Source organism: Manacus candei, unplaced genomic scaffold (assembly GCF_025592945.1).
Source record: "Manacus candei isolate 608988 ecotype Guabito, Panama unplaced genomic scaffold, ASM2559294v1 h1tg000114l, whole genome shotgun sequence".
Lineage (NCBI taxonomy): Eukaryota > Metazoa > Chordata > Aves > Passeriformes > Pipridae > Manacus > Manacus candei.
Genome location: NW_026138162.1, coordinates 2,513,960 through 2,586,048, shown reverse-complemented (window position 1 = coordinate 2,586,048; position 72,089 = coordinate 2,513,960). Strand labels below are relative to the sequence as shown.

The window sequence follows — 72,089 nt, the reverse complement described above, 5'->3', positions numbered from 1 at the left end:
CAAGTGAGATAGAATGTGTTGGAAATCACTGTGAAGGATTACTTATTTCCTTTGAAGGAAAATAGGAGTTCTCATTTTTCAACTCTTCATTCCATCTACTTTATCTAAGAAGGAAGGGTATGATGAATGAAGTGATGTGCACTGGCTATACTTTGGTTACATTCTGCAAGTCTTCTGCAAGAAACCACAAAAAGCAGCATATATTTTTTTCTATGGCATTGAATGCTGATGAGACAAAACTTGATGCAACTACAAGCATTTGTTCTCCTATAAATATTCTCATGATATAACCAATTATAACTTCTCTGACTATATGAAGAGATGGGTTATTCTCTTACCATCAGATACCTTGATGCTATCAAATGATTTCAAGCTGATGAGATCAGTACTAAGATTTCTTGAAAAAATTTTGGAATGTATAGATATTTTTAACATTTTAGCAATGTTAAAAAGAAATCACTTTAGTTTTCTGCTGTTTTTCAGGTAGCTTTGTAGCTGCTACTAACAAAACACCTCTGTCTCTTTTGAAAACAAAATCCATGTTCATTGTAATAACTGCAGAGAACATAATTAGAGAACTGTCTACAATTTCAAAATGCAATTCATGTTGTATTACATTTGAAACACCATTACTTCAATGCTGATTATAGGGTTCAGTACATGTATAAGGGACTTTGAAATCTGACCACAAGGGCTCTGAGCTGATGCATTCTTCTCATCAGAGTTCGTGAAACTAAGCAATGTGGTAAGACATTAATTAAACAAATCTGTTTTAAAATCTTCTTTCTGCCATAAATACCATTTGTTTGTTATTAGTGCATTTGTTTTGACCACTTAGATGCTGTGACAACCCAAGAAGCTGGCAGAAGTTGCAGTTTGTGTGTGTTATACAGTGCTTCTTTTGGATAGAATTAATTACAAGAATTCATTTTATTTATGTTACTGAACAGCTAGAAAGCTCAGATCTTGAATGAGGATCCCACAACGTTACATGCTGCCTACACTAAAAAGGGAAATGAAGGGAAGGGCAAAGGAACAGTATTCTTGCTTTTTAGAAAGATAAAATAACTTACATTGAAAAAGGGAGATCATCAGCTCAAAGCAGATCCTCTTAGATAAGGTAATGCAACCTTTTTCCAGGTGAGTTTTGAGTATTTCCAAGGATAGAGACTCCACCCTCACAGAGAATAAGGTTTTCTTTCTATCTAATTAATACATTTTGAAAAGAATCTGGTTCCATCATCTCCACACTCTGCAATACACAGCAAAACATGGTAACAGTCTCTCTCCTTTGCAGGCTGAGCAAGCCCTACTCTCAGCCTCTCCATTTGCTTGTGTTCTCTAGCCATCCTGGTGATCCTCTGTTGAAATTGCTCCAGTCTGTCGATATCTTTCTTGTACTGGAGAGGCCCAAATGGGACATAGGCCTCCAGATATGACCTCACAAGTCCAGTCTCCAGACCCAAATAGAGGTCTGGAGGCTGTTGGATTCTTCTGCAAAGACACACTACTGTCTTATGTTAAATTTGCTCAGGACCTCCAGACACTTTCTGAAGATCTGCTGTCTCCCAGACAGGTCCAGCCTGAACTGCTGCGTGGGGTTACTACATCACAGGTGCATACATATCTCATTGAATGTCATGAAATGTCTGTCAGCCCACTTTGCCAACTTGCAGAGGTACTTCTGATAGCAGCAGTGCCCTCCAGGGTACTGGCTTTTTCTCTTGGCTTTTTACCATCCAATAACTTGCTGAGAATATGTTATGTCTCATCATTCAGGTTGTTAGCACGTATATTTTTCAATATTGCTCCAATATCAGCCCCTGAGAGATGTCACTTCTAAACAGGCCCCAGTAGGACATCGTAAATTGTTCACAACCTTCTGTGTCCAGGAATTCAGCCGTTTTTTACCTGTTTTATTCTCTCTATTATCTATTCCATATCTAACCATTTTGGCTATGGATGTGATGGGGGACCATCCATTGCAGTCTTATGACAAGCAAAATCCTGCAGGAGCTGGCCCCAGGAGTAACAAGACAACAGAAGTTACCCAAAGTTGATCACTGAACAAGCTCCTAGATTTTTCGTGATTATTCTTAAAGGAAAAGCAGTCAGGAATCTTCTGAAAAAATTGATGCATTTCTGCTCACTTGCATCCTATTTTTCCATTTTTTATCTGGTATCTCAGAACAGGACCTTATGGAGTCCATTCTCCTTCTAAGATATTGTATTCAACCAAAACTCTGCCTCAGTCCTTTGGTGCCTTGGCCATTCTTCAAGGTCTGTCATTTGATCAATGGATAGATTTCAGACAACTTTGCTTCTCTGGTCAGACAAATATATCCATTTCAGCTGAGACATTTGAAGGAGGCAATGGAAAACAAGAGATAAAGATAAAAACATAAGGGTGAAAATTGTAAATAATGAATGATATGATTAATATCACATAAAAATCACATAAGGTCACATAACTAATCATCATCAAATGTTTTTAATAGGTATCAGTTCTGACATAATTTTTAAGAAAGGAGATAAAAAATCCTGAAACAAATTTTCGTTGCATATGTCTCATGAAGAATGGGATTAGATATGAAAAATTTAGGGAAAATTTGGAAAGACTAGCCACAGTGATAGACAGCTGCTCCTTGGCAGGATGTTGTGCAATGCTCAGTATTTAAAATCAGAAAAAAATAATTTCTGTTTATTTAAGTGGAGAAAGAGAAGCCAGATAAAAAGCGAAACCAGCACATTCCAGTGATCTAGCAGTGAACTAACAGGGTGAGCCATTCATTTCCTGTGATAGTTTTCTAGCACATATTAATCTTGCAGATGATAAAATGAGGCTTAAATTCCCAAAGTGAATTTAAGGTTATTACTGTTTTAAAAAGTAGTATTTTCAAAGTGTTTTCTTCTTGTACTTTTCTTCTGTTATTGTACATTTCTTAGGACAATAGAAAAGAGGTAAAATATATAATATATTCTGGAGATAAAATTAACACTTTTAATAATACTCAACGATTTCTGAGTTAACAAAGAACTGTGCATGACAGGTATAAAATTACACAAGATAAGCAATATAAAGTTTTTTTTTTATTTTTTTTTGTTTTTCCTTAGTCTTGTTGATGTGATGAGATTTTTTTTTTCATTTCAGTGTCCCAAATTCTTGTAATGTCTTTTATGGACTATACCTACTGTTCTTGCCCTTTTTTAAGACCCTTAAGTGATAATGGATTAAAATGTCCACAGTACTATCATTTGAATTTCTCTTTGGTCATAGTATCATAGAGTAATTCAGGCTGAAAAGGACCTCAGGAGATAACTAGTCCAATCTCCTATTCAAAGCAGGATCAGCTCTGAAGTCAAAATAAGATGCTCAGGGCTTTATTCAATTGGGTTTTGAAAATGTCCCACGAAGTTACTTTGGTAATAATACTCTCCCAGAAAGCAAAAAAAATCTGAATTTGCTACAGAACTGATGACTGGACAAATTCCATTCCTATATAAACAATAGTCTCTTAAACCATAGTGTTAAAACAAATAAGATATTATAGGTTTCAGTAAGAGTCTCTGAATATATATTTTATGAACTTTTAAAAACTTCCAATAACATTTTCTTATAAAATGTAAACGTGACAAAATAGCTCTAGAAATAAAAGATTCTACATCTTTACCCCATCTAGGATTAAATTTAATTAGTTAAAATATACAAAAGTAACATCATGTGCAGAAAAGGCAACAATATAAAAGTTACTATATTTATATTTTTAAATTACTTAAAACAAGAGGTTTATATTTTATCCTCTTACATTTTGTACTGGTTGGTTCTTTCTTCCTTTTCTAGTAGATCTCACCATGTGATCCTTTTGAAATACACATTTTTCACTTCATACTACAGCCCTGTAACTTCAGTAGGGGAACTACCTGGGGTCTCCTTATTCTCCCTGACTCATCCATGAGACTGAGGAAACTAAAACACAGACAAAAGATTTTGGTGGCCTGGCAGCATTTTTCAGGCTGTCCTTCATCACTTCTGGATTGTGACACCATTTAGGACAGTATGACGATTAATTGTACAAGCAGTTCCCAGGCCAGTACTCTCTCATCCACGATTTCTTTTCTTAGTTACTGAACATGCTCTCAGCCAACTATCTTAAATTTTCATGCAGTGGTTATATTCCCTGGAAGTCCATAATCATATTCTTATCTTCCCCCTAACATCTTCCTTATGCCAAGCTGCTGTTTTCTAGCTTATCACCTTCCAATCAAACTGACCTTGCAAACCACCCCATCTGTTGCCTTTCTGTTACAAAATTCAGTATCTGAGAAGGTTCAGAGGAGGCTACAACTCCTGCATTACTAAGCAAATCTCCCTCCAACTTCAGAAACATTGGCTCGAGTTTCTGGCCTAGGCTCAGATCCTCTCAGAGATTTTAAGCAGTGCTTATAAATGTGAGGGAGGTGGTTTGAAAAGAGACTTGTGAAAAGGAAAAAAAAAAAAACAACAACAAGAGAAAGAGATGAAGAAAAGACCTGGTACCAGTTCCTTCTTAAAAGTCTGTGTTTAAAGATATCAGATATCTCCTGGAACAGAGATGGGGCTTTGGAGCAGGTTTACACATAATTTCAGATATGAAATTGTTCTATATCCTGGTACTTGTGTACATTTCAACAGTGACACTTGTGTTTCATTTAAAATTGAGCTTTGTGTGATACAGCACAGTATGGAAGGTGAGGAGAAGGCAGGGCCAATGTACAACACACACAAATCTCAAATGAACCTCCTTGCTTTTGCACTAAAATACATCATTCTGAAAACAACTGCATACATCATAAGAACATGTTTCAGTGTTCCACTAGCATTATTTCAGAATCTGCTCTCTTCCTAATATTGGGGTAGAGTGATTTGGAGAAAAATATGCCTACTCATATCACTCTTCTTATTGAATCCAATCACTGTCCTCACCCTCTTTATGGCCTCTAGTATATTCTGCTGGCCTCTGTAATCAAAATAAGACAGCTTTTTGCTCTTGCTGTTGTCTTTTTTTTCAGTTTTAGAAGGTAAATATCTTCTTTCAACTGGTCATTAAACCTTGCTTCCATCACCATTGATGGATTTTTTATGCATATATTTTCTTCTTGATAGTCTTGGGGTTAATTTCCTGTAAACATTCATAAAACTATCCCAATTTCCCCTTAAAATTCCTGTTTGAAATCCTTCTCTTTTAGGAATAGAAGATATCTGAAAATTATTAGCTTGGTCTAAATTCATGCTCCTCATACCTGGACATTGTCCAGGTGAGCTGACACTTCCTTACTGTCTCCCTGGTTGTCTTTATATTTAATGTCTCTTGTCCCCTTCCAAGACATTTCATACACACACACATACATAAACAAGCATACTCCAATTAATGTAAACCTACCCTTCTTACCCCCTGGGATTAGCTCAGTTGGTTGGAACATGGTGGTAATAACATCGAGGTTGTGGGTTTGATCCCCTTATGGGCCATTCACATAAGAGTTGGACTTGATGATCCCTGTGGGTCCCATCCAGCTCAGAATATTCTGTGATTCCTTCAGTTTAAACAATTGCCTCTAGTCCTGTCACTACCTGCCTTGGTAAAAAATCTTTCTCCATCTTTCTTATAAGCCCATCTTATATAGTGAAAGGCCAAAATAAGATCTCCCCAGAGCCTCCTCTTCTCCAGGTTGAAAAACCTCCACCCTCTCAGCCTCTCTTCGTAGGAGAGGTGTTCCAGTCCTCTGACCTTCTCTACCAGGGCTGTGTCCTTCTTATGTTGGGGGCCCCAAAACTGGATGCAGTTCTCAAGGTAGAGTCACACAAGAGTGGAGTAGAGGGGCAGAATCACCTCCATCAGTCTGTTAGCTACACTTCTTTAAATGGAACCCAGGATACTATTGGCTTTCTGGACTGCAAACTCACATTACCACATCATATCCAATTTTTTGTCCACCAGCATCCCCAAGTCCTTCTCTACAGGGCTTCTCTCAGTTAGTTCATTCTCCAGACTCTAATGGTATTGGGAATTGCCCTTAGTCCAGGGGGAGGACCTTACACTTGGCCTTATGGAATGTCATGAGGTAAAATAGAAAAGCGAAGAGATGTAAGTTCAGTGAGGCAACCTGGACAAAGTGCTCGGTTACCACATCTATTAATAACATTAAAAACTTCTGTAGTAAAAGTTTTACAGAAAAAAAGTCAAAACCAGATAATCAGAACTTTGGTTAAATGCTTGTGTATGTAAATTATTTACATAAAATATTAAATATATGTTGTAGTAGCTCTAACAAGGCTTAAAGATATACTTAAACTGCTCAGGCCTGGCAAAAAGAGTGAGCTAGCAGTTCAAAAAAAGGAAAAGTAACCCTCTCTCAGAAAAATGAAAAAAATACCTGCAGTTATATAGATTCTACAGCTGGTTAAACTATAACCATTTTTTCAACTGAATTGAACCATCAAAGAAATATGAATTTATATCCACAGTCTAAAATCTAGAAAGTAATTAAGAGATAAAGATGTACGTCTTAAGGCATACATGTATTAGGCATGAAACCAGGCTAAGGATGAAAAAATATTATGAATAACTCAGAAGAAGAAGAGGATGCCTAGTCATCAGTCCCAAAGCCTTGCAGTTTCTAGCAAGTTTTGTCTTCAGAATTGATGGAGATCTTTAGACAGGTGGCATTTCCTGAAGTATCTCAGGGAGGCTAGCTTAAAAATACTGCAGAGACATCTGGTTGTTGCATTTAAGCAAGACCTGCATTTCGTATTTGTTTTACTTGTAATCTTTTGCCTCTCTTCCTAAATAAATCTTTTTTTTTTTTTACTATTAAGTTTGTCTGATGTGAAGAAACACTGTAAGTCAGCACCAGGTGATTTAGAGACTATGCCTTGTAGAGCTGCTGGTAATTGTTATCAAAGAAGCCAGCTTGATAGGCTGTTTCAGGGACGCTCTAGAGCATATATAAAGACATAGAAGGTAGATGACTATTAACTAGGTAATAAAACCTAATAAATTTGTAGGATTTTTTGGTTTTACCTGTTCTGTTAAGGGGTTTTAACTCTTTGCCTCCTTGCTGAGGTGGGTGGTTGGTTGGTTTTTTGTGTTTGTTTTTTTTTTTTATTCAACTTGGGAGGGAGGACAGCCCAGGATGAATCAGAATAATGCGAACTTCAGTGGTCTGTATGAATGCCTTTGACATCTATATGAAGTGGCATGTTATGACTGGATAACTAAGTAGGAAAAACAGGTAGGTGAAGCTGAGAGTAAGGAGTGTTGGCTTGTAAAATGTCGTTTGTATATGAATCTTCTTATAAGTCCAAAGCTAGTGCCCTTCTTGTAAAAATCAGTTACCTCTGAGGCTCTGGGTCTACTTTTAACCTTCTATGAGGTATGGGGAATAGTAAAAACATCTAGTCTTTTTTCAAAGTAGAAAAGAACATTTATATTAGTTTTGATGTAAACCTCTCCCAGCTGAAAGGCCAAGCAGCTTAAAATCAAGGCTGATCATGATAGAAACAATGTGAGATGCTAATGGTGCTAATTTGAACATAGCAGTTGAGGTGAGGCTGCTTTGCAGAAAGTCTGAATACCATGTTTTTCTCTTGTACACAAAACTGTTTGTATATTGTTGAAAAAACAGTTAATATTTACTTAAATCAGCTTGTTTCAAATGCTGGGAATGGACTGACAAGAGGCACAAGTAGGGTCAAACGCAGACACAAGGACTATTATAGACCTGTTTGCTGTGACTGGTACAGATGATACTTTCTGACTCTGTCACCTGAACACTTACTAGGGGTGAAGCCCAGCTGTGATACTCCTGTGTTTCCTCTCTACTAAGCTCCCAATAGATCATTACTCATAAATAACAGTCTTTTAGCCTGATTTTGGAGGGATCCCAAGGCAGTCTTAGACAGTTCCCACAGATGTTTTTCTGGATATGCTGTGTCTAGGCCTAAGAGGGAAATGGGCATAAGAATCCCCTAGAACTGATTGACTCAGCAGCACTAACATCTTTCTGTTTCTATTTCTTTTTGTTGACGCTACAAAAAAGTCATGGATGGATGCTATGTAAGATGTTTCATCTGCTTGGATTCAAGGAGTACATTGTAAAAATCCAATCCACAATGCATTTATTATAGTGTACTCTTGCACCCTCAGCAACAGCATTCTTGTGTCTCACTTTTGTAATCCATTCATGGTATTATTCCTATGTGTAAGTGTTTCTTATCAAATCCAGATGTTGCACAATCTCTTGTCATAAACTTGCCAAGGCATCTGATGCTAGAGCTGTGATGGCATCCATCTTCTATCCACAAACACATTAATACACTGCTCTCCTAGTCATAGAGCTGAGCACCGTTTCAACTCACATTCATACTAAACCAACTTCTACAAAATAGTAGATTTGAGAGCCCCTTTTCTCTTTGATGTTGTTCTTGTTGTAGCACATCAAGCACAGAAGGTTTGATACTGGGGAATGACTTGCCTAGCTAGAAATTAGGCTGGTAAGGGTGACCCATTGGGTAATCCTGACACAAAGTTTCAACCAGTTTAAAGACGGGGCTGCCATGTGTATCCTGTCAGTATGTCCCTTGTACATCGTGTAAAGAAAGGTCAGGTACAGTGATTTGCAATCAGCTTTTAGACAGCTGTTCAAAGACAATGTTCTCATAGTACTGATGTTTTACCGCCTTGAAATCAGTGAATTTAGAACCCTGCTGAATTTCTTTGATGGTGACCTGCATCTTGAAGTGTTTAAGAATCTGACTCTGAATTAGTAAATTCATTTAATAAATAATACAAATAAACCAGCTATACTTTCCTCAGAACAGAGCAGATATTTATGCCCTCTTTAATAAATGTTGCATCACCAGTGAGCAGCAAAAAGAAGTCTCTCTGAAAAAAAAATAGTATTTTTCCTTTTTTTATTTGAAACTGTAATATTGCATTTCTGGCACAATGGGATGCTGTTCAAAGAAGGAAATTAATGGTACTTCCCATATCACTTTGTCACTCAGAAATCTGCCCTGCAGGAAAAACTTATTTTTTCCAAATTTTTAGTGTAAATGAAATCCGGAGCAACCAGTAAAAAGAACAGGCAATACTGTCCTGCAGTAATGTAATACCCACCTCTGTTGGAACTCTGTATTAAACTTCGAATTCCATTTTTCATGTTATCCAGATTTTTTTTCTTTAATATTTTTACTGAGTTTTCCATTGAACTCTCTCTTGCTAAGATGGTAGATTACTGCCCCACTGAGAATCTCTGGCTTATGCTTTTATTTACTTATCTGTCCATCTAGTTATACATTTGTGGCTAAGCAATATATAGAAACATAAACCAGAGAGTTTTCATATTGAGGTCTTATGTAATATATTGAATTCACACATTTTGTTATGTGGCTTTTATTACCTTAAGCTAGCATGAAGGAAAAGAGGGGTTAAAGGGAGAATTTTTGGTCTGATCAACTACAGACATTTCATTTTTTAAACTATTACATTTTCTTTAGCATCTTTTGTCCCTTCATCATCTTGAAGAAATTTTTGGATACCTTTATATTTGAAGATGTTGACAGTGAGGACAGCTGTTTAGGTACCTGTTATGATTTTTTTTTTCTGTTTAGTACACAGCTACTTCTGAAAAGTACGAGAACTAAGCAAAGCCCAGAAAAAAGTGAGCTTTTACATTGTAACTTCACATAGATACCCCCAGGAGTAAAAATATGGACACATTCCATCAGATGACACATAGGAGCAAAGTGATTAACTGGTATTTTTTATTATATTGCATGTATTACTAGGATTGGCTATTAAATAACTTTTTGAACTATATTTCTTAGTATGAAAACATATACTGATTTATTTATTTAGCCTCTGTTGGCATGTGAGCTCAGACCTGTGCAAGTCCTCATTCTTGAAGTAGACTTGTCCTTATGAAATTGTTGTAAGTCTGATAATACTAAAAAAAAGAATGGCACATCTGATGATTTATTCTCTTAATATAGAATTCATGTATATCAACAGAATAATGCCAATTTTACATAATTATTAATAATAGTATAAGAACCAAATTTAGGTAAGTCAATAAGATGCAAATATTTATTAGCCCTAATAATGTGAATCAGTTATAAAAATGTGCAAGTCTCATGATTTCAGCTAAAACAACTGAGAAATTGAACAAGTTCAAATGTCAGTTTACAGGGTATCATTTTATTACTTACAGACTTTTATAAACTCAACCTCTTGCAAAATAGTAAAGTTAATTGGAAAGTAAAGATGGAGAACATTCCTCATAAGCATATTTTACCCTTTCCTCTACAATTTTTAATGGGAAATCTACATTTTTTTTTCAAATCTAAAAACCCAAACACTGATTTTTCTTCTTTAGAAAACAGAAACCTAGACATTTTTGCTCATAAAATTCAGAGATTTGTATATGTGTTGGCTAAAGATTCAGTATTCTTGCCAAAATTACGTGTTGGTCAAAAGAGCGTTTGAGGAAACTGCACTCTTTTCATTTAATTGAAAATTAATTTAACTATTGAAAAAATATCGATAGAATATATTTCTTAGCACAAATAATAAGCCAAATACTGTGTGATTTAGGTTGCCCACCCAAAGGAGAAACCACTTATTCATTTTTCTGCCATCAAACATAGTTTTGAAAGTATTTAATGACAGTGGTCACCAAGACAATAAGTTTTCATGTTCTACAATTCTATTCAGAATTTTTAAAGAGCCTTTGAATCATTTTCCTTATTTCTCTGCAGCTGAAATACTTCAGGGAAAATATGGGCTCAAAAAGGGAAAAAAAAAGCAAGTCATTATAATGAAATTTTTGGTTGCACACAAACATCAGTTTGCTGTTTCATTTTGTTTTAAAGGGAATACTATAACCTTAGGAAGCAAAGAGAGTTTTTAGGTTATGTAATTATCTAAAGTCCACAGAAGAAGCCTGAGTCGCTAGAAACTTGTGTTTTGCAGCTATAAAAGAAGTAATGATTTAATTTTTTCTTAAAGAAACATTTAAAATGTAACAGCAACTCAGTTTATGAAAGTACAGATACTAAATCTCACATTAAAAAAAACCCAGTTTCCTGTTTTGACCTTGAGAAACATTTCACTGTGTGGTCTGTACAGGTACTTCTGGTCAAATTACAATAATGAGGCAGATTTCCTCTCTACTTTGTGCTGTGAATAGGGAATGCAATTAATGTGGAAACAAACATTGCATAAAGCAATGTACTTTATTACAGGATGCTGCAATAGACAGGAATTCATGTAATGAATTGTTATTGACACACATTCACCCATTCTGTCTCATGGAATGAAGGTTGGATAAACCACGTTTCCACACCCAACCAATATAACTGTAATGTATACTGTAGCTTTGGGAACATCTGTGCACCAACTTCGTCATGCTAATAAAGATTAAAGATCAAAATGCTTAAATCATTTACCTGTTTTACAGCAGAGGGAAGCAGGTGCTGACACAACAAAGCTAGCTAAAATAAAGAGAATATAGAGGACAACAAGAAATTCCTGTGAAAGTCATTGAATATTCCAGATGTCATTGTATGACTATAATCTGAAAAAAACCCAACAACCAACAACCTGACCAGTTTAGTGTCCTGTAAAATAAATGGCAATCTTTCCTTTGAACAATGTACCTGACCATACTGCACAGTGTGTATTCATCATTGCATTGGTTCAATTTTAAAAGCCGTACTCATTTCAAATGATATGAAATTGAAATCTAAAAGGAAATGCAGAATTGTAGTATATGTAGAAGAAAATTTTATTAGACTTCAGAAATAGTTAATAAAACGCAGTCTTGAAATAGAAAATAGATTTGCAAAACAGAAATATGAGATAAGACTTTTGTCTCAATCAAGAGGACTTTTCCAAAAAGTGTGAAATGTAACAGAAAACAGGGTTACATTTTTATATCATTTTTAACAACTTGGAAAAAAGAGTACTAGAGCCACAATGTTGCCTTTAATGTTATTTTCAATATTCCATCATGATTTTTATCAGTGATCTCCCTTTGTAACAAGTCCTTTTTTCTCTTTCCATGTTGGGACCAATCTTGCTACAAAGCAAAACAGATCTTTATTTCCTTTTTCATCTTTAGCACAGTCAAATACTGAGTAGAAACATACCATCCGATACTGATATGCTCCCACCCTCTCTTTTTTATTTTGTAAAATGAGATGTCAATAAAACCTTAAATCATTTCAAAATGTTAGGTAGAGAAAAGTGAGCTATCTTAGGTGCCAAACATAATAGGAAAATCACAAACCATATTTTAAAAAGCATCAATTTTCAACTGGTTTTACAAGGACTAGGCAAGGAAGGTGAAAATAAAACAATGTTCAAAAAAAAAAGAAAAGTATTTGAAGGAAGACTTCTTTCAGCAAGGAGGAAAAAAGCTAATACAATAAAAATCAAGTTTTTTTAATAGATGTGGGGGAGGTACTTGCAGGCAGTTGAAAAGAATTGGAAAATGAGAAATCACAGGGAGAAAAAAGTTTAAAAGGTGAAAATAATGAAATGTAAATAAATGAAACATAAATCAGAACCAGACTGGCTAGAATAAATTGAGCAGAATTTACAAGGGAAGAAAGAAATAAAAAGAGGCAGATTTACTTCAGAAACAAAGGCCCTTCAAAGGAATCAGAAATGAGTAAGAAAGTTGACCTAAGTGAAATGATGTGCAGTTAAAACTGGAAACATAATTAAAAGTAAAGTAGTTGGATATATTATTATGAACAAAATCTGAAGACTTAAAAATTGAAAATAACTAAAGAATAAAAATTAATACTGGGAACTGAAATATAAAACTCCAAGCAAATAAAATAGAATTTGATTCAGAGTGCAAAAATAATAGCACGAAAAGCTGTAAGAATTGAATTTGTTCATTTCAAAAACCTAACCCAATGGAATAGATCTGATCTTCATTTAAATATAGAAGTTAAAATGGGAAACTATTCTTTTCCATAGGCAAAACCAAGAGCTGTCATTTTTCATTTGCAACACAGTTTTGTTTTTTTTCTTACAATTTCTCAATATAGAAGTTGAAACTCACACTGAAAACACAGATCTCTTTTTTTATTGTTATTGACATTACATTGGCAAGTACATACCCTGAAACAAGCCAAGACAATACTCTTTATTCCCTGATTGATTATCTCTTGACTGACATGTGGCTACAACAGGGCACAGAAGTTTGTTCATACAAAAGCTGTTTTCTTTGCATATATATTTATGCCAAGGACAAAATTAATATTTTGTTCAATAAGTGGCAGAATAAGTGAGAAAAATCAAATTTCTAGCAACTTTCTTGAAGTCCCATGAAAGTTGCTATTGAAGTTCCTTAACTGATCAAAAAGGCAGGATCAACTTCATCTTTATTTTATGTACTGTTATAGGCTACATGAGGTAGGAACCTGTTCTTTTTCTGTACTCAGTAACTCAAGATGAGCTCTGAAGATGGCATACCTTTCTGAAGGTTCCTATAGAGGAAGACTAGACTTTTAACTCATCAGTGGCTTAAAGGTATGTATCTGGACATAAATACCTTTTCTAATTCAGCTGTTCATTAATTTCAACTTGAAATCAGTGAAAAATAAGAAACTGCAGTGTGAGTTTGGTGAAATGAGGCTGCCAGGATGTGTTTCAGGTATTTTTACTTGTTCTGTTTTTAAAGTTTTAAATTTGCTAATAAGATTTTATTCATAGTATTTCCTTGAATCTGCTTATTTGAAGTATCACTACAATAAATAGCTCTATTTCTCATTTCAGAGTCATTTTCAGGTTATAATATGTGGATCAGAACTAAGGAAAAACAACATTTCTGAAATTGAAATACCATGCCACCTTTGTTTTCTTAAAAAAACTTTAGGAATGCAGTATAAAGTTATTCTGATCCACATTTACAGTAAGTAAGCATGTGAGAAAGAGACTTTCAAGACATAAACTCTTATTAATGAGTATTGTATTTCCTACTATTGGACTAATAATATACCATTCTCTTTTAAAATAGAGTATTTTATTTCAAAGTATTACCTTTGGTTACGATTATAGTAGCAACCCCAAAGGTTTAAAGATCCTTTTAAAACTCGCATTGATGACAATAACAGTGAACATGTGTTTCCGTTGCCTGATGATTTGGCTAATGTTTTCATACTAAGAGACATCATTTTTCTATTGTCTCCAAGTCAACTGGCACAAGGACTCATGATAGAGAAAAAAGGTATTCTCTCATTTCATTGGAAGAGATAAACTTCAAGGAGATCCTACATCAGGACTGCAAATCCTTCATGATTCATAGGCTGATATACAGGATCATAGGGCTGTCACAGCAATAAAAGCATTGACACAGTAATAGGCTAGGAGAAGATGATTCTTACAATGAGGGAAAGGAAGGATGAACATCTGTTAGTGCAACCAAAGGCTACACTTCTGCACATTCCTGGATAAAGTCCTACAGAAGGAAGGGAGTCTTTGCTATAGACGCTCTGCAGCTTCCACTGCCTCAAGCACAGTTTCTGAAAAACATTTGTGAAAACGAACTTTTCCTAACCAGAGGAGGGGAGGAAAAAAAAAAGAAAAAAAGCACTCTTTGCTCTTTTGTCCATACTTACTGCACCAGAGGGGGGTTTAGCAGAGTTTCAAATTATTAGTAAGTCTTCCAGTTAAAATATGGCCCTATGCTTCAGTGTAACTTACTGTGGATAAGAAAACACACTACTGAAAGTTAAATCATGTGTATCAAATGTTATTATGTCGTATGAAAACTATCTAAAGGAACACTATCAAAGGTTTATGAAAAAAAGGTATTGAAATTCTAGAAAGATGATTAATTGCTACTTGCCACAAACCTGGTGCATGATTTGGAAGTTTTAAATACATTTATCAGTTATCTAGGGAAAATGAGCAGATATGAATACAGCATGCATTTGTCATTAAGCTGAGAGGACAGTTAAAAATAAAGAATGAGAATAAAGAATACAAAGGAATCTAATATGTACGTGGCTAATGATTTTTAGTATATTTATTGAGAGAAAACACAAAATTGTTCTTCATTAAACTTGTAGATGACACAAAAAGAGAAAGGGTATTTGTATTTGATTAATGTGGAGTTTGACAGCAGGGGAACTGCTGGGGTAGCTACTGTGAGGTCAGAGCAGGTTAACACACCACAGACTTTTCTGGTACCACACGTGGGCTCTGGAGGAATTCAAGAAAAGGACAGCAGGTAATGGGCAAATCTTGATCTGGACACTGCTAGAAAGCAGAATATTTGTGGGGAATGTTTTGTTGTTGTAATTTGGTATAGGAATGAGGTGTGTGGTGTGCACGTGTTGTCCACCATAGTTGGTGCAGTCATGGTATCTGTTCAACCTTGCTGTGGGCAATTCTGTTTATTGATGTGAGTGAAGTTTATGCAGACTGTATGATGAATGTATACTTTATGATAATTCTTAAATATGTGTTTCACAAAGGTGAGGGGTGGACATCTGGGGTGCAGATGACCCAGTGCTGGCAGTGGGGGTTGCAGAGGCTCCTTGAGGAGAGACCAGGGCTGCCCTGGGCCGGTCACGGCCAGTTCCAGATGTCAGACTGTCCTGCAGGGCACAGCTGAGGCTCTGGTTGAGGTGGCGGCACTTCTGGCAAAACAGATTTAAGGAAGAGTAAAAGATGCTACATGGCAGCTGGGAGAGAGGAGTGAAAGAAAAGTGAGAGAAACAGACATGCAGGCACCAAGGTCAGGGAAGAAGGAGGGGGGGAGGAAGTGCTTCAGATGCTAGAGCTGAGATTTCCCTGTAATCCATGGAGGAGATCATAGTGGGGCAGGCTGTCCCCCTGCAGCCCATAAAGGACCACATTGGAGCAGATATCGATTCTGCATCTCACGAAGGACTTGATGCTGCAGCAGAATAGATGTAACTGAAGGAAACTACAGCCTGCTGGGGACCCCCACTGTAGCAGTTCAGGAAGAGCTGCAACCCATAGGAAGGACCCCACGATGAACAGGGGAAGACATGCGGAGGAAGGAGCAGCAGACCTGAAGCATTATGAACAGATCACAATCCCATTACCCATCCCAATGCTCCGCTCTGGAGTGGGGAGACAGAGGTAGAGGAGTCAGAAGAATTTGAGCCTGGAAAGCAGTGGGAGTGGTGAAAAGATGCGTTTAGTTTTGGCTTTGTTTCGGCTTTGTTTCTCACTATTCTACTCTATTTTTAATTGGCAATAAACTAAATTAATATCCCTCAAGTTGAATATGTTTTGCCTGGGACAGTAATTGGTGAAAGATCTACCTCACTCAACTCATGAGTTTTTTCATCTTATACTGTTCCTTTGTTCTGCTGAGGAGCAGAAGAGAGAAAGCTGAGTGGGCACCTGGCAGTCAGCCAAGGTCAACCTATTGCAGTATTGAATAATGAAAGATTAGTTCTTATCAATATCCATGTTCCACGCAAAGTTTGTGCAGATAAAAATAAGGTCAATCAGATAGTGATTTTTAAAAAGCAATGACTAAGAAAAAGGTACTGAGGCAGCCATCTGAATGATAATCAGTTGAAATTGCCTTCTGGTAAATGTAATTTTTGGGAATGTCATGGTGAATCTCTTATGTGTAAGCAGAACATAAGGATTGAAAGGTGCAAATGTATATACTGTCATTTCCTACTGCTTTTCTCTGCATAGCATTTGTGAAATCATTATTTGATGATGATGTCCATATCTGGTGTTTATTCAAGAGAAAAATAAGGTGATTGCATTACTTTCTGTAGTTAAGTGTGGAATAAATTTCTTAAAGTATGAGCATCTTTAACAGGCAGAAACTTCACAGTATGCAATGGCTGGAGGCTAATGTAAGACAAATTCAGACAGATATTGAGGAAGACATTTTTTAACACGGAGTATCTAACCACTGAAATAGCTTTTCTAGTGAGGCATTGGATTTTACATCATCTTCAGTCTTTAAATAAAGCCTAGATCATTTTTCTAAAAAATCTCTAGCTCAGAAGTTGCAGACTGGATAAATCACTTACCAGTTTAAAGTCTACAGCTTCTACAAGCAGGTCAAGACAAGGTGATTCCTTGAAGACTTGAAATCTGTGCTAATTCTTGAGAGATATTAAATGTGAGTGACAGGTTGGAAAAGCAATTGCCAAGAACACCAAGGAAATCTAGGCACAAATTTGCAGTGAGACACTTGCAGAGGTGAAAAAGGCTTTTTTTATAAACACAAAGGTCTGCATCCAGAGAAAATGTGTGGATCCAATGCATGACTAGTGATCTTTTAATGCATTTTACTATAAGTGTTACCTTATAAGACAAACTAGAAAGATTTTGGAGAAAATCAACAATTTCATAGGACAGAGTTGCTTTTTTATAGTAGTATTTGAATTTAATTATGTACATTTCATGTCTGAATGGTAACATTTTAGTCAATGGGTAAAAATGGCAAAGAAAGTAAAGATAACATGGTGCAGGATGCTTATATTTCTGTATATTTACCCCTACACAAACCTGGTTTAAAAGTAAGATCACTAGTATTTTAGCATGTCCAGATTTTGGATGTTTTCAATTTTCCTAATTCAAGTGATATTTATTGAAGAAACAGTTCTAAAATAGGGTGAAGCCAGATGCTTATCACAAACCATATTGCACATATAGTCGCAGATCGTTTGTTATGACTATAGATATCCACGTACCTCCATTCAGGTTGAAACTTTCACCAATTTTTAGAGGTGTTTACAGAATGCTTGGAAGAACTACAGAAGAAATTGCTCATAAATGTATCCAGCTTGGAATATTAGGAAAGTGTTTCTCCTTGAACTTTTAGACAACAAGAAGCTGACTTTTATGCAGTTGCTTACAGCAGGAGAAACCGGCAAAAATAAGGCATCTACCATTAAACCTGAAGCAAATTTACAATTAAGCAAATAACCCTAATAGACTGGTATGTCTGACACCATGCAAATGGTTTCTTGCTTTCCAATCTACTTATTCCATCAGAGTAACCATATGCTGTTATTAACAATAATGATTTGCTCCAGAAAATAAGAGTGATTAATGATGATTTGCCATTGTACCATACTTTACCATGTGGTTCTTACTATGCTTCAATTTAAATTCAGGTTTTATTGTCAACAGCTTTGTTCTACATCCCTCTAAAATTGCTTTTACACAGTAGGAATAGCAAGGAAAGCTGCCAAAAGGCCAAACTTTTCACATAGCGGCTGTGTACACAAGAGCTGCACATAACTAGTCTGTCACAGAGCAGACCAAGTTGACCAGTATGGTTCCCCTTTCTTTTAAGGACAGCATATCTTGTGGAAAAGCAATGTCTGAAGTTTTAGTGACTCTTTCTTTCAACCTCCTGCTATGCACTTCCTAGTCTGACAAATAGAAATTAGAGTTTTTCTAGTTCATATGAGGGCTGTTCAGATTTGGGAGTCACACATAGTGCAAGTTAGTTAGTATCAAGTCCATTTTCAGTTCTGATTTGATTATTCCCCCTGCTATTAGCAGTCTACCTGGTCCAGCCAAACTCTGTTCTCTCCTTTTTTTGGATGGCATTCACAGGCAGCTCATTTTTCACTTCCACACTGGAACAAAGGTTTCCTGGAGCAGTTCTCCTTTCTCACAATTGAGGATGACAGCTCAAATGTTCTTAGAGCCTTTGTTAAATGGATTTTGAGTGGTCTCTTAAGAAGAAGCAGAGCTGGACACTGATTAGGATGTCTTCCTGTACTAAACTAAGATGCACGGGTGCAGCAACCTCAACCTTTTTTTTTCATTTTCTCCTTGACTGCAGGGAAAAGGCATTGTGCTAAACCACAGCAATGTAGATTCAAATACAGGCAGAGTTTGAAATAATTTTATGATAAGTATCCCTTGATTCTCCCTCTTCTTGTGGACCCTACTAGTTCTGCCTCTTAACTTACCTGGCACCAAATCCCCATCCTTGAATCCCTTAGGATATAGGGATTATTTTTAACAAGTGGAGCTGATGTTTTCCTTGTGCAGTAGGTGGAGTGGCAGCCACTGACACATTCCAATATTTTATCCTGATTCTAGACAATGTTTACCCTGTAAAACACATTCATCAAAAAGAATCCTAAATCTTTTAGCATTCATGTTATATATCAGCTGATTTCTACTATCCACTACCTGTCCAAAAAAAAAAAAAAAGAAATCTCTTACACATGCATTTACCCTGATTACTGGGTGTTGACTATGTGTGACTCACTGGGGAAAGTATATCACTACTTGTGAAATTTGAAAAGATACACCAGTGTTCTCATTGTGCAGTTTTATGAAAATATGAAGCAGTGAATTGGTTTGCTTCAAGTTTTTCATTATTTGGTTTCTGTTTTACAGGAGGATAAAAAGTACTTTCCGAGTGCGAAAACCAAGCAGACCATTTTTATATCAAATCATTCATCTCCCTCCACACAAAAAAACCACTAGCCCTGGAAATGTTGCAAAAAAAAAATTGCACGGTTGATTTAGGAAAATTGGGGTTTGGTCATAGTAAAATGTAAGTATGAATTCCTTTACAGTAGCAAAGGGAATGAAATCTCTTCCTGGCTTATACTTGTGTATTGAAACAAAAAAGGGCAAAGTTCTCAAAGTGGGGATGTTATTCGCCTTTAGAAACATCTCCCTTCATGTTTTAAAATTAAATTTATATTCTGTATATGGAGAAAGTAAATTGAAGATCTATTGATAACTGGCTTTTTCTGCATCTTAAGGGGTTTCCCTAGTCCATTTTTACTAGATATAATGAAACTCAACAGCATGACATGTAATTCATTTTCTGCTTAACTTACTTGGCTGGCAGTACTGTATGTTTTCAGCAGCTACATGCCTATGCTGTACTGTGTCTTTTTGTGTCCATGAATTGTATGTTTCCAAAGCTCAGAAGTCTGATTCAAAGAAACTATTAAAATGCACGCACAGCAGAAATGCATATCTTCTGCAATATCTTCTCTGGTTCATGATAATGTGAGCCATGACTTCTTACTCTTAGTACTTTGCGTGGGTGGTCACTTGACAACTTAAACAAGTTATATGCAGGGATATTACGAACACACTGATTCTTTTATTTGAAGTCCAAGCCTATCTGTTAGAATGAAATCATTCTGAAGAACAAACACATTTTATGAGGACAGGGAAGATTTTGAAATGAAATTTAGCCTCATGAAATCCACAGCTCTGGCAAGTGTCTCCAATTGGCTGACCTATTTATCCCCAGCAGTTTCTGCAGTGGGTTGAAGAAAACTGTCAACAAAACACCTCATTCCCACAAGCATCAGAAAATCCCTGCTGCCAAAAATAGCATGACTACATAACCTGTCAGAGTCTAAATATGACTATTAGCCACAACACTATGAAGAAAACAACTGCTTTGATTTTGTGAGGTGTTCTCCATGACACAATAGTCCTAATAAGAAATCCAGGTCTCATATGGCCTGAATTTCTAGGAAGAGCTACTCCAACGAATTCTCAACATCTGCATGCACATTAGCTATGGAGGTATTTCACCTAATTCAAAAGCCACCAAAACTGCTTGTACCAGTCTATACATGTGTGCTGGTTTAAAAGTTAACCAGCAGGGGGAATGAACTCAACTCAAAGGAGAGATTATAAATCAGAATAAGAATTTATTAAAATAATACAGTAAGTACAATAATACAAACAAACAATTGGTCTCAACCCACAAAAACCCAAATGTATAACCCAGTACCCTGGGGCATGAACAAAGTGGTGTTCCTTGGGCCCTGTTTGAGTCCAAAGTAAAGGGAGAGGGGAAGAACCTGTTGGTGGGAGAGCTGCTGCAGTCTGGCCAGAACTGGTGATCGCAGTCCAGTGGTGGTCTAAGTCTGGTTGAGAGCGATGAGATGCAGCCTTCCTCTGGATCCCACGAGTGGGTTGAAAAATGTTCCAAAACTCCAAGATTATATATCCTCCAGTTCAGGCAGGAATGCTTGGTACTCCTCTCAGGGCGGGGAGTTTCACAAAGGGTGTGAGGACAGAAACATCCTCCTATCTCACAGGCCTCTTAACACCTAGTTTATAGCCTGAGGAGTCAGGCTCTATGGGCAGAGGGTGCGAATAGTCTATTGACAACAATAGTCTAGTTTCTGGGAAATGACATGGAAGGCTATAGAATACAGTTTTGGGTTACACCCACCATGATGAACTGATCTCAGCTGTCCTAACTAGGACAACATGGTACATTTTTTCCAGAAAAAGATTAATAAATACTTCCATTAAAAATAAAATCAATCCTTAATAAAAGGTTTCAAAATGTGATGTTCTCACCCAACAGGGTGCTTTTTATTTTATTTTTCTTACCAGAAATAACAGGGGAAACTGTCATATTTTCAAGAAAATTTCAGTACCAAATTAGCATCCTTCCACAAAGAATTTCCAAGCAACTACCAACTTCAGCTTGTCAACTTTGCAAAATGATTAGGAAGTCCCAAACCCTCCTTGAAACCTGCACATAAATTATTCTTTTTGTCCTGCAGTTCTTTGAATGAAAGCAGCCTTGCCTACATTCTCCTATATGTGGTGTGACTGGAACAAACTTGGACTAACACTGCCAAATTATGGTGTTAAACTTCTTGAGAAGAGCTCCAGCTAATGCCCCTGTTGGATGCTTTTTAAGTTACGTTCTGTATGGGGACAGCATTATGCATCATTCTGTCTAACCCACTTCATACTTGATTACCTCAAGCCTCTTTCCATAAAACTGAAATATTATGCGCCACACTGTATTGAATGGGTTGGAGGTACACTTATGACTGCACTTGAAAATGAAATGGGTAGACACTCTGCCCAGAGTATAGTGCTTTATACTACCATAATGGAGAAAACAGATCAGTGTCACAGGCAACTCTCAGGCATTTCTGACACTGAGAAGAATGGTTCTCATGGGGATTCACTGATCTATCTGTCTCTGTACCAATCCATATTTCTGTCTTCATTAATCTATTTCCAGAGAGATATGCAGTGTTTCTCCAGATGTGCTGCACAGATTGGAATCTGTGCTCTTATCAGCAAATCTTTAGACCCAAAGCACTTTAACAGTATACCATGATGGACCCACAAGAAATGAAAATCTACATTTGTTTACAGATCTGTTAATCTCAGCTTGTATTTTACTATTTTGCTTTGCATTTGCGAACAAACTGTTGACAGAAAGGTTAAAAAATTAATTTCATTTACCTGAATCTCATTTACCTGACCCTCATTCTGCCTAGGGAGGGGCATAATTTTACTGTTCTGCAGATCAGGTCATTCTTATTGTTATTACAATGATCAGCTTCGTGGATGTACTATTTCACTCCCAGTGTGGTGATACTGGTAGAAAATTTGAGCAGTAGATCAATGACTCCTGCCCTTACAAAGACAATTTCTGTCCTGACCAGCCACAGACTAATTAAAAAAGAAAGTGAAATTACTTATGCCCCTAATAACATAAGTGCAAAGCCAGTTTCCTTCAGAGAAAGAGCAAGCCTATATTTATGTCTCCAAGTGGCCGCAACATATGTGACGCAAGACATGAGCAACCTGAGCATTATCTTAGATCCTAGGCTATGAAAAATCTATGTTTTGGCCAAGTAAGATGGTGGTGAATGTTTTTAGTGGAGAGTAAAAGCCATAGAATCACAGAACATGCTGAGTTAGAAGGTACCCACAGGGACCATAGAGTCCAACTCTTAACCCTATAGAGGACCATCTCCAAGAGTCACGCTATGTGCCTGGACTATGGAAAGCTTGGTGCAGTGACCACTTCCCTGGGGAGCCTGTTCTGGTGCTCAACCACTCTCTGGGTTGAAGAATCTCTTTCTAATATCTAGCCTAAACCTCCTCAAGGCCATTACCTTGGGTTCTGTCACTGGTCACCACAGAGAAGAGATCAGTGTCTATGGCTCCTCTTCCCCTCACAAGGAAGTTGCAAACTGCAATGAGATCTTCCCTCAGTCTCCTCTTCTCCAGGCTGAACAGACAAGTGACCTCAGCCACTCCTCATATGGCTTCCCCTCAAGGCCCTTCACCATCTTTGTTACCCTCCTTTGAACACAGTCTAATAGCTTAATATCTTTCTTATATTGTGGTGCCCAAAACTGCCACAATATTCAAGGTGAGGTCGCACCAGTGCAGAGCAGAGCAGGACAATCCCCTCCCTTGACCAGCTGGCGATGCTTTGCCTGATGCCCCCCAGGACACGGTTGGCCCTCCTGGCTGCCAGGGCACTGCTGACTCAGATTCAACTTGCCACCAACCAGGACCTCCAGGTCCCTTTCTGCAGCACTGCTTTCCAGCATCTCATTCCCAGTCTGTACGTACATCAGAGGTTGCCCCATCCTGAGTGCAGAATCCAGCACTTTCCATTGTTGAACTTTCCGTGGTTGGTGATTGCCCATTTCTCTAATTTGTCGAGGTCCCTCTACAGGGCCTTCCTGCCTTCGAAGGAGTCAACAGCTCCTCAGAGTTTTGTGTCATCTGCAAACCTGCTTAGTATCCCTTGAAGTCCTACATCCGAGTCATTCATTATGATGCTGAAGAGCATAGGGCCCAAGATGACAGGTCCCCAGTCTGATGTTACCCCATTCACTATTACCCTCAGTGCTCAACTCGTGAGGTAATTGCTCACCCACCCCACAATGTGTTTATCCAGCTGTGTGTGTTGGACATTTTGTCCAGAAGGATCAAAAGCTTTACTGAAATCCAGAAAGACGATATAAATTGGCTTCCCTTGATCATCTAAGTGGCTAACCTTGTCATAAAAGGAAATCAAGTTGGATAAGCAGGACTCTTATGTGTGCCAAAACTTGAGAAAACCAGCACTCATGGGATCACTCATGGGATCACTCATGCCTCAAGAGGTGTTGGCTACAATGCACCTGAAATATACCTGAAATGTTTCTATCCCAGTGCACGTAGCACAAGGAACAAACAAGAGGAGCTGGAAGCTTTGGCCCAGGTCCAGAAATTTGGCATCATTGGCATAAGTGAAACCTGTTGGGATGAGTCCTGTGACTGGAGTGCCCTGTTAGATGGTTACAGGCTCTTCAGGAGGAATGGGTAGGGCAGCAGAGACAGAGGGGTGGCACTGTGTGTAATAGAAGGGGTAGAATGTATGGAGCTCCCAGCTGGCAATGGCACAGTTGAGAGGCTCTGGGTAAGAATCAAGAGGCAAACAAATAATGGAGATGTCATTGTGGGAATCTGCTATAGACCTCCTGGACAGGAGGATGATACTGACGAATTATTCTTTGACTAAAAAGAACTTTGAGGAACTAAGGGACAAAATATTTTGGAAATAAGGAAAAAAAGGAAGGTCTATGCCCAGTGGAAGCAAGGTCAAGTGACATGGGAAGAATACAGAGATGCTGTTTGCCACTGCAGGGAGAAAAATCATATGGCTAGAGCTTAACTGGAGTGGAAGCTGGTCAGAAATGTGGGTGACAATAAAAAGAGTATTTTCAAATACATAAATGGCAATAGGCAGTATAGAAATATCATAGGCCCATTGCAGGATGAGAATGGTCACCTCACAGAGACAAAGCAGAGGTGTTTAATCCTTTCTTTGCCTCTATCTTCAACACAGATGATGGACCAAGGAGGTCTCAGTGCCCTGAGCTGGAGGACCATGACTGCGAGAATGATCAGCTCCCCATCAACACTGAAATTATGCAGGATATGCTGCTCCAGATGGATCCCTAAAAATCTACAGTACCTGATGGGATTCATCCCAGAATCCTTAAAGAGATGAGTGATGTAATCACAAAACCTCTTTCAGTGATTTTTGAGCAGCCTTGGCAATCCCCAGAGGTCCCAGCTGACTGGAAGCTGGCAAACATTTTCCTGATTTTCAAGAAGGGCAAGAAGGAGGACCCTGGAAACTACAGGCCTGTCAAGGGATTCTCTACTGCCAGTGGAGCTGCCTGAGTCCAATATTGACTTCAAGAGACCAGCACTTTATCACTGCTGGTCTGATATAACTTTCCTTCACTCGAGTGCAGCTAGAATTCCTTATGCCTTCTTGGAAAGAAACTATATAAAACCAGAAAACTTTTATTAACTAGAAAAAGAATATTCACTGTCCTATTTTCACTGTCTTCAATGTATCAGTGAAAAATTTATTATTATGGTAATATTAAGATCAGTGTTGCAATATATTCATACTCTATGCAGAAAATGACAGATAGAAGATAGATGAAATAAAGTCACACAAGAAATCTCTGTCAAAATTAGGTTTAGAACTGGTATTCCCTGATGCATAATTCCATAATTCTGTACTCAGACCTTAAGAAATTCTCTTCTGTCAGCTATTTATAGCAATTGTTTGTAGATACTTGCTGAATATGTGGAACAGGCCTCAAGCTTGCTTGCATTCTGTATCTGTCCTGACATTTTTGGTGCTCAGGTCTTTGGATGTTTGTGCACAGAATGTCACAGCTCCACACGTGCCTTGTCTGTACAGCACCTTATTCTCAACACAATCTTGTTCTCCCAAAGGATAGTCAGGTGCTATATTTAACTGCACACCATCAGGAAATATCAACATGCATTTAAATTTTCAACTTTTAAAATAAAAATGCTCAATTAGTTTATTTCCACCTTAAAAAAGAAATTACCAGAAAAAAAAAGATAGTTAAATCCCTCAATTAAAGTAGGTAACTGCCTGCTCCTTCTGTTAGTTCATAAACTGCTATAAAAACCTATAGTAAGCACATTTGCCAGGGGTTATAGTACCAGTCAGCCCTGCATTAGACATGTGAAATTGTATAATTATCCAGTGTCTCCTAATCCCACAAAATTACATTTGGAAGTAAGGACACATTTTTTTTTGTCTTAATAAGGAAAGTGTCAGCTTCTTTCTGTCTTTTCCAATGAGCATGATCTGATCTTTGTTTCTAAATTTGCCACAAACTTCATTTGTGGTCTTTCTAGTCCTTTTCTTCCCTGTAAAATGGAGATCAAACATCCTATTTCATGAGAGCCTTGTGCAAGTACAGATTTAAACTAAAAAATAAGAAAAAAATCAAAACAGAAAATGTGTTCCATAGGTCTCACAGTTCTGGGAAGGAGCTAAAATGATCTAAATTATTCTTGCATTTTCATAGGTTTAAACTGTTGGAGAGTCAACTGCAGCAAAGAGGGTAGACCTGTGTAGGTTGTGCAACACCCTGTGCACTGCCTGTTGTTTCCAACAGCAGTAACAACTCTTATTCCTTCATTCCCAGTTGCTGGCAGTGTCCTGACTCCTCTAGGTTGGCACCTGGCCCCTTCCCAGGGTCAGGGGAAGAAGATGTATCTAATGGAAATTGCACAGCTCTATCTGCACCAGAAGAATCCTCACTCATGTTGATTTAGAGAATTTTACAATATTACCAAGCATTACTCATTACAAAGATGGCAATTTCACAGGTCTGGTAAAAATCTGACCTCACTAGAATCAATTCCCAAATTTGTTTGTATTCCTTTTTTTCTTTTCCTGTTTTAATAGAAAGATAGAGATGAAAAGTTAAAGGTGGGGAAATATCACATATACAGTGACCTACAAGTATACTTGCCCCTGCATGTAAGATATTGTCTTGGCAAAATTGTCTTTTTTTACAATCAGAATAATTTAATCTTAATGACACCTATCAGTGAGTAGAACTGTCTCCTCCATATGGAAAGGAAGCACTTGCCAGCACAGACGAATTCTTTCTAATGCTAGTGATGATGCAGCTATATTAGTTCAAGACTAAACTGTGAACACAAACTAGGGGCCAGAGCACTGAAAATTAAAAATATACTGGCACAGACTGCACAGTTTGGCACAATTATGTGACATGCAAACCAGGATGTGTAGTACATGAAAGATTTAAAAATCAAAATCTTCATCCTTAATGGTTGCATAAGGACATGTTTTCACGGGGTTAAGGTGCATGACACCCATTAAAGTAAACAGAAGTTTAAAGCTTAAATCTTCAGTCCCACTTTCAAGACCTTCCTCTTTTTAGTATATGTAGAGCATGAAATATCACATTTTCCTCTTAAGATTAACTTGCAGCCCACAAAACAAGGGGTTAATCCATTTGGTTTATTATGCACCACCTGACTCACCTCCTTAACATCAAATAAACAAAAAAGCTGTAGAGAGGCGTTATTTTCTCAGTTTTGGAGGGGTTTACTCCTGTATTTTGTCTGTTAAAAAAGGAAAGTGGAGAGGAATATAACTGAGCATCTCATTTAATGACTCATTTTGTTGCTTTTGCATTTTTCTTCCTCTTTTAACAATGGTCATAAATCTTCTGGGGTTAGAGAGATGTAGACTCGGGGGACAGAGTGATGCTACCCCACAATTTGCTTCTGTCATAAAGGACGATTGTAAGACTGTTCAAAATCTCTGAAACCAAATGAGGTTTCCTTGGCTTTTGTTCTATTTATATTAAAGATTTACATCTAGGTCTCACTAAAGCTGAGTACTCATTTCTACTAGCTCAGTAAAACACTGTCTTGAGGGAACAGTATCTCCCACTGAATAGGTTTACCTATACCACTGTCTGTCAGTACCTTGCCTGAAGAAAACCCCATTTTTCTTCATTTCTAGACACAGTCTTAAAATGTGTTATACCACATGCTGAGTTGCTAAAGTATTTGGCCTGGACAGCACTCAAAACTTCGTATATGTCTATAAATGTGTTAGGAGTCAAATCTCAGATCTGGTTTTAGACACATTTTCAGTCTTTAAAGAAATGGCTTCCCATAGCTAAGTAATGCTATACTGTTAAACAAAATTAGCTATTCAGTATTATGATTGTGATGATGAAAGGTCAACAGCACACTCAATCACATTTCAAAACAGGGAAACTTATTGAGTCAGTTCAGCAGCAGCAAGAAAGCAGAGTTAAAAACGTGGCAAACTATCATATTCACTTTGAAGACATGACAAGGCACTAACATATCTCTCACAATTTGTTCCAGAGACTATTAACATGCTTTAATAAGTATGTGTTTTACCAATTCAATACATAGTGTGAAAGTTCATGTACACATAAGATAGGCTTTTTATTATATAGGGGATTTGAGAATTGTTCCTACTAGGCCAAAATTTAGATTATCCAGTCATACATCTCTGTCTTGGTCTAATGTTACATGATTGAGCACATATAATAATTTCATTAGTACTAAAAGAGAGAGGTCCATCCCCTATCCCACTCCACTGTCTATTCCTTTCCTGACTGTACAGCACCTCCTTTCTCCTGCATCTGTGCTTGCACTCATTACATCCTTGTGACCAATCACTTTGACTCACAGCTTAACAAAAGATAAATTGGAATCAAAAGTGAAACAGTCTGCTGGGCTAATGAAATGGATCTGTCTGTGAATGTCTGATGAATGCCAAAGTAGGAAGGAGTAAGAGTAGGAAGATAAAAAACAACCTCCTCCTCTTCCTCACCAAATTGCTAGATTTGTTCAGTTGCTTGTTCAGCACATCCCACAACAGATGCTCCATCTAAGAATGGTCTGAAGTGTTTCAGAGAATAAGAATTATATCCCTGTGTCCTTTACACAGACAATACAAAGAGAAGCAGCATGTGTACTCAGTCAGACTGTGATTTGGACCAGACTCTTCTGACCTATGCAGTGCTGGCACAAGGTTTTCTGTCCAGCACAGCAATACAGACTCAGCTGCTCTGCATTCAAACTGTAAAGACAATGAAGAATGTACATAATTTGAAAGTCATTTGTACGTGTGTGAGATAAATGCTCTTAGGTTGCTTCTGCAAGCTCCAGGTACTTCAACAAACTGGTGAGTCCTGAAGGTTGCTGATTCTGTAATGGGTAAAAGACAAATACGGAAGGCTAGAAAAAGTTATCCCTGAAAACAGAAGAAAAAGGCTGTGTAAAGAAACTTGAGAATTCCAGTTCAGTCCATTCTGTTGTTATTTAGTGATTGTTATAAAGTCATGATTTAGTGCCACCAGTGCTTTTTATATGGCTATATGGCCATATTATCTGTATGCCATGTGTTGTGTAATTTTCAGCTACCTGACAACTCCAAATTATCTAAAACCCTTAAGAGATTGGATATTTTTGCTATTGTTTATTTGTTCATAACATAATTTTCATAGACAGTACTGAACATTTCTAAAGCTGAAACCAAAAATCCATGTTTCTTAAACCAGTTCAGGTTTAAGCAATTTCTGCTCTCAGCTTTGCCTTCCTTTCTCCACACCATCATATCCATTGTGTCAGCACAGCTGTTTGTGCAGCCCGTGGTGAAAATGGGAACCATCTGAGAAATCTTGGGGCAGCAGAGAGGAATCAAAATCAAAAGGAAGCTTATAACAATGTGTCAATTGAGATGTATGAGAGGCTGACCTTGCATTGCAACATCTAGGAGGTTTATGGAGGCCTTGTTAAGTTGACTCTAGAGGATCTGGGGAAAATTTTAGAGTCTCTTATGAAATTTCAAAATTTCATAAGAGAACCTTTTTGGTTTTTTAGTTCAAAACCTCTTTCTTTATCTAGTGACCTCACTTTTAGCCTTTCACTGCTTTGAAGATTCTTAATGGAATAATATTAATCTTATTTGAAAGTAAACCTTCCTGAGAAGTAAAGACAGATCCTTAAGTGTCAACTCTTCTATCCCCTTTTTGCTCTTCTCTCAGAAAGTAAGGTGAATTGTAGCTAGATATATGTTTATCTATACATATAGATAGATACAAGGAGTGTGTACATAATGTTTGCAACATTTTTCACAAGCCTCTCCATTTTTTGTGTGAGGTAAGCAGTTTGTCTTTTATGTTTTTGCTATCTATGGGAGAGCAGAACATTTGTGACAACTTATTATGTACAGTATTTGTGTAATTAAACTCAGATTTATTGAAAATATTTTATAGTTGAACAGAGTTGAACATTCAATTTCTGTAGCGATGCACAGACATTAATGCCTCACCTCTCCATCTGACAGTTTCTCCGGAGTGCCTCGGTTTCTCCTTTTGTGATAGCAAGGGGTTGTCACACTTAAGTTTCACACAAAATGTTGCCCATTTATAGGACTATAATTTTGGAACACTTCACTGCCCAGATGCATTGCATATGGGAGGCTGGGTATCTGGTTTCCATTCCAGGCACCAGGCACTAAAATGTGTATCATTTAGGTGCTTTGAGTTTTTGGTTAATTTCAAGTCTGTGAGTAATGGCGGGTACTATTCATATCCTTGATGCTAGGCAAATGCTCTGGAAATTTACCACAATGCTAAATCACAGTAACACAGTGGTCTCCATATCAGAGCTTTTAGTCATAAACTCGTTTTCCTTCACCTCATATCATCATACATTGAGCTTTCTGTGCTTTTAAGTAATTATTTTTCTCCTTAAACCTTAAATTTATGGCACAATTTAGCTTCTATTTTACCGTGATAGTTACCCTGTCCTCAAATCAGACAGCTAAAATGAAATAATTTTGGAAGGCTGCATTTCTTTAACATCTTTCCCCAGAACATCTCAAAATGCTTTATGAAAAGTAACTAAGCTTTTCAGTATGTCAAAGGTACTTGAGTACTTGAAGGGAAATTGATTCTGACACTGGCCAAGTCTTTCCTCCCAGCCCAGCATTCTCCTGTCCTGATTCATTCCTCCTCTCTCCTTCTTCTCCTATGCTAACAAAACTTCAACTACCTTTGATTCATACCTCTATTTAAGAGCTATATCTAACTGAAGACTATTTCTTCTGAAGGCTTGATTACTTCATACTTCACACAGCCATCAAAATCTGTTTTCTTTCCGAAGTCCTTTTTTTCCCCTATACCTCTTAATCTTTCCGATCACTTACTTCCTATTCAATTTACGCTTTGTCATTTATGAATGAGCCTTATTTAAGCAGTATCTTTTTCCTTCTCCCTTCTTTTAGTATGCTCCATTTCAGTTCCAGTCCCCTTCATCAGTCTTCTGACATGTTTCTTAATTCTGTATTTGCAGGATTGTAAACCTGACTCTTCTTTTGCATATGTTTCCTTTTTGCTTGAATCAAAAATCTGAAAATCAACTGGACTTGCTTTGAAGGAAATTTCTTTTGTCTTTTCAAACCATTTTTCTTTTCACCAATTTGTTCAACTTAGTTAAGAGTAGTTTATATTCTTGAACTTCTGGTGTTGGGAAACACATTCTTCTTTTTCCACCTGTTGAGTTTGGATTGGACATGAGACATTCGGAGGACTTCACAAAATCAGAAAACAACATACTGAATAAAAAGGGAGAATGTTTACATCTGTTTTTTCACTGAATATATTATTTATCTTAACACTAATTTACAGACTATGCCATGGGAGCTTTCATTGCCATTCCATGCACTTTGTTGAGAAAAAATCAACAAAGACATGTACTGATGCTGATTTTGGACAAGAGTGTCTTGGTTAATATTTTTCACTCATTTTGTAGTAATGACGTATACAGTATAAATGAAAGGCATGGTGGCTTTGTCAGAGCTAGTGAGAAATACTTTACACCTTCCTCACCAAAATGGTTAAACAGCTGCCCAAGGCATGTTTTACTAGCCATACTACTTTTAAAACACTACCAGACATCTCAGTAGCTCTTTTCCTCAGAAGTAAAGTTGCAGGCTTAGGCTTAGCAGTCGTTCTGCTGCTGCCCCTTCTGAGGGCTCCTTGCTGCTCCCCCTCCCAACTTTCATCTACCTCCTTGCAACTTTCAGCATTTACTGATGATGGCAGTGAGAAGCACTGCAGTTTTCAATGAAATTATTAGTGTTAGTAGTAATATTATAGTCTGGGATTATCTTATTCCACTAATTAATTTGTCAACTAATTAATCTGCTAATTTAAGAAATGAGACTAGCAATTAATACAATATTTAAAAAAAAACATGCTAGAAAGTATTTATTTCAAAATATCGAATCAGGAAGCTACTGCTTGCTCTCAAGAACCAAAAGTGTACTACCTGGCAACAGGATACTGACAGCATGTTGTTGCTTTTGTTAGCATTAAAGATTTGTTTAGTCTTTCCTTTTTGAAAACAAACCCCCAAATATTATGAAAGCAGCAGAAGGTACAGATTAGTAAAGTTGTGAGCTTTAGAAAGACCATGATCATTCTAAAGAGTTCTGTTTTGGTAGAGAATAAAAATACGTTATCCTGCCCTTTTCAAAACTCCTGAAATTGCCATTTTACCAACACACATGAAATATGAGCACCATCCAGTGGCAAAGCAAGTAAATTACAGCTTACATGTCGATTTCCTTCTTTTTCCTCAAACTACATAACCTAACTTGACATTTAGCTGTTTATACTAAAATCCCTTCATCTTTTTTAAACTAGCATAAGTATATCTCTGCTAATTTCTCAAAGATGTGGTAGAAGTAGAAAGCTTTTTTTTTGAGTACACTGCATCTCAGCTGAATTCATTTAGTATTCCATTGTGGATAATACACTCAAGTATTTTCTGAGTATTTAAAACCCTTTTGCAAACACATAATTTTTTCTCTGCTTACCGCTATCACAATCATAACTGATTTCTCCCTAGTGTGACAAGATCACTGTTCTCCTTATGCCAGCATGAGGATGGCCTAACATGTATCTGCTGCTCCCCAAGAGTATGGTTACAATTGTTCAATCAGATCTCAGAAAGCATATTGGTTAGAGGACCCTTAGGCCCACTGCAACAAATCATATTGGAAATCTATTTTCACTTTTCACATGGATGATTTTGTTTTAGGTCATTTTTGACTGTGTAAGACCCAAATAGGATTTTCTTTAATTTTAAGCATGGCTGACTTTCACAGTGATCTTTTCCTTAAAAAAAACCCTGCAAATTAATTTTAGTTATGACTGACACAACATACAGTCATTCTGGCTTTTAAGTAGAAAAATACATTAAACCTCTCTCTCCTGCCCTCTTCTTTCACTGCTTTGTTCCCAAAGTTGAAGTATCAAAGTGTTGTGCATTTCCTTGACTTTAACAGCAACTGTACATGCAATTTCATACTTTTGCTTCAGCAGTTCTTTCATTAATAAGGAAGGACTTGGATGTCTCACTTTATAGTAATTATTTTTAATTTTTTTTAAACCTTCAAATCTACCTTTTTTTTTTCAAGTCTTGTTTCTTTAGGCTGGACAGATAGTGTCTTTTTAAGCCCATCATACTAAACAGGTCAAAGAACTTCTGCACTTGAGGGCATTCAGTCATGGTTATGATCAAATTATGAATCGAACATCTGGCAGTAGACAAGACATACTTTCTGGGCCTTCTGAAGCCTGAAACATTTCATGAGGCTGAGGTGAGACGTGCCTAACTGAAATTAATAGGAAGCAACCAAATGAGAAGTAGTTGTTTAAATGAGTGGAAAATTTTAATACTCATTAAGTGTTCAAGGAAACAGCAAAAGGGTAGAAACAAGACATATATTCCCCAGCAGAATAATCTTCAGCAGTCTGCTAAAGTAGAATTAATCCCCGTTGTGATGCTTTAAACAGAAGTAGCTATTGCACTTTAATAGGAAGATCTTGCTACATTCATTTTAACAGATCTTCTGTAGCAGCAGACATTTGGCCATGACTTCACATCTAAAACTAGAGTCTATATAAGTAAAAGCATGTGTCGCTACAAGTAAATGACCTGTAAGAACAGACTTCTGCACCCTGTGGACTGGGCACAGAGGGATGCATGACAACTACCCTGAACAGTCACTTTAGAAGCCTGATGTTTTATGATGTTAGAAATTTGCTGCTGCTCTGCCATAGCAAGAATATTTTGTACGTGCTTGCCCTGTGTCTCTACTGGTGATCCATTACACACATACTAATATTGCCAATTGGTCAGTTATAAAAGAATAACCTGCTTAAATTATGCCAGTTCTTAATGTACCATTAAGTGCATTTTAGAGGACTATTTTAAATGCTATTTTATGTTAACAACTTTTACCAAATGTAAAATAAGCCTGATAATTAAATATAGCTTTTAGTCAACTAATGCTAGTTCAACTTTTAAATGATTGGAAACATTTCAAAAGCTCTCAGGTTAGAAGCGGAAAATTATCTGGGATTATTCTCCTATGACAAAAGAGATAACGAATTTTATCAAGTTGCTGAAGTGCTTTGGTTTAGGATTTTGCTCCTTTTCATTTGTTTGACATAGCTTTTCTACACTGACATGCTCAAAACTGTACTCTTGAGGCACAGAGCTTCAGAGACTTGCATTTATCTCAGACGAGTTAATCTAGTTCTTTGATGCTGGGACAGTGTAACTAGGTTCTGCCCTTTGCTTTATTAGAGGTAGCTAAGTCAGAATTTATGCCTAACTTTAAAGCTCTCTAAGGTAAGGAATAGATCATGTACTAGCTTCCAGAGCATCCTGCCAGTTTACAGTGCTACATCAACTACTGTATTAACAGTAAATGCCCCTAAGAATAAAACACTGTCCAGTAGCTTATTAAGATGATTGATTTAGCGTTTTGTTTCCAATTTCTTTTAACATCTTTATTTGGCCATTCTTTCAGATAGTCCAGATGAGGGAAAAGCAGCCTGTGTTATATATAGTAAGTGTACTAGGAAATCACAGCCAAATACCTTATCAATCTCTTTATTCATAGGTTAAAATGTAATGCCATACAGTTCTTAACAATTACTGAAAAAGAAATATCTGCATATAATAGAAGCAAAACTGAAGGAAACTAATTAAGAAAGCCATCTTGCTTCAACTTTTGAAACAATTACATACAGAATAATATACATATTTACATTATTAGTATATTATATAAATATAATATATATGTAATCTTGTAACCACAATAAATATCAAGGTCTTTTTTAGGCACACAGCATAGAAAAAAATGCAGAATCTGCACAATCTTTAAGATTCTTGGAGTGACTCACTCTAACATTGTTTTCACACTGAAAAAGAAATATTTTACACAAAATATACAGCCACGGTTTATGCAGTCCCCAGTGAACAGGGAATCTTTGATCGCCTTTCTGTAAGTCTACTCCTTGATTTTCTAATACTATTGCTCTATACAGCTATTACATAAGAAAATAGTTTGCAGGTTTGTTTTTTACTCAGCTAAAAGCCTAAGTAATTATCAGTGCTAACAAAATAAGTACAGCATATCTACACAAAGTATATACAGGTGTTTATACAAACACAGGTGAAGTACTACTGAGTACACCTTTAATATTGGGGAGTTAACTTGAAATTTAGTTGAAAAAAGGGATTTTCAATTATATAACCTCGGAAATATTTAATCATTTGAGTGAGACCTGGGCTTCAGAGACAGAGAGCTTTAAACTTAGAAACTAATTTAAAAAATCAAATTCTTGGCTATGGTGGTAGAGTAGGCTGCCATTGAATTTGAACGTGTTTCCTTCAGTGCAAATAAAAGCCCAGAGAATTTAAAGGGAGTTTTCTCAACCTGTATGTACAGTCATGACATTTAAAAGACTGTCACTATGGAGCACCTGAGATCACACTCTAGTAAGTGAAGCTGACCACTTCTCATAGGAGAACCATGATCAGTGAGAGAAGAAACAAACAATTTTTTTTCTGTAGTTACAAATCAGACTCCGGCATGTCAGGCATATCTGCCATCAGGTACCCAATACCATAACGTCCATTTGGAGCAGTGTCCAGAGTTGGTGAGCCAGTCTGTTTTCGATATATGTTTTTGCCAAAGTTTGGAGATGGCACTTCACTTGGACTCTTCCCATGAATCAGACTTGTACTATCTCCCTCCAGATTAACAGGTTCCTTTATTATCCGACCTCTTTTGTAGGATACAGATGCCAAACTACCAGAACTGTCATCGATAAGGTTGCAATGGCGCACCATGAAGACTATTGGGACTGGCAGTATGGCCAACACCATCAAAGATATACAGACAATCATTCCCCATGTTGGATAGCTGTGAAACTCTTCTGTAGCCTGAGAAACACAATAGAAAAACTATTAATACATCTTTACCAAAAAAGAACAAACAGGTAATCCTCACCAAGGCCTGTAGTTTTCAAACACATACCTTTTTGTCACCCTGCACCCACAATGTGGGCACCACTGCAGATATCAAATTTGAACAGTCATGGAGATGTAGGATTTCTATCTGTCTGCCATTGAGTAACACTAACTGTTGTACAGTTTCTGAGACGTTCAGAGCACTCTAGAGGCACCCAAATCAAGATTTTCACATTAGGCTGCTACATTTCTCTGTAGTTGCTCACTGATCCTCTAAAGGATGCTCATAACAGACAAGGGTGCAGTGGTATCTGTAAACTATGCCTGGCAAATAAGTCCTTGTTCTGTAGGCTAATAACTGGCCTTAACAGAGACTGTCTCAATTATTCCACTTTGTATAAACTTCATGTAAACTATAATGCATTTACTGGGGCACTGACTATTCCTCACACCTCCACCACATCCATGCATCACTGGCCAACAGGCTTCCTTTGCCTAATTTTGTATGTGGAAAGGAATGATACATTTGGTATTCTAAGGTATTTCTCTTTCTAATTTTTCAGGGCAAGAATCAAATGCAACAGGAGTATTGTTCTGAGAATCATGAGAAACCAGTAGTTGTCTGGATAGAGGCAGGCATCTACTATAGTAAAGCCAATCTCTTGTATTTATCTCTTACCTGTCTTTGCTGCGGTTTCCCCCCAGCTATTTTGGACAATTGTCCCAAGATTATTTTCTCTGACATTTTACTCTCTATATATTTTGCATGACAAGCCTGCAGAAACAGCTGAGGGCTGATGAGCCTATAACTAGCAGAACTCTTAGAAGTTACCTTAAGTGAATCTCTTCTTGGAGCCAATGCGCAGAACTGATTGCTGCTCACTCTGGTAAGTTTTTTTCAAATCCAATACTCTTATTAGAAAAACGTTTTAATGCAGCTGCTACCTATATTTTGATATGTGTTTCCAAAAGGAAAATTTATGATATGGCTAAATTTCAGTATTTAATGCCACGTAAAAAAACACTGATGAGATACTGAAATGATTTATTCAGTGTTATCACCCAACTCTTTTCTGCAATAAAACAAGACTTCATGAATGTGAACGTCTCCCAAACTTAAGAATTTCTTAATCATACATCAACAAATTAAAAGCCACCAAAAGCATGAAGGTTTGTATCAAAATTAGTTGAAACAAAAAACCACATCATTATTTATACCGATTTTCAATTTCTAATTCCAATTTTTTTGTCTGTTCATGTATTTCTGAAATACTTCAGATACGGTCATTATGATGATGATGGTATCATGTATATATACATACCACATATGTACACATACATACTATATACATACCGTATCTTCAATCCAAGCATTGTAGCCAGGAGGACTTAATCCCATTTGGACAATGCTAGCTACCAGCAAACATAACAATACAAATGGTGAAACATACTTCCACATGTAGTAATAATACTGGCTTGGAGAAAACCCAAGCATATCCTTCAGGTCCTCCATAAATCTGTGAAGGGATTAAGAGGTTATTGTTAGTGCAGACACTGAGATTTTGAGCACTGTAATAGATACATATCACCTAACTTGAGGGAACACACTGAAACAATGCATATATAGAAATGGTTGCAGTTTAAATTACTTGATGGGCTGAAAAACAGAGCTTGTATTACTAGTTCTTCAGAACAGATGAATAAAAGGCATTGCTGTACAGTACAGTGACTTAGTAAGCTGCTTGCTGGACTGTGCTGGAAAGATATTTAAACACCTTTTTTTTATAAGATTCTTTTTTATATCTTCTTGTATTGTCTACTGAGTTGTTTATTGAGGCATATGTCATTACTTCCGAGGACATACACAACCAGCACCTCTTACAGATTCTGCAAAATTAATTTTGAACTCACATGTGTGCTGCAGTGTAAAAAACCAACTTTATGTATAAGCTATGGTTTGCATCATATAAGCTGCTTAAATAAAACTTTGCCAAGTTATAAAACTGCCTCCTTGTTCCTCAAAATTTTATGTTATAATATGAACAAAACTCCTATTTTTGTACTTGTGATGGAGTATTCCAGAGCCAGAAGAAAGAGAGAATACTTCTTGAAATAACTTGTTAAGAGTGTTCACAAGCAATGATTGTTTTAACTCCCTTGTGGTCCTACTTCCTTTTGAAATGTCCATCTAGAAAAGGCTCTTATAGCAATAAATATGTTTTCAAAGAAGTTACACATATGAAGTTTCTGTCATATAGACTCTCAAAACATTTTTTTTAACTGCACAGCTTGGGCCATTCTATTGTTTGTTTACACTGAAATTAAACACATCATTAAAAAGAAACTGAATTTACAAATGTATTGTGCCCTTTACAAATAGCCCTCTTTCTGAGATCTCCAGTTCTTCATCCAGTTGAACATAAATCCGTTATCTTGAAAGTTTTTCATTGACTCCATCCTACTTATGCTCTTCTAAAAGCTATCAGGTTCCACTAGCAGTGATTCCAGATTTTCTTTCTTGTTGTCTCTTTTCTATCCTTTGGTTGTAGTCCCTTTGGATGCTATGTTTTGGTTTTTTACTATCTGATCAAAGACAATGTGTCTAGTAAGACATATACATGGAACTTCATCTACAAGGAACCCTTGGTACTATTATAGCCAATGACAACCTGAAGTTGTTGATTCTGACAGTGTTTGCAAAGAAGACTGCCATGTTCCTTAAGGATATTCTGGAGAAATATACATCAGAAGAAATATTAGGAATAGTCCAGAGGGAATACTTGGGTGTCATTATGAATGAGAAGTTTGGCTGTTAACTTTAGACTGCATCCTGTCAGAACCTCTTCTGAAAACATGAATCACCTGCACCCCTGAGTCAGAATCAAAGGATTACCATATTTTAGCTATGCCCAAACATCAAATTCCTCACAGGTAAGCTGATGGCTTTTGGTATGCCTATCTCCATTCACAGTGGAACACTCCCTGACTGATAACCAGGTCATTTGTTTCATCTTTTGTTTGCCTGTGTAAAATCATATACATGGCGTTTTTACATTTTTGGTCATAAAATGAAGAAAAAAAAAGGGGCTTGATGGTCTTTTCTCTTCACCCCATCACTGCCAGGTCACTTTACTTCATTGTCAACTGTTCTGCTTCCAAGTAAGTTTTAACCCTGTTCTTTGCTGTCATTTCCTCTATTTCCTCTCTCACAACTAATGCAAAGAACAATTAATTGCTACAACACCCCAAACTAAATCTAGTTCATAAACTGACACTTTCTTCTTGTTACTTCCATTGAGTTTGCTTTGTTCCTTTCTCAGACTGCCTGGAATACTGCAGACCTGTTCAGAATACTCATTCTCATCTGCTGCTTAGACCACGGTTATTACTCCTTTAAATCTTTCTTTTCATGACTTATTTTGATACAAATTCCTCATACTTTCATATCCAGCCTCCTTTCTAACTCTCTAATTTTGCCTCTTTAACTTTATTCTCCTTTCTTTGGACCTCTTACAATCACTCTTTGGGTTTCAGTACACTGTCCTGATGTAATTTATGTTGCTCCAAACCTGTTCTTAATAACAGACTAGATTCTTGACTAGTTTCTATTTACTTGTATTTCTGTGTACATCACAAATACTTCACAAAATATAATTAAAATAGTAATAATTATTGTAACGAATACTGTTGATATGGACAGGGAGATACATTTCCTTCACTTACTTGTCTATTCCATAAATTCGGATGACCGCAATATTCTCCAAAATGACCACAATTAGCAGGGGCAGAGTAGCTGAGTAGTCATCAAACATTGTCACAAAATAATTTCCAGAGCGCTGCACGAAGATCAGGCCAATAAAAAATGCTACCAAGCAGCATATGACTGGAATAAAGAGAAATTCATTATTTCATATAATTGAAGTTGATAACATTTTACTTTTTAGAGAGTTTCAATTTTAACATTAGGAATTCTACCTCTTCCATACATAATGGAAAAGTTATAAATTAGAATTACTCGAATTGCCATATTATAGCAGTCCTGATTAAGCAGCAGACATTAATCAAGTGACTATTTCTCACTAAATGTAATGTGAAAGCAAGGGTAAAATGAACTGGTAAGCAAAACATCATACATCACGTTACTTGGTCACTACTTTTTGGAAATCAGAAGTGAAAACATGGAAAAAGATAGTGAAAATTTTTCAGACTGTGATTCTAAAAAATATCAAGGCTGAACAGACTTCCCCAAAAAGATCATTCACGGCACGATGTTCAATTAGGATCTGTCTAAATGTATTTGTGCATTAAGCATCAACATTTTTGTCCCTTCTTTTCGTTAGAACAACCCGAAATGTATTCTTTAGTGCCTGATCCTGCATAATGGATCTCAATATAATTTTTTCCTACTAAATTTGTCAATAATATTATTACAAATAATATTATTACAAAATGCTTAAGTAGACATAAAATAAGTCAAATTTCAATAAACTGTGAAATCAATTGTAGGCTGAGCATCAGTCAGGTTGATTATTCCGGTTAAGGTGCCTTCTTTTCTCCCCACTGGAAACTTAGGCTAAGGATGATCCTCATCCCTGAGTGAGCTGTGGGATATGCAAAATATTTCAGCCACTGTGTAAATGAGCACTTGACTGCTCCAGTGCTGGGATAACTGGGCTAGTAGCCTGGAATTAGAGGGTAGGAAAGTCAAACAGCTGGGATCACTTTCTACGGAAGGGGGCATTGACAAAGTGATTGGAAAAGGGACATGAGTTCTTAGCCTCTGGATATGACCCTGTCAGGCATGAAGGAAAGACATTCCCTCATATAAGACGTTATATGTCACTCAGGCAAGTGGACCATCATGGAAAGATGTATTCAGTATCTGAGAGAATTAGCTGTGCTAGAGACTAGTTCTTATGACCCACCTGAGACTCCCTGATTCCCACTCATAGGATGATTTGAGTGACAGCCTAGAAGCAATCAGCAGGACTCGCTCACCCTTTAACAGCACCATATGGTCTCTGTGGAAGTCTATTGGAGAAGAGAGACTAACAGCAGGCTATTATGGCCTGCATGATGTCACGCCACTGCTGAGCGCAGCTGTGCTGGAACACATGCTGGAACTTCATGGAAGACATGCTGGAACTTCAACACACGCTGGAGTCAAAGGTAATCCGGTGGTATGCCACAATTGATATCACTAATGCATTTTTCTTAATCCCTCTGGAGGAAGAGTGCAGGTCCTCTAATTCCAAGCTACTAGACCCATTCACTTCCACTTGAAGGGATGTCCGTTTCTCTAGAGACTAACTATACTGATTTTAGCATAATAAAAAATTCATCATAAATTAAGATTTCATTTAGCTTATTTAGGGATAATTTGCAGTAGTTTGCAATGTATTTTCATTCTTTCCTTTTCCTTTGTTTCTCTTATGCGTGACACAAATTGGAATGGAAAGTATTCTGGAACAGCCCAACAGGACTGGCCATATAGAAACTTGTAACAGAAATTAGTCCTCCAATAAAATTTAAGTTCTAGGATGTTTCTGCTCATGTAACACTCAGAAAAATGTGTTACTGGCATATATTAATGTGCCTATGTACAGAAATACAGTCTGGAATACAGTGATTTACTGCTCTGTAAAATGATCTTTACATTTCATGCCAACAAAAAAAAAAAACAACTTCACACACTGAAAAAAAAAATTAGCTTATTCCTCTATGGAGAAAAGAAAGTTTGTGTAACTCACCAGTAAGAATTTCTTTCCTGACTTTAAAGGTATCAACAATGGGTGTGATAATGCCTTCAATGGTTCCAAACATACTTCCAAGTCCCAAATTTACTAACATGAGGAAGAACATGACTGACCAGAAGGGAGAAGCAGGGAAGTGGGTCATTGCTTCTGTAAAGGCAATAAAAGCTAAACCAGTTCCCTGAACTGCCTGTCAGTGAGAAAAAAAAAAATTATGTTATTGTTCCTGAACTTTTTTTTTGGTTTTGGTAGTGTGAAAGTCTGACTTGGTAATCATGCAGTGTCATCAACTACATCTTGGAAGGCAGAGTGGGAAGTTGCTATCTAATATGCAGCTCTTCCACTTAATTAATACTATTTAGTGAAACAGTGGATTTGGCTGAGAATTTGTAAATTGATTGACATTAACAGTTCTTTCATAAAATTATAGAATACTAGGTTGGAAGGTATCTCAAGGATCATCTGGTCCAACCTTTCTCGGCAAAAGCAGCCTAGAAAAGATGGCCCAGCACCCTGTCCAGCTGAGCCATATAAGTGTTCAATGCTGTGGAATCCACCACTTCCCTGAAGAGATTAGCCCAATGTCTGATTACTCTCATGAAAAATTTTCCTCTTGAGTCCAGTCAGAACTTATTTCTTTCACTGACAATTTTGCATGAGCTATTATAAAGGACTGCTACAAAATACACTCTGTTTTCTCCAGTAAGTATAAAAAAGACTTAATTTCTGCATCTTTGCTTCAAATTTAAATGGCAGGAATAGTACAGAAACTTTTAAAGTCTAAGTCACAGATTTTACATTTTATCTTCAGATCCTGATGCAACTATATAGAGATCAGTGTTTAAATATGCAAGTCTCTCCCTAAAGTAAGAAAACTATAATTTCTTTTACAGATCTGTCTTACTGTAAGATTTCAAAACAGGATGCTATTCATTAAACAATTACCTGATAAGTAAAGAATGATTTTTTACTTTCAGTATAGTAGTATTTATATCTAAAAATGTATCTTAACATTGTAAGACATTGCAGTGTGAGGCATCGAATAGGTAAACCTCTGTTTAGTCTTTGAAAAAATCCTCGTGGTCCATTCTTCTAAAAAACAGAACTTTAAAAACTTCTCACTTCATAAAGGGAATGATATAATGATCAAAAAAAGTGAAGACTATATTAAGACATCAGACCCAAAAGTCCTCAAGTGAGCTTGAATGCAACCTTGTTTTCATTTGGGTATTTATAGATGCACAACTCATAGGTACATTGTACTGATACTCGCTGTAGGTACACTTCACAGTTCATTTCAGGTCTAAAAATACACATCTGTTCATATTCTCTGTATTTAAGACTTACTTAACACTCTCACCTTGTTAAGCTCATCTTCAATTTGACAAGACTTCAGACCAAGAGAACCAAACTCTTCTTCTTTAACTTTCTGTATAATGTCATAAACTAAATTGTAATCTTCTGCTGTAATGCTTGAGAAATTGATATGATGTGGGATCATATCCTGGCTGAGATTGCCCATTTTCAAAAGTTTTAAAATCTTCTCTGAATTCCTGTAAAACACAATAAAATAAAAAGATCAAATTCAGTGCTCTGTGTTAATTCATGAATGAAATAAACCATAAAAATAATTTAAAAAAAGAAATGGATATTCATACTGGATAACACATTTTTCATTTATGATATTGGCTTTGAAGCCCAGAACTGCAAACACCACCAAAGTTGCCAGCACAGAAGTGAAAAAATTGATGAAGGACACCAGTACAGCATCAAAATGGCAGTTGTTGTCTCTCTTGTTGTAGCTTGAAAAGGCAATGACTCCACCAAATCCAAGCCCTAAGGCAAAGAACACCTGAGTAGCAGCTTCTCTCCAGACCTTGGGCTCCAGCATTATTTCAAGCTGTTTGAAATTAGATATAATATATGTCAGCTATAATATGCATTTCTATTATATGAAATAAAACAACAGAAAAAAGATCAGGAAGACAATCTATATCACAAAATGATCATACTCCACTACAAACGTATTTTCATTATGATAAAATGAAAGCTGAGGCATCTAAATTTGAGCAAACTTATGGGCCAGAATTTCTATTGACTTTATATTATCTAAATGTCAGAGAAACATGCTACACATTATGTTTCCAACAATGACACACTACTGGAGCTATGTAACTGAAATAGCAGCAAGTTACACTAAATAAGAGAGAACTTTTTTTTTTACAGTATATACTGTCTTTGATTTACAGTATATACTGTCTTTGATATTTGTTAGAATTAAGATGTATTTTGGGATAATCAACCCTCATAAATTCAATAAGTAGGATGAAAGTTGCTTTGTTGTTACTTTTCAAACAAACATAAAAAAGTGAACATAAGATACACATGCTTATATGGAATTCTGTTACATGCAAATATATAAAGCAAAACGAAATATATGAAATGAACGCTGCCCATCACAAGCTGTATAGTCCACAAGTCAGATCTTCCTTAAGTCAGATGCCTTGAACTTCACCCAATATCAAATGGTATTTGAGGGCAAAACAGTTTTTTATCAAAAAAATTGAACTGTATTGCTCATTTAGAGGAACTGTATTGTTCATTCAAAAAAAAATCTTTGTAACAAAGTCACAAGTCACCATTTGTCTACCTCAAATTCTTCTAGATACTGAATAACAAAAAATAAAAAAAACTAGATGTCAAACTTAAACATCAGATTTTCTCAAGCTGATTCAGGGCCTCCATTAATGCATATGATTTTTATTTTTTTTAAGCCCTAGGTTTACTGATAACAGTAAAACTAGAAAGCATCAACACAGATGACAGCATCATTAGACCGACTGTCTGACTCTGAGGAAAAATAAATCTGCTACTGTTGTAACATTTTGAAGAAATTTTCAGTTTTCCATGAAGATATAAATTTATTACAGATAGGTAGCAGATAGCCTCTTTAGTCATTTATATATAGATAAAATACAATATATTTGGGGAAAGAAAAGGTATGTACGGGAATAAACTTGTTCCTAACTTAAAATTTTTATTATAATTACAATGCACAAGTAGCTATTGCAAGTAGTTCAACCTGCCTGTATCACAGTCATGCCAGAGTTTTTCCACCAGAGGGAGCTCGAGGAATATGCAGAATTCTACCAAATCTCCAAATGGTTGAAATATCAAAACACTTATCACTTTCCTCAATGTATCATTTGGTACCATCAAAAGTATTGTGTTCTCAGATACACATCATCTAGACTTTCAAAATAAGCTTGTAATTGATTTCCTATTAGATACTGCTTGTGAAATTTTGGGAGCTCTGCATTTCAGCTTCAGTCCTACAGTTTTAACTGCAGCAGTTAAGTGGGTTTCTCATGTATCTTTCTTTAGGTTTTCTGTTAAAATTACTATTTAGAATTTCTGCTTTGTTCAACAACCATGCCAAACAGAGAAATTCTCCCCTTCTACATTAACCCTGGGCTTTCACATATGGGCACCACTGTGTGCCAGTCCTCTGCCATGCTGGCACAAGTCTTGTGGGAATGTGCTGTGATCGTCAGTGGTCAAAACATGGTCATTTGCTCAGCTAACTGAAGCTGAAAAAGATGTCTCTTCTTCCTCTCTCACATCTATCTACCTGAATAATTTTCAAGCTAGATTGGTTTAGCACAATTTTGTACAGTCTGCCTGCCCAGATAATCTGTTAGCACTATGGAGTAAATGGAACAACAGATGGGGCAAGTCTGAATTTCTTCAGGTAGTCTTATATGAACCTACAGTCCAAATTAGTGCTCAGGTACAGAAAATTATAATTAAAATACTGTTGAAGGTTTACATTCACATATAATACATGTGACATGGAGGTCTCCTAACTTAAATTTAAACCACAACTTAAATTTTGGGATACAGAACTAGAAACTCTCAGAATAAATTAAAAACAATTTTTCTTTCGAGATCATTTATCTGAACACTTGAGACAATTGTATAATTAAGTATAACGTAACTATAAAGTAAGCATCAGCTGTAACTTATTTTAAGTCTAACTCAGATGAAATAGTGAGTAGTGAAGAGGTGTTGGTATTCAAGGGAAGTTTTTGTATTTATATTCCTTCAGCATCTAGTGGTACTTCTCCAGTCAAAGAAAGGATTAACACTGTGGTTGAGAAACCAAATTATATTTTCAAGACATCTGTATTCCACCTCTGTTCTAGACATCCTCTCATTAGTAAGCACTACATTTTTCTGTTCCTCAGGTTTCCCAAACTTGCCTGAGCAGCCTGCAAGTTCCTGCAGAACTATGACTCTCTAAAGTGGTGACAGTGAGTGACATGGAGCACAACTGCACCAAGGTGATAGCTAACAAAGGTCATTTTTATAGAACGACATTTCTCTAGACTCAGAACACCTGGAGTCAAAACAACTGACAAGACCCTGTCATCTGGCATTAGCCACTGTGTGCATTGATTTTGATCATCTTATTATTTAGCTTTCATTTTTGAAATGTTAGTCCTGTTCTTCTCAACTGTATTATGAAATGGACCTGTTGGAAAGTGCATTTCACAATACAACATGAAGCCCAGCATTGTAAATTCCTGAGTAGGGCTCAAACTACTCAAACATGCTGTTCCTGTAGTATAGATACAGTTGCAAGCATTTGAGATGGGTGTGGGTAGAACTTATATCTTCAAGTTAAACAATGATTCATAACATCCCTTATCACCTCCATAGTTAGAAAATTTAAAGCCCTGTAAGGCATGCTCCTGGTAAAAATATTGGCAGTACAAAATGTATGCTTAGAACTGCTGCTATCTTGGCGTGTCAACCACAAAAAACAGGACAAGGAAAGCTGAGTGGTGAGTACTTACACTACTATTAAATACAGGTCTCCTGTACTTGGGGCTACTATGCAAACAGCATTAATTTATTTACAAAAAAGGAAAAAAAAATTGTTCTTTTTCAAAAGGGATGAGATAACTACGTAATGTCATGTGACAATTCAAAGTAAGGCACTGTGACATCCCAGGACAGAGCATTTCAATACGAGAGAATGGCAAGATATGAAGATTCACTTCATATTTGGAGCTCTCTAAACATCCTGAATCCTGTAAATAGCACTTTTAGTTGCTTTGTAGAGGCATCTAACTCCAGGAACCCTTATCTAAGGGAAGTAACTTTACCTAGACCCTTGGAATACTTAAGGGCCTTTGGACTTTAGGCCTTGATATTGTGCCACTGAGGTAAACAACAATTTTGTAATTTAACCCAACAGAAACACAGCCAAATGTTCTATGAAGACAATAAGCTTAAATGAGAGCATTCATAAATGGTCAAATTGCCACTGAAACTTTAATACTCTACAAGCAGAAATTAAGCACATACCTTAGGTGTGAACATGTGACGAATTCCATCCACTGACCCATTAAGGAGTAGTCCTCTGATCAGAAAGCATAAAAGTACCACATAAGGAAAAAGGGAACTAAAATACATGATCTGAAAAACATTAAGAAGAAATTTAACATGACATTTAATGTGGACTTTATTTTCAATAGCTTCATTCACTACTCAGTATCCTCTGGATACATGACTGTATTGATAATCATATGCTCCAAGAACTATGCAGAACACTTCCCATTCCCCTTGTCTCTGCAGAAGAAAGCAAATTGACATGACTATAATAGAAATTCTGTACTTTACTAAAATAATACAGTTGCTAGTGTTCACTAACTGATAACGAACCACTGGGCTTCCGGGGAAATTCAGTATGAATTCAATGAGATGACAATAAAGACAGAAGCAGACTTGTAGAAATGTTTTGCTTTACAATTGCACTTTGACTTAAGTACTGAGGATCGTAAAGATACGCAGTGTGCATAGGAACTCATTGTGTCTTCGGAAGGAAAGAAAACAAAGAGTCAATAGAAAGTACATGACCAGTGAATTCAATCACTAAGTAATGCTTACTGCCAAAACAACAAAAAATAGTAATCAAATCTGATCTTTCATTCCCCATCACTGAAAAGAAAACTTAATCTGTTTAGTTTAGTAAAATGATTCTCTGGTTAAACTCGCTACTTCTTTAACTGCAATGCTCTAAGGAGGCCACAGAAATTGGCTTACCAGTGCCAAACTTTCTAATAGCAAAGAATTTTGATACTGGAACAAATTATTTTTCCTCTGAAAATCCCATTGAGATCAACAGATCTAGCAAATCATTCATTAGCCAACCCAGCTGGCTGCATGCAAAGCAAAGAAGACAAGGTGACAGTACTCAGATGGCAAGGGATGGTAAGCATTAGTTAAAAGAAACAATCCAGAATCCTACAAAGTAGCTGTGTTAATGACAGAAGCTTGCATACGTGGGTGCACTGCAATCATAATGTGAGTACACATGGAAACCTAATTCCTTAGACATTCAAAACACACAGACATGCTGCACAATAAAGCTGAGGTACTGTTACTTGCAACAATTATGCTGATGAGAAGTAAAATATTTCCTTAGATCTCAATTCTCACTATATTACTACAATTCCCTCTAAAATTACTGTAATTCTAATGCTTAACTAACATTCCTCTACTTGAGGATATACAAATACTGGGGTGAGTTCCCACCTGTTCCTACATATTTCATGAGAATAAACAGAGGGTTCAGTGAACAGAAATATCCTGAAATGCTTCAACATAAAACAATACCATGCAGGTAAACAGTATACTCACTTTTCCTGAAGACTGAATGCCTTTGATCATGGCTAAGCATACCATGACCCAGGCAGCCAGTAAGCAGATAGTCATCTTCCAATTTAAACCCCCACTCTCTGAAAGAGAGCTGGAAATATTCAGCGCTTCTCTGTACCAGTAATAAGTGGTTGCAGAACTTTTTTCACACTCTGGCTCCACAACTGTCAAAGAGATGTTAGCAAGTAAAGAATGGGTTTGGGAGACACATTTCATAACCATGTTCTACCAATTCTCAATATTTGTAATTGTGCCATCATCATTTACTGAGAAACTAAACTCACAAAAAAGTCTTAAGACATTCTCTAGAAGAAAAAGTAACTGCTATCAGTCAAAGGTTCTGGGTATATATTTTAAAACACCCCTTTGGGCTAATGTATTCCTCCACATTATGGTTAATCCTAGTCCAAGACAGAATTTATTTCTCACTTCACTACTAAATAGTAGGCAGGCTTAGATGAAGACATACATTCCACTTATCACACATAAGATTACATCATCTATCCATGACTTACATACTATGAAAACTTTCTCTCTGAAATGAACACAAATTTGAAAACATGGAAAACAAAACCTCGATTGTATCCACTTTGATAAGACACTCAAATAAACAGGGACTTAATTACTATTATAAACAGTAAAATAATAACATGATACCAAAGTGATAAGAAAAGGAAATAAATGGCTCCTACACAGTTATGTTAAAGGAAAGTTGCTATGTGTATTCCAGAAGTGATTTTTTTATTATACTGTAATTCTGTTATACTCATGTTTCCAAACAGGTTAAGAAACTGTGTGTATCTAGAGATATAACACATAAAAAGATTTCTTCAAAGAAAATGTTTTAGTTTTTGTAAATTATTTATAACTAACAATCAAGCACATAGCTAAGGTATGTCCTGAGTTAAGATAATTAAGGGAAAAAAAGGGAAAAATATACTAATTTTAAGCAACTTAACACAGATGTCAGATCTTCATTGAAATAACATATCAAAAATGATGTTATAAAATATAATAACTTTCTCTAAGATTAGTTCAGATGGCCTCTGCTGAAGTTAGCTGACACATTGTATCTTAATATTTAGGCAGAATAAAGAGTACATAAACAACCACTGTGGTTCAGTTAATGGACAATAGCTTGTGGACTACAGTCAATTTGACTGTGTGTCAACATTCACAAATACTGATTATTTCAAATAACTGAAACACATAACTCTGGAAAAAAACAATATAGAAAGGTACAACTTTTCAAATGTCCCTAATTATGTTCTTTATTCAAGTGGTAAATAAACCCAGAAAAGATAAAGAAAATTTAGGATCTGAAATAAAAACAAAAATAAATAATTCATATTTCAATAGCAACAATAATGCAAAATGTGTAACTGTTACAAGATAACCAAACTCAAGGAATAAGGAACTTTTAATGCTGTTATATAATAAGCCCATGAAAGATCATCCCATTACAGAACAACCCAATGATCAAATATCTCATCTATATTAATTTACAAAGCAAATAGTGCTTTTATCACCTTTTTTAATTGTATTTTTTCTCCTTTATGTTTCAAAATCTCAAATTTTATATATTTTATATAATTTTTAAGAACCTTATATTATTATAGACTTACAGGTATGAGATGAATTTTTAACTAAAGGACACTGGTCCCATGGTAGTGGATGCTGAAAAGACTGGGAAAAATAAAACAGACTCCATCCAATAATGACATTGTAGTATAGAGCCACAAAGAAACATACCTATTAAAAAAAAAAAAAAAAAAAAGAAAAAGGTCAAAAAGTTACATTTCTAAAGCAAAATTAAAAAATCCCTGCTGAACTTCTGCATATTCTGCACATTTGCCACTGAACCCAATTTTAATTAAGTCAGAATAAAAAGGGAATAGTTTCTCCCATTTACGTATCTGACATTTTCTAAATTTTCATTTTTCTCTGTCTTTATCACATTACACCTATACTTTCACAGGCAGTTTTTTTGCCCAGAAGACTACTCCATTCCATAGCTCCTAATTTCAAAAGAACCATAAGACACAAACTGACTGGTTTAACAGACATTTTTAATGGACCAATTCAAGTTTTAAGATCATTGTAAACTGACCTTGACACCCAGCTACAAATAGAGGGCCTTTCCCTGCAGCAAAACAAAGTCTAAATTATGCAGCCTAAAAGCAAACCACACAATGTCAAAAAACTTACTACACAGCTTGCAAATCCGATTCCACCAAGTTTGGGGCTGATATAATTCCACACACCAATACTCCCTCGGCGTATCCGCTGCCCCACAGCAAGCTCCAAGAAAAAGAGTGGGATCCCTATTATCAGTAGCAAGATTAAGTATGGCACAAGATAGGCACCTATGAAGGGAACAAAGTATAAATCAGAGTAAATGAAAGAAGAATCATAACTTGACAGAACAAATGTGAAAACTCCTAATTGCTTCAAGGTTGAATTACTGTCATGCACTGCAAAGCTTTTTGATCACATGCAAAGAGTAATTTTACCAGAACCTTGGTCATACATCTTTGTAACATATTAAAAACCCAGACACACTGACTTTCTAAAGCACTGTAACATTTTTGAGGCAAACCTTACTGAAAGTGGGATATTATTAAAACTAGTTGTTCACTTGTGTGAAATTCTGGGCATTTGATCAAACTTTTTAGACATATAAGCATCAGGAGCCGACTTAACACTTCTTAAAAAACCTTACACCTTGACTTGTATTGTAGATCCAGATCTTACAGTACTCACCAACTCTCTCCTTCAAGGCATATTTGAAAATGCAACTATTACTTCACTATTATGCAAACATATATGTAAAAAGAATTCCTGATTTTTGAGGTCTTATTCACATGAAGTGATCATACACAATCCTAACCAAAGGATGTATATCCATTTATTTCAGTAAGTCTAATTCCAAGCAAATATACACTAAGTGCACTGAAAAGTTCAGAGCCTAACCTTCTCCTTAATGTTGTGGAATACTTAGTACTAGAGCTAAGAACACATGTAGGCATCAGCAATTAGCAATGGGGCACTCAACTTTCTTTCATGTGCGACTCTTATACTGCAATATAGACTACTGCGCTGGCTGGCCAACTAACTCAAAGGGCTTAGAATTTCTGTTTGCAATCATTGCTTAAGAAAAGCATTTAAGAGATGCAGACTGCAGCATGTTAAAGCAAGACCACAGAAGCTTAGACTCAGAGCTATTAACTTGTATTATCAGTCTATTCATCTCTGTAATGAGAGAGATGCTGAACAAAGTTCAGAAACTAATTTGACATTTACCCTCCACTCCAACTAAGTCTTAATTCAAGTTTATTTATCCAGTGTTGACTTTCTAGGGCTTGTTTAGGAGTCTATCAAAATACACTGTCATTTTCATATACCTAGTGGGCAGTTTATCTCATGGAATACAGTTTATTTTAGAAAACTTAAACTTCCCTAGGCTCAGGGAAGGTGGTCTCAGATGTTTTGGTACCATCCATTCCTATTCAGGTCCACTTGCTATTTTGCTCTTCATGAAATACACACTGATTGGACACCCCCTTCCATCACAAGTATCTTACAAAGATACAAAGCATGGAGAAACTGCAGTCTTAAGGCCAAGACTAATGGGAAAAAAAGACAGAAGAAATAAAACCTGTGAAAAACTAGGGCCCCAGCACAAGACATTGACCTGTTGGAAGGAGTCCAGAGGCAAGACACCAAGTTGATCACAAAGCTGAAAGACAGACCTGAGAAAGTTGGGGTTATTCAGCCTGGAGAAGAGAAAGTTCCAGAGAGACCTTACAGCAGCCTTCCTGTAGCTAAAGGGGGCCTACAAGGGAGCTGGAGAGGAACTTTTAACAAGGGCATGTAGTGACAGGACGAACGGACTTAAGCTGAAGGAGAGTAGGTTTAGATTAGATATTAGGAACAAATTCTTTAGTATATGGTTGGTGAGGCACTGAAACAAGTTACCCAGAGAGGTTGTGGCTTCCCCATCCCTGGAAGCATTCAAGGTCAACTTGGATGGGGCTCTGAGTAACCTGGTTTAGTGGAAGGTTCCTTGGTCGTGGCAGGGGATTTGGAACTAGATAATCCTTAAGGTCGCTTCCAGCCCAAAACATTCGACAACTCCGTGAAAAACTACTGGTGGACCAGACAAAGAATATTAATCTTACATACCTCACAGTCTACAGGCTATGTTAGCATTGAACTAGCTTCCGTGTTTTATTTTCATGACATGATAATATGCTATGCAATGATAGTGTCTGAGCAGCATTTGCTCAAAACCTATGCCAGGCTCTGAAAAATATACCTGTTTTGAGGTTACAATACTACCTTCATAGAGCCAAACATCATGGCCTATCTACCCATTTCAGCACACTACAGTGTCTACTGAAAGATTGTTTTTACTGAGGTAGCAGCTACATTCCCATTCAGTACTTCGGTGTCTCTTGTGGTTCATCTTCTATGTGCACATAATGGAAAGAATACAAAGGATTTACTTTCTACTAGGAAAAGAGAGACAGCAGAGACAGAAAGAAAAAAATGTGAGGGAAACTGAGGAACAGAGTAACAACCACATTCCAAAATGAGGGGTACTATCTGTCTTAAGAATATGTAAGACAAATACCATTAAATACCTGTGATTTATCATCAACATCCACTCAAAACTTCTGCAAGGCAGAAGTCAATTCATATTGCAAGTGAGAAGCTCTGGTATCACTATCATTAAAAATCCGGTCATACAATTAATTGAAAGTCAACAGTACATAGTTTTTATATCATATAACTGTAAATTGATACAGTAATTGATACAGAGCTATTGTAAATGATACATTAGATCTTAATTAGGCAGGTGTGGCATAGCTGAGCAGAGACAAACCTAAACAGCTCAAAAAAAATTGGGGCCTAAGTGACTTACCCTGTATCCCACTGGATGACTGTACTAGAGCAGGAACTGAACCCAGCTCTTCAGTGTCCCAGTCCACAACCTTAATCACAAGGCTGCAAAGTTAAGCACATGTTTAAAGACTGGGTAGATGTGGGTATTTTATGGTGCAGTATGAATGTAAGTTGCAAGATTTATCAGTTGGATTCTACTAAATGAGTTAAATAAATGTGGTGTTAAATCTACATTACATTAGACATGACAAAACCCTGTAATTCAGCGTGGGTAGCCAGACAGCAGAGTTCAGCACTATACTGCTAGGTTTGTGCAAAGCACCTGAAGTGCTAGTCTTCTGCTGAGCTCCTTTCAGATCTTTCCCCTCCCCAAAAAGGACATAGGGAAAGTTGTGCATGTATGAGTTTCAGTATGATACAGTTTGGATGGAGCTGGATTATACAACTGTATATCACAGGTGCAAAGGGCTTCTGTGTCTAGAGTCAACATGAAACCACAGCCTCTCTGGGCATATATTTTGGTGAAGTCTTCCCTTGAAGCTAGACATACTTCAAAGTAAGACATCTTCCCTTCATCCTAAAACAGAATTACTATGGAAACAGCTCAGCATGTCTCTTACTCGTCTGGGCATGAAAACACGGGTCCTTGCAGTATTGGATAAGGACTATTTTCATTTGAATTAGAATAATAAACTATACACACTGGTCTTGAACAACATCCTCCAATCAGTTGTCTGCTACCTCTACCAGCTAAGCTGCCTTCTGAATACTACAATTCTGTGTAGTTCTGGATCTCCAGTTCTCGTTTCTACATATACGAAATTATTCTACTGTGAAGTCACTTTTTTTTGGCATATTTTGGCCTTAAACACTGGCTTCCATATTAAAAAAATAATCTCAACTTCATAAGGAAAAAACATACCTCTTCCTTCTTCAATAGAATGAATAACAATGATACAAGATTTCATGAACTGGTGACTGTTAACACTGTGCACAGCATTGCTTTGATTTCTTAATTTTTTTATTTAATCAAGCACCACAACGGGATAGCTGGTAAATTGTCTCTCTTGATATTACAATAAGTACTACATTTAACAACATTATTGACAGAAGTGGAATAACAACATTTCAATTTAAGCTCTTATAAATGCTTAGGAAAAAAATCATAAAATTACATGATTCATAGTGATTAAAGAGTTGGAAAATAATTTCAAAAGCAGTAATGCAAGGTGACATAACCATTAGCATCTTGATAGTACAAAAGAACTTTTCTTCTTCTAGCCATTTGTGATGCAACCTGAAAAATATATTAATTTTCCAGATTTGTTTCATCTGCTTCTGTGCGAGATTTTAATTGTCTAGTGTCCGATTTAATTCTTAGTCAATCAAGGTGAAGTTTATCACTGTCTTGAAAAGAGATCCCAGTTCTTATCACTTACTAGACTATTACTAATAGAATGCAAGCAAGAAGCTAACATACAGATGAATATCAAGTTATGTTCCATGTCAAATGCTAAAATTTTCAAAGTTATTACAAGCAGGCAACAAAACACTGTAGGTTAACAGTCTGCTAGGTTTCTGTAAGTGAAATTATTTACCACTACAAAAATACGAACTGCTTTTATCAGAAAAACTCTGATAGATGGTTTTATGTTGTATCTGTACTATCCTACTGACAGGATAGTCTTCCTGTCACTAGTTTCACTTAAAAATGTTCAGGTATGCCTTTTTACAAAACTGTGCTTAAAGGATGAAAATCCCCTTAGCCAATAAGCTTCAATGAAGAATTACACTTGCAAAATAAAACCAAAACATTTTCAGCACACTACAGTACAACTAAATTTCAAGTCTGATAATACAGAACTCACAAAAAAATATTGAAGTCATCAGTGAACTCAAGGCATGGAATATAAATTATTGATCAAAAGCTAAATAATAAAGCCATTGAATCCATACTCAAGTGTTGCAATACAAGGAAATGCTTTGCTTCCATTTCTCTTATATTAGGACAATCAAACTGCAGCTCCTAACAACTCCCTAGTCTTTAACAGTTTTTATATTTCTCTCTCTGCAGTTCTCCACTATAACTGTCGTGCTTTTTATAAAATCACAGAACTTTACTGTTTCATCTGCTGGTATTTCAGTAGAAAATTCAGACTATTTAACTGTAAAAACTCAGGATGTGACTCTACCCAGGTCAATCTTTTCAAAACATACTGATGATATGTTCTGCTATAATTTTCCCTACACTGCTCATAGTTTTTATCTGTTTATCATTGTTTACTAGTTCTTTTGACTTTTTACATCACAGAGATATTAAAGATTGACTTAAAAAAAATCAGGACAATTAAGTTAACGCTCACAAAAATACAACATTTAGTCTTTGGGTGTGCGGTATTTTGTGGACTCTTCACTTCATAAAAACACTTACTCATTTTAGCAGAACAGCTAATTTAATTTGCTTTTGTTACTTCTACTTAACTGAAAGAAATATTCTACTTCTGCTAATCCTAAAGGAAAATGACAATATTTCCTTTGTTTGAAAAAAGTGAAAGGTGTGCAAGCTGTTCTCCAGATGACAGCAATGAGCAGCAGGAAAATATAGGTCTAGTTTGTCACTACTTATTAGCCTTCTCAGCAAGACTAGGTAGATAGACCTGAGGGGCTCATTTTAAGGCTCACTATCAATCACAGAAAGCAGAGGCAGCTCTAAACCTATGGCATGCTAACAGAGGTTATGAAACTGTTATATAGGAACTGTGCCTATCTGAACAAACACACGTATTCATCTTTATGTAGTAAAAGAGTAATAAACAAACTGGATAGTGCAAAATGGATATTAAAAACATTTAAAGCTAACAGAGCATACCCAGCTCCAGTGCAAATCACCTCTCAAGAATCAAGAAGAAAGAGCTTTTTTTAATCTATTGGGCTGTAAAGAGTGGAAGAGGTCTCCCAATTGCCAGATAGGGACTGGGCATTGCCCATCAGGGGTAAAGAGGGTCTGTGGTGAGAACAGAGAGATCTATAGTCAGTTCCTCAAAACTTTACTGAACATCTTCAGCCCCTCACTCCCAGAGCTTAAAATTCCGTTAGGACTTCCTTCTCAAGTCAAGAAAACGAGCACCCTCAAGTGTGCTCAGTTACCTCCCAGCCTCTTTTTTTTTCCTTTCAATACATTGTGCATTACAGCTACATCCCCAGTGTGACAAGTTCATCCCATGCATGATAGCCTTTCCTCTCACCTCTCCCAACAAACACTTTTCTGGGAATGAGATAAGTGTGAATCAGCAAAGAGTTGCCCAGTCTAACTGTAACTTAGTTAACCACAAAAAATACCTGATGTTACTCTAAATATTTATGAGTTTATATTAATTAAAGCAAGAGGAGAAACTGTTAAATAATCACAAGAAATAGAGTGCAGGAAACTGGTTTGGTGGTACAGACCAGACTCAGAAACAGAGACTGCAAAAATACCCAGGGATCCCCAAATTCTTTGTGCAGTGTAGCACTACACAAGTTATTTTTAAAGATGGTATCACAGGTATCTCAGTGAAGCAGCACAGAGCTCTGAGGTCAGGATCGTCGGCATACCACAGGCCATAGCCATTAACAAACTAAATCTCTACAGAAAAGAAGGAAGGAAACACCCAATTTTTTTCTGCACATAATCCTTGAATAACATATCTATTTGGGCTAATCTGACTGTGCCTTATCTATGTTTATTTTGTTAGTTTTGCTGTTCTTGTCACGGAGGTTTAAAAAGAAGACAAAACTGAAGATTACTACACATTTAGGATTTGCCTTTTCATTTTACCGGTGGCTTTGGAGCACAATATTGGAAGAAACCTGTGAAGCAAAGTAATGATAAATGAGTAACTATGTTTTATACTTCTTTTTGGTTTAAATTGGAACAGGATTTATTGGTTTACCGCTTTGTAATATATTCCCCTCACCTGATGGTATTTGCCAGATATAAGTTCCTTAAACACAGGGAAGAAAATGAAAAATGTTTGGACTATACTGAAGGTGGAGACATAGTCATGCACTTCATAGAAAGGCTGTTCACCTTATATTAAGAGACTTCAACAGGTATTTATAGTAAAGCTTTATCAGCAGAAGATTACAGAACAGTTCTGACACTGATACTTAGAATGTGTTACATAAAACCACTCTAATTTTACCTAGAATAAAATACATTTGAAATAATATATGTAGGAGAAAAACAGAACCTCATATAAAATGTGTGTAGGTTTTCTTACCATGTGTTTGAGGTTTTCCCTCCCTCCCCCTATTCTTTTATACACTTGCGAGAATTATCCATCCATCTGTGTACACATAAAAAAGCACCAATGTACTTTACACATTTCTAAGTTTTGTGTCACCTTCTCCATCTTGCATTATGATTAACTTGAAAAATCTAGCAAGCTTTAGCTCTAATAACCACTTCCTTTTCTCTGTTGTTCAGAAGGCTGCAATTTGCTAAAATGATGCAAAATTATTGTTAAAAGCTAAAAACATCCTTGTCTCAGCCACGTGCAGAAAACATATCACCACAGACTACATTACACATCCAAGTTCCTGCAATCACAGCACAGGAGAAAACCTTCAATCTGAAGTGACATTATAGTTATTTTTTCAAGTTTGAGTAATGAAGTGCCATAATCCCTGAAGGTTGGTTGGTTTGAGGTTTCAGGGGTTTTTCGATTTTTTTTTCTAAAATGAGAAATTATTAATTCCTTTAATACATTTATATTTGATCTGAATTAAATTTACCGTCACTGGCAGAGTAACTTTAAAAGCACCTGACAGCATGAAACTAACACCCTAAGAAGCACACTAATGGATCCTTTCTGTTGGTTCTAAGAAGAATCCAAAGGGCTTGCAAAAGTAGCAACTAACTACAATAAACACTGACTTTAAAAGGGACACATCTACACGAAATAAACTGTTGCAATGCATTATCCTTGAGACTACATCTTGACACCATATTCAGGATGAAATTATAGAGAATATAAACATTTTCATGATACACTTTAAACTATGAATCATTTTGTTTCAAAAATTGTTCATTAACAAATGTTTTTTTTTTCAACTAATAGTGATAAGTGATTAGTTCTATACCGTGTCTAGTAGTCTAGACAGGATTGCTATCCACTGAAAAGCTACAGGTTTTGAGAAACTACATTCAACATGTTCTCTCAGTTAATATTAGTCATAGATGAAGAAAATTTTAGGTTCCACACAAATCATTAATCAACCACTTAATGACTTACTCTCCAGAATAAAAGAGAAAAAATGGCAGTTAAATGAGTGAAAAAAAATTTACAGTAACTAAATATAAAAGAATTTAGACTTTATCCTGGAGATAGAACATTTGAAAGTAGAAACTTCATTTTTACTGCTTGAACTGAGAGAAAACAAATTGAGAATTATACATTTATTATATTTTAAGTTCATTTCTATCTTCCTTAATCACATCAGTTGTGTCATTCAACTTCTGAAATTCACCATGAGTAAAATGCTGTTCTTTACTTTCTATACACATTCACTTTCTGTATCATAAAAAGTGATCAGTTTGTTTTGAATTCATCTCAGCAATTAGCTACAATAGGATGTGCCTTAATGTAGTATAGCAGGGTACAGTATAGCATAGGATAAAAAAAACTAATCCTGCACTCATAGAGGAAGGAAAGTCTCTAGCCTCATACTTCAAACTGCATACAAGACCATAGATGGTCAATGAACAAACAGCCTGATGTTACTGTTCTAAGTGAAAGGTAACTTGTTATTTAGGAAAATAGTTAACCGCCTAACAGCACAAGAACAGATGCTGTCTCTTAGTGTAATGATTTAAATTATTCATTATCAGTAAAAGAAAAAAAACAAACGAAACCTTTTTCCCCCCTCCTACAGAATTTTGGTCTTTTTGTCAACAGTAAATCATGAGCAAATGGTCAGGAGTTAAAAGCTAAAAAGCTAGGAAGTTAAGGTGTGAAGCTCAGTACTGCTAAATTCTAAAAGACCAAAAGCCTTGATTTATTGACCAAGTACTATAAAGAACACTTTAGCACAACAATAACCAGGTCCAATATAATGCAGCCCTCCATAAAAATGTGTTTTGCTTAGCTGCTAGCTTGACCACTAGTTAAGGTCATATCAAGAACTTTCACTTGTAAAATGTGGAAATGGCATCTTAGAAGAATCTGCTACTAACTTAAATGGATACCTCTTTCTAAATAAAGAGAATATGGGTTTTTCCTCATAGGTTCTGGTAAAAATTAAAAGAAAAACCTGACAGAAAAAGCAGGTTTTACTGTGCCTATCTTTGCTAACTTCAAAACCTGCAAGGTTAGCATCATCATTTAGGTACAACTAGTTATATCACAAAACTTACCTCCACCATTTTTCTGACACAGATATGGGAATCGCCACACATTCCCCAATCCCACAGAAAATCCAACTTGAGCAAGGATATACTGGAGTTTGCTGTTCCAAGCAGGTCTTTCATCTTCTACATCTGAGCCTTCTTCAACATCTACATCTTTTTCTTCCCGGTCATCAACCATAAGTTCACTCTTCTTAAAGGCATCATCAGAAGAGTCCTCATTAGAGAGCAGGTCCTTAACTGACTCAATGACCTCATCATCTAATTCTCTTTTCACTACCTTGCTGTTCTTAGGCATTTGTAATACGAGACAAACACCAAGAAGGGAAGTTCAGCTGAGACAGACAGACAAACACTGAAGTAAGCTCTCCCTCTGCTTGGACAAAAATACTGAAGAAACAGATTGAAGACGGTGCCTGATGAGTCCTTGATACCAGCGAATCAAGAGTAATGACTTCTGTTTCTGAACGTTTGTTCTACCAAAAGTATCTGTGGGGGAAAAAAAATAAAAAAAGATATTACACTACTATGCAGAGGAAACTTAATTTTGAAATCACGTGCTTTGTTTTACCCATTTCTGCTTAATGATTTGACAAGAGGAGAAAAAGAGAAGGAAGGGATGTTAGCCACTTCCAAACTGTAGGAAATAATTGGTCTTAAATATTTATATAGAGTACATTTCATTCATTTGATGAGGGTTTTGTTTTGGTTTCGTTCCTAAAGACTGATGGGCTAATTGCTCGTATTTTGATAGCATAACAAGATTCTTCTTAGCAGGCATAATGGGATATGCACTTTACATAAAATTTAGGAACCCAATTCCATTACTTCCTGACTTTACAGTTGTACTTGAATTTATTAAAAGTATATTTTAACCTAAGTAGATTAAGTTGTTCAGTCCATTTCAGAAAGTCATGCATCAATTAAAATTTTTATATATGGTATGCACTTGGGGACTTATTTTCCTGTTATTCTTCACCAAGGAATATATAATCACAACCATAGTTTCGAAGGAGAGATGCTCATCTCTTACGAGCTTTGATGTTTTAGATATTTTTAATTATTTCCTATTTCTAAGAAACTATCTGAAATATCTGAAAAGCCATAACCAAATACACTTAAAAGGCCTACTGTTTCAAACTTATATGTACGGAGACAAAAATGCCCACATTTGAATATGTGTTTTTCTTAAACACAAGGAATAATTTAAAAAGACAGTCAGACTTGCTTGCAGCTGCTGTACTGAAGGTAACCATAATATTTTGGGGAGGAATGTTTTTCAGTAAATTCTTCTCTAATCACATGGGATAAAACTAGTATGTGCAAAGCCATCTGCACAATTAAGAGTCTTAAAAGGGATTTAAATTATGTGTTAAGCTTCATGAAAGCCCTAAAGAGGGTACACACAAGAAGTCTAATCAAGAACTGTTAACTGATGAGAGTCAGAAATTACTCCAGGAAACATAAGACCTTTCAGCTTTTGCTTATGGACTTGCTGCAACATCTGGTCTGTAGTACAAAGGTTGTATCATGTCCTGACAAACTCTCATGCAGTAGAGAACTGCAAGGTACAGTTTGCACAGGAACTGAGAGATGAAGCACCTCATGGTTGCTTCTGTGACAGACCCAGAGGAAAGACGCTAAGCCCCTGGAACCCAGCACAAAGCTTATCAAGATGAGACTTTACAGCAACAGAAATAAAACCTCTGCCACCACAAGTACTATCACTAGCCTCCTAGCCAACAGGGCAATTACCTTTTCCAATAATTTCCAAGGATTTGGAAGTTGAACTTCACTCCAGTTGCCTACTGAACTCCATTGTAACTTCTTTTCACTCATTCCCTAGACTCCCAATACTGTCTTCTCACTTTTCCTTCTGTTACTGCCTCCTCTCAGCAACTGCAGCTCTGGCAGTCAGCCCAAATTTTTTAAGCACAGTAGAGCCTACTTGGTTTGTGATCTGTTTCATGTTCACCAATGTCACTGGAGGGTTCAGGGTCCTATAAACCGTCCTTCTGCCATGCAGTGGAACTAGTATTAGGCTTTGACTTGATACCAGTTCTTAAAAAAAAAATTAAGCATATGAGCTATACACAGAACAGTAGAATGGGGAAAGAGAGCTGTTTAGACAATAGAGAAATCTTAACACAGTATCCTTCATATCTGGGCTAAATAATGTCTGTTTGAGCCTCTTTTTATCTGTTCTGTCCTTTGCATTGCGAAGTCTTCAAAGGACTCCACCCTCTTGTAGTTCATATATGATGAGCTCTTAGCTCTGACTGAGATACCTATGTAGACACGAAATGTATACACCAGTAATACATTATATTGAAGCATTTAAGCAGTCCTAATGGAGCTTTGGACTATAAACCACAGCATCTGGTACTTCAAACACTACTTTTAGTCACATTTCAAACATTTTTTTTTCCTTTTGTTCCACTGATGTAAATTAGAGCAGCTTCTCAGTTCCTGTAATTAGTAACAAGCTCAGGGATTACATTAAAATGAAACAATTTTTTCTCTGTATTTAATATAACAGCTGCACATGTGGAACTGTCTGTAGGTCTGAAATCCTTCTCTAACTGCAATAAGCAAAAGAGATTTTCAGTCAAAAAGGCACAAGTCATCCATTAGTATTTACTGAAATGTTCTAAAAGGTCATATCTATATTAATTATTTCAGATTCAGTAACTTGCAGGGCAGCAATATGATTTACCTGGAGCTCTCACAATTGAGTCAATTCCACCAGAAATTGCATCATTCTATCCTATCATGCATTAAACATTGTATTGCTACACTTCAAGATAAACTAGGCTTGATACTTTTACGCCTAGCATAATACCGTATTAATTTCCCTTTAATTAACCTTCCATTAAGCAGGACATTATCCACAGAACTAGCATTATACAGACTTGCAATACTTGCAGGGCTTGAGAAAATGTGGGAGACATGCTCAGCAGAATGGTCCACGGTTTTAATAGTACTGGTTTTCTAACTGAATATGTTATTATTGGCCAGACTGCACCAAGGATACAGGACAGTCCTTCAGGACACATCACAAATCCAAAGGCAGTCCTCAATTATCAGAGTTAACAACTTGGTCTCTGTATTAAAGGAGTTGGTACTAAACCAAAAGAGGAGTCCTACCTCACCAGATGTTACCATCAGGTACAAAGGTTTGAAGTGTGGTCCCAGCTGGTTTGTGCAAGGACCCTGCCAGTCTATGCTCGGTGCTCCCAGATCACAGTCAGTGATGTGCACAGAAGCCTCTCTCTTTGATCCAAGTTAAACCCACGCAGAAGGCTGATATCAAACTACTCAGCTCAAGCTCAGTCTAGATATGAATGCTCCCGAGTGAAGACTGAATAGGGAGAAACTGAATAAGGTTACTCACCAGCACAGTTTAGATAAACATGAACCACTGAACAAGCTTGCTTTCTCTTTTTTTCCCCCCATATCAGAGTATTGAACTTTAGCAATTCAACATATAAAATGTTATTTTAGGTTCCCACATCATTTGGATGTAGTCCAGTATTGAACTGAAGTTCTTCATCAGCATCAAATTAGGAAATATCACACCAAATTCTCTTAAACTCCTTCTTCAGTTAGTTCCACCACTAGTTACCTTCTACACTGCCCCATGCAGTAATACGGCATTATGTGATGGACGTTTTCTCCTAAGTATCATTTAAAAACTTAAATAACAAATCACCATTTTACTAAGGATTTATAAAACTAAGTATTGTAACATTAGGACTCCAAGTCCTAAATCCTGTCAGGAATTTTAAAACATTACTATGCTATTACCAGTACCTTGGATTAAAAGTAAAATGTCTAAAATATCATTTAGCCCTATTAAAGCTGTTTGTTTGTAGGTTGGAATTTTTTTTTCTGTCTTGGATTTAGATCATGGAATTTGATCAACTGGTTTAGCTCTGATTTCCAGGCAGTTTGTCATCCTTTTCGTGACTCAAATGACATCACCTGTCAGATAAAACACTGAAGGGAAATTTTTATCATCACATTTACTGAAGAATATGTTTCTCTGGACTTTTACACAACTGAAATAAGCAAATAAGGATGGTATCCCTTTTTACATGTAAAATTACATCTACAAAAAAAATCTAAAATTAAACGGACAAGTCTCTGTATTGTTTGTGGGAATTTAACTGAACGGAAACTGATAAACAGCTAGAGGAAATTGGTTCAGCTAGAAGAACATTTAGAAAATTATTCCGTCAGTGAAATAACACCAATCTATAATCTGAGTTAGCATAAACAAATTTTTGGAAAAAACTTACTAAACCAAACACATAAGCTAGATTTTGACTAGGTCTTACTAGCATTGTCCCAAATCTTCATTCGTGAAGCCTAGCCACGATGACTAGCATTGTCCCAGATATTTTAAAATCTATTTCTTTCTCATAGTGGGACATAAAACAGAGTGAGTCTTTTTTGACATATCAAGCAAACTCTAGACTCCAACTTTCTCTCTCAAAACACAGTGAGAATTTTGTTATTCTTCTATGGAGGAAGAATCAAGCCTTAATGCATCAGCATGCAGAAGTAAAGTAACCTGATTAGACTGCCACATTACTAGCAGATTAAGCAGTAATAATCCCTTGCAACAAGGAATTCAGACCCAAAATAGCTCTCTGGGAGATCCAGGCTCACTAGAGAATTTTTACTTCAGCTGCAGGCCTGCATTCAGAAATCCTGGCAAATTCACAAAATCCACTGACCAAACTGCAAGCATTTGCAGTAAGACCCAAAGGAACTTCATTAGTCAAAGCACCAAAAGACACACTGAAAAACTTCGCTTCACACTCTTTTCTCACAGTCTTTCTTGTATGGAATGTGTAGTAAGGGAGTTATGCTGATTCTGTCCGACACTCTCTGCTCCTCTTCACCGTTACACTGGTAATGAATCTTGTATCAGGCTCCTTTCGACACATCTCTATCAGACAGCTCTTCATGCCAATATACAGGCACCCACTAGAAGAACATATACTTCTAGTTGTCTCAACTGTGTAATACAAGTTAACAACTAAAAGTTATGAGGCTGGAGATTTTGCCAACATGTACAGAAAAACAGGCACAAAAAAAGTCTCACCAATTTGAAAGTATAAATGAGTACAACTGCCCCATGCATTTGTAAGGTAATTTCATGTTTAAAACATCCCACAATATTATTGCAACAACTAACTAAATGTTAAAGAACTTCTAGCGTTGCTTTTCTGACATAAATTACAACACAATAATTTTACATTGTGTTCCTTTTTAAAACCAGCAGTTCCCTCTGAAAAGGAAAGGCCAAAAAACTCTCCATTCTTTTCTAACACAGTGTACTTTTTTAGATTTTTATAATCTTACTTTTACATATGATGAAAACGTAGCAATTTGGCAAAATTACCTACATTTAATTTTTAATGCATTACAAATAATCCTCAAATCTTCACTGATCAGTAACTGTTTCAATCTTCAATATGAGTTGGAAAGAAAGGGGAAAAAGTTAAAATCATGAGTTCATACTTCATAAAAGACTATAAAGAAAGTCCAGACTTTCTAGAAGGTTACTGTCATATCATAAAACCAAACAAAAAACACAAACAAAAAAACAGACCAAGAAAAGAATGGGTACCTTTTTAAGTTCAATGTTTGTCATTAAAGGAATAAAGAGATCAATGTTCTGTTCTTCAGAGCACTGTGTTCTTCTCCTATGAAGTAGTTAACATACCAATATGCTACACGAGGGTAGCAAAATGCAATAAAAAGCTGCAGCCAGTTCACATTACTTTAATCTCGGCTTTGAAAAAATGCAGTGTACCAGCCCAGTCCCACAAGCTTACGTCTCACATTCCTGTTCACCAAATCTTCACCTTGACTCCCAATGAAGAAACCAGGATGATTCAGCAGAGGACACAGAACTAAAAGTCAGAATCCTCATCATGGTATATGTTCACAGAAGATTTTTATTGATATTCATGCCAAAGGTTTCAGTCTGTATGAAATCACTGCAGGAGAACTATACGCAAAGGTAAAGAAGAGGAGCCTTTGCACCAAAAGGAAACCTACAGAATGCATTTTAAACATGAGTCTATGAGCTGGGAAGAAGTACAATAGGAACAACCAATATAGAAAAACAAAAACCAAAATTTTAGGAGTAAGGGACTGCTGTGAGTCTACAAAAAGGAATCTGGCCACTGGTGCAGACTGGCTTAGAAGAACAGCTAATGACCATCACATTTGAGTGAGAAAGAGAGGAGGAAGACTGCAGGAGCAGACCAGGTTTTGTGGGAGTACTGTGATTGTGAAGAATGGCTATCACTGGGGGAATCTGTGTACAGATAATTATTTCAGCAAGAGTTACACTGTGTTACAGTACTCATTGCACAGACTGAATTACTGCTGCAATGCAGCATTGTGTTCTTTGGCGGAAATAGGAATATGCACCATAGCCTTTTTGCCTAGCCAAGCCCATTTGTATCTATCTACTGAAGCAGCCATTATGCTGCTCTTCAGCATGAACTACATGATCTAGCATTTTGCCCTACCTAGTTTAATACAGCCTGTCAGTAACAGATAGAGATTTGATAGGTGCTTATCGTAATTATTCTACACAAACTTGCATTAGCATGTCTCAGAAAACATCAGTGAAGAATGCAGAGAAATCAATGTTATACGTACACAACACCATTAAAAAAGGAGCTCTGTGGGCTATGGGAGACTTGAAAGCATTAGAAAAAGTGAATGTTTTTTATTCTGTTGTCTATATAATGAAATAATTTACACTATAGCAAAACTATCTAAAAATGCAAGACTAAATTCACACCTTCTGCAGATATAGGTAGTTACACAGACTTCAGTAACACTGCATTTGTTTCATATTGTTGGGAAGTTTATTCTCAGTTCCTACAAAATGTTCTTCCTGGCTTCATCTTACATCAAGACCCTGCACAGATTCAAATGCAGACAATTTCTGTCCCAGATTAGTCTCCTTAAACTTTAGTTAGAGGAGAATACTTTCTACTAATATAAGACAAACAAAATGATTTGACAAAAATAGCAAAGTTTCTTTCTCAGGATTGTTCATTATCAATAGACTTGATCTTAACAGCTTGTATTACTACTTTCAAATCACTGTCCAAACAGAAATACTTAAGAGACAGATTGTTACAACCTAGAGCTCTTAAATGTCATTTTGCTCTTTTCATTGAACATAAACTCTAAAGATTTTATTGCTTTACTGTAGTTTCTCACCTGCTTTCACAGATTTCTCAGTATTTGCTTCTCACAAATCAACTTCAGTTATATACTTCACAGACTTACAGTATGAGCTAACTGTAATCTCCATCCTATTCAGATGGAGAAAATGTATCACTTATTCTGCAGTCTTTTATTTACATGTACTTTATTGAAGAAACAAATTCAGTAGTTACCACTCTTCCAGCTGAAGACAAGTAAAGTAATCTCACCAACTATGAAAAACCCCTTGTTGGTCAAACTCGCAAGGTGCAACTACTGGCAACTTGAAACAAAATCTCCGTTTTGTAACTTCACCATATAAGATACAAGAGGACCATGGGTTTATTGTACAATCTTATCACAGTTCTCAGAAGTGAGAGGATATAAAAGTATATTTAGTATTTCATTAAAGTACTAATGTTAATTTAAGTCGTAAAATCAAGTACTGAAAGTTTGACTTTATCAGACACATAGTTGCCCTGAGACCCTAATTGTCTGCCCTCAGTTTACTTGTTTTACAAGTAAATCAAGCAGTCCTTGGGAAGAATTTCTGTGATTATTTCTTCCTCTGTTTTTTATGCATAAGCAAACAAGCTGAACTGATCATAGATGAGTTAGCAGAAATCTTACTTCCTCTGATTATTTAATTTCATTATATAAATCATGCTTTTAAGTAATGTTACAATAAATCCCTATGTTTTTAAAAAGAAACACTGCAAATGTCTTATTGGACTTACCATCCCTTCTCCATTTTGGCTTAAGGAGAGCATGCTGAATCATTAACACTGCAGTACACATTTCTGACTCTTGAAATGCAAAAATACCGTTTGCTAGCAGCAAAAAACTATTTTCCCAAATTGGGAAGTAGACTAGTGGCACCATGACTCAAGGCACTGCTGTCCACAGCGTTACATAACCTTTTCCTTTGCTTTCTCCCGTACAAATAAGGAATCCCTAGTCTTAAGAGTGAAGGATAAGAATGCAGAGATCTGTTTCAGTGTAGACATATGGGAAGTTCAGCCCAGTTATTGCCATCGCCTAAAGCAACCATTCTGGTAGTTACCACCGTGCTTTCACATTACTTTGTATGGGCTTGCCAGGTTTTGTGCTTCCAGCTCTTCAGTAGAATAGCACTGTTTTGTCAATGATACTTTTTTTCCTAAAATATTTGAGAACGTTTTTCCAATAATGGCAACGTTACTTTGAATCAATTTTCAAGGAAGAAGGGAGTTGCTCAAGATGCCACCTGCTGATATGTCAAAGTTATTCTGCAACTGAGAATTCAGAGATCTTTAAAGTCACATGGAAAAGCTGCTACCATTGCTATGGTGATCTATAAAACACAGGACTGAAAACTGTCCTTCTAAAATCAACAGGTATTTTGTCTTTTAATTAAGAATACTATTGCTTGATATGAGTGAAACAGCACAATGGAAAGTACTTGGGGATACAGGTGAACATGTCCTTATATTGTGTAAACTTCTGGTTGTACTCTAGAGAATTTCAGAAAAAAGTCTTCCCAAAAAGATTCCTACCATGAATACTTCCCAAGTGCTGTAATTCCTTGCCACCTGAGCAGCAACTACTCCAACAGATCTTAACAATGCAATTTGTATCAAAAGGAATAGCAGCAATTAGTAGGTTGTACTTCTGAATAACCTGTGATATTTTTATTTTCTGACAAATTCAGTATTTTAAAAGTTTTGCGCATACAGGCTTTTGCAACGTGAAAAGAAAAAAAACTCTCTAAGAATAAGACATGAAAGGTCAACAGGAATCAGCTTATGCCGTAAAACTAGTTTCAAGATGCCTTGGCAGTTTCACATACTCAAGTTGAACTACTGGTGACACATTTGAACAGCTATATCTGTGCATTTCTCATGCACAGATCAAAACCCATGGGACTTTTTGTTCTTGAGTCTCAACTGCACAGCTGAGCCCAAAGGGAGTGTCTGATAGGCACTGAATGCAGGCTGTAATTCTATCATTATCTTAAGATGGTCTATGTGCAAACAAAAATTTTCTGTATGAGCCAAGACAAAATTAAGCAATCTTTCCTAAGTATTTTTTACCGTTTCCTTTTTAATGTGATGCTGATAATGGGAAATACACTGCTAAACAGAAAGAAGCTGAGTATGTTGTCATTATTTTTTTAATCAAATGGAGTAAGCTGGCTGCAAAATACATCCAGTGTACATCAGATAACAAAATCTTTACCTTATTTATAATTTTCTTTGGAGAGGGGAAACAGAGAATTGGATCCCTGTCACAGCAACTCATCGACAGTGACGTACTACTTAAAAATTATTAGGCTTCTCTTAGAAATCCACCTTACAGCAGTGAATTTGTTATGTAGCAATACCACATGGAAAATAAAATGGTGGATGTGGTCTTTTACAAATAAAACAAAGTGCAATTTACTTTAACACATCAAATCCCATCACAACCCCTCATTTGGCAGGTCAGTGTGACTGTGCAGCCACATTTCAATCGTCTCATTTACTTCCACAACAAAAGCAACAAAATTCTTCTTGTGTAGAAATTCCAGTCTGCTCTAATACTACAAAAATGAGAACAAAACCAGTCAACGTGAGCATAGAAAATAAGAAGGATTAACAAGCAAATCAAAGAGAAGAAGAAGAAGGAGAAAACTGAAGGTCTGAATCCAGTCGGTGGATATGCCGTCGCACACGGTGGGCTGCAACCATCAAAATCCCGAACAGAAAATAAACCCAAGAGGCACGAAGGTAGGGAGAAGGTCCTCATTACCATACCCACCCAAACATGGCTGACACTGGGGCGCACCAGCCCCCCGCCCGCCGGGGTTGCCTCCGCCTTCGCGGGGCGAGAGACGCGGGCGGCGCTGCGCTGGGAGGCACCGGGCCGGGCGACGCCCACGCTCCGCGGCAACAATGCAGCGCCCGGGCCCGGCCCTTGCCCCCGGCGGCGATGGTGCCCCGGGCAGCTTCCTCACCGCCCGGCACGGTGAGGCTCGCCCTGCTCTACCAGAGCCCGGGGCAGCCCGTGCGGGGAGGCGCATCTCCACGGTGCTCCCGGGATGGAAACAGCCCTCGCCCCCGCTCCTTCCGAAACACGCGCTACACATGCATTCGAGGTGTTTTACGCAACACGCGGGAGATGAATGAAATTTCTTTCACTCGCGGTAGAAAAAGGATGTAAATTCTTCGCCCTTCCCAATAACAATAACTGAAACAGCCCTGTACATCCTTTTAACCTACCGCCGAGTTAAAGCACATGGGCGGCTTCCAAGGGGCGCTCGCTATTGTTTCCCGAGGGCCGGCTCTCTCACCACCAGCGAGAGCTGGCGCCGGGGCGAAGTCAGCCTCTCTGGTGGGCTGGCGAGATCCCCCTGCCCCCCGCAGGAAGGCGGACAGCGGGCAGACAGGAACCCCCCGCACATCCTGCCCCTTCCCGCCCGGCGACACACACGAGGCCGGCGGGGCCGCACGGCAGCGCTGGGAAAGCCCGGGGCCGCCCCGCCGCGGCCACTGCCCGCCCGCCCGCCCCGCGCACACCCGCACAGCGCTCGCCGCCCTGCTGTGCCGTGCCTTTTTCTTGCCCTGCCTTGCCGTGCCTTACCTCCGCCCGCCTGGCGTCAGCTGCGGAAAGGGGGGGTCGGGTCCCCCCGCGGGCGCGGATGGCGAGCGGGGCCGTGCGGGCGCGAAGCTCAGCGGCGGGCAGGCGGCGGCAGGCACATCTGCCCAGCCCTCGCTGCGGCGGCGTTTAAAGACAGACATAAAAGCGGCGGGGGGAGAGAAAGGGGGAGGGCAGCGCCGGGCCGGGGGAGCCGCACCTCCTGACGCAGGGAGGAGCGCTCACCACCCCACGCCGCCCCCCCCCTCGCCTGCAGCAGCATCTCCTCCGCCGGAGGCGGGCGGGGAGGAGGTAGACGCGGCAGCGGGAGGAGGAGGGAGGCGCCATCAGCAGCGCCGCGCCAAAATCCCTGCGGCCACGCTTAGGCACCGCGGGTGCCTCATTTCTATGCTCATCTCTATCCTCTGCCGCCTTCGCTCCCCGCCCGAACGCGTGACGACTCCCAAGTCCCTTGTGCCGCTCACACGGGCTGCGAGCGGCCCGCCCTGGGCTTCCTGGCGGCGGGAGGGAGGAATATGGGCAGGGGGTGGCCTCCGGGGAGGCCTGGAGGCGGGAAGTGGGCACACAGGTGGGAGCTTCCTTGGGGAACGCGGAGGTTTTCCAGAAGAAGAGGTTGAAGGGGAATGAGGAGTGTGAGTCCCAGGAAGGAAAAGGGGGCAACCAGGAGCAAGGGGGCGATCGCAGCGAGTACCTCTGTGTGCTAGAGTCCGGGAGGCGGCTGGGAGCGACCACGGGTAGAGAATCACAGAATATGCTGAGTTGGAAGGGGCCCACAAGGATCATTGAGTCCAGCTCTTAACCCTGTGCAGGACTGTCCCCAAGAGTCACACCATGTGCCTGAGAGTATCATCCAAACGCTTCTTGAACTCTGGCAGGCTTGGCGCTGTGACCACAGTGGACTGAGTAGGAACAAGCCTAGAGGCTGAAGGAATGGAGAGTGGTTGTCATTATTACTGGTTAAAAATCATACCTCAGGTTTATGGTCTTGAACTTCCAGGACAGTGATTCAGACCTCTCTGTAAAATCTGTTGCGTATTTCAATAAAGACAGTTTCTTGTTAAATGAGCCTTTTGCATACAAGTATCATTAATATTCTCAGTGCATGTAAATGACATTTTTTGGCATGCTGGCTAAATGTGAAATTAGATAGTACTGCGTCTTGCTCCTTTTGAATCTGTCACTGTTGTTAATGTTCTCTCTTTGTGTCAATGTTAGCTCAGCACTGAATTTCAGCTTCAGCTATTGCAATTCAGAATATTGTGGATTGTAAACTGAGTAATATCAGTAATTATCAACTATAATGGTTTGTATAAGAAGCAGCCATTACTATTTTTTCCACTTTTTTTCAAAAAACCTCATGATCCAGTAATTCTGAATCACATCTTTTTCAACCTAAATTTTTTATTTTTAAAATAGCTTATTTGGTTAAGAACT

The 72,089-nt window shown here is 37.2% G+C and overlaps 1 protein-coding gene across 4 annotated transcripts; it reads right to left on the bottom strand.

Annotated features, from left to right (window-relative positions):
- Positions 1–34,639: 34,639 nt before the first annotated feature.
- On the bottom strand, positions 34,640–70,957 carry SLC6A15 (solute carrier family 6 member 15). Of its 4 annotated transcripts, none has more exons than XM_051770041.1 (12): positions 70,641–70,957; positions 59,805–60,284; positions 50,708–50,865; positions 50,125–50,251; positions 48,482–48,663; positions 47,147–47,257; positions 43,432–43,673; positions 43,134–43,326; positions 41,771–41,963; positions 39,744–39,903; positions 37,375–37,537; positions 34,640–35,993 (listed from the first exon to the last, which is right to left on the bottom strand). In XM_051770041.1, exons 2-12 carry the CDS (start codon positions 60,091–60,093, stop codon positions 35,622–35,624), a joined length of 2,190 nt encoding a protein of 729 aa, XP_051626001.1. In that variant the 5' UTR covers positions 60,094–60,284; positions 70,641–70,957; the 3' UTR covers positions 34,640–35,621. The 4 variants fall into 4 exon arrangements, with proteins under 4 accessions (XP_051626001.1, XP_051626002.1, XP_051626004.1 ...); XM_051770042.1 differs by lacking the exon at positions 70,641–70,957 and adding an exon at positions 70,280–70,572; XM_051770044.1 differs by lacking the exon at positions 70,641–70,957 and adding an exon at positions 65,437–65,571.
- Between the last annotated feature and the right edge of the window lie 1,132 nt (positions 70,958–72,089).

Excerpts from the sequence above, each read along its gene's own strand:
- SLC6A15 (XM_051770041.1), bottom strand. The coding sequence starts at position 60,093 with ATGCCTAAGAACAGCAAGGTAGTGAAAAGAGAATTAGATGATGAGGTC. Across the intron at positions 43,674-47,146 it reads GTCACATGTTCACACCTAAG|CTTGAAATAATGCTGGAGCC; the intron begins GTATGTGCTTAA and ends AATTTCAAACAG. Across the intron at positions 41,964-43,133 it reads TTGAAGATGAGCTTAACAAG|GCAGTTCAGGGAACTGGTTT; the intron begins GTGAGAGTGTTA and ends TCTCACTGACAG.